Here is a 72089-nt window from a genome sequence, read left to right on the forward strand (position 1 = left end):
ACTTCCAAGACCAGAATAACACCGAAAGAGTAACATATAACAAAATATAATTTAGGAAAACATGATCAAAATAAAATAATAAAAAATCCAAATTTATGTCATCTACTTGTTTCGCACTATCTCAGTAATATATTTAAATTTTCATTTTTTACCTTAATTTAAAAATAAAAATCATGTTAATAACAAAACTACGCTGTTTAATATTAAATAAAACAACTTGTGAAATACAAAATGACAAGACAATATACCAATTACCAGTTAACAACAAAGATTAAACTATAGATACTATTAAAAAATATAATTTTTAATTATTAAACATACTTAGAAAAATTTAATTAGAACTCAATTGAAAATACTTACATGCTACAAAACAAAAGTTTTATTAGGACTCAATTGAAAATACTTGAGAATTTAAAACTTAAGCCTATAAAAAAATAAAAAGAATTTTTTTCCTTTTAAAGATTATTTTTAACATTTCTCAATATAATTTTTAAAATTTCCTTGTTTTCAATAAAAAAAAATATAGTGAACATTTCCATCACAAATGATATTATTGAAACATTCGATAAAGAATATCTATTGTTTGGGTAGTGGTGGAGGAGGCGAAGGAATCTTGTTTGTGCAGTAAAAGAGGGAAAAGCACGATTGCGTATTCCTCTGTGTCTGCGGTGAAACAAAAAGCATTTCGTACAGTAAAAGAGAGAGAGAAAAAAAGAACACGACCTTTGTTTCTGCACTAAAAAAGCAGATTGCGAATTTCTGAAACTCACACTAAACCTTCTTCGAGAACCCAACCCTCAAACGCTGAATCTGCTTCCGAACGCGAAGCCATGGCACGTGAGTTCAACGATGTTGTTGCAGCAACGCTCCAATCCATACGCTACACCCGCGGTTCCCTCCACCTTCTCGATCAGGTCCTCTCTTCTCTTCAGATTCCCCTTTCCTTCACCGAATTCGTATGCAAAGATTTTCGCACGCACACACGTTTTCGACAATGTTCTAACACTATATTTTTACCATCAATTTCGGTTTTGTTTTAATCTTTACTTTGCGCCGCTGATTCTGCTTGTGCAGAGAAAGCTCCCTCTGGAGACAACTTACTTGGAAATTCGGGATTCAACGGATGGCTGGTAAGATGTTTAAGTTGAATTTGAATTTGGATTTCACTGCATTTTAAGTGATCAATTTTCATGTTGCTGTCGTAGCGAATTTGAATGAGCCTCTAGAATTTGGATTGTGGTCTTAATATTTTCAGTCAGTGGATTCAAAATGTTTAAATGTTCTTAACCTTCTCAGGAATGCCATTCGGGATATGGTGGTCCGGGGAGCACCTGCTATTGCGATTGCGGCGGCACTCTCTTTGGCTGTGGAGGTTTTCAATTTAGATGGTTTCAATGGTTCAGCTGGTGAAGCTGTTTCCTTCCTGCAGAATAAATTAGAATATCTTGTGTCTAGGTATTTACAATTCTCTGCATTTCTTAGACAGCAATCTATGTATTTTGGTTAATTTAAGTATGCCTTTGCCGAGTGATTAACATTTGGCATATTGAAGTGCGTCCTTAAAAAGTTGGCGTGGTTGTCATGAAGTTTTCGAGCATGAGTTTTAGCTTATTTCTTTCTTCATTCATGATGCAGTCGGCCAACTGCAGTGAATCTGTCGGATGCTGCGACAAAACTCAAAGAAGTCGTATCAAATGCTGCTGCTACCGCTTCAGAGGGCAGGAGTGTTTTCCAGGTATTGCTAAAATTTACACTGAAGGAATTCTTGCTAGTGAAGAAAGTTACATTTTTTTACCCTTTTTACTCGTTTTTGGTTTTAGCCATTTGAACATGAATATACTGGATTAATCCGTAGGCATTTATAGAAGCTTCTGAAGTTATGCTTGAGGATGATGTTGCCTCAAATCGAGCTATTGGCTCTTATGGAGCTACCTGTATTCAGCAACAAACAGAGAAACAAAAGCTTTCTGTTTTGACGCATTGCAATACTGGAAGGTGCTTTTTACAGTACCATTTCTTATTTAGTAGTACTACATTTAATATAGTTATCTGTTGTTTTCCACTAGTTTGATAAATTATTGATAAAGTTTCGGACGTACTTATAACTCAGTCTTTGATTAATACTCAGTCTAGCCACAGCTGGATATGGTACTGCTCTGGGTGTGATCCGTGCACTTCACAGTGGAGGAGTTCTAGAAAGGGCTTATTGCACAGAAACACGCCCATTTAATCAAGTGAGTGGACTTTCCCTAGTATATTCAACATTTAGGTATACCCAGAGCCCTTTTGAGAGAAGATGCATCCTGAGTTACATTTAAATAGGATGATCAGTGTAAGTTATTTTGTGTTTTATTTGTGAACATGATTAATAGCATTACTACTTGAGAACAGATTTGAGCCACAATGATGTATTTTCATTTCTGGTTTATATCCATGTTCATTTTAAAGTTTCAATACGTAGCATCAATTTCTGAACAAGAACACTGAAATAAAAGATATTCTTCAATCTGTATCTTGGTGATAGTTGTAGTTTATCTAGTTAGTTATATTCAGCTTAAGTTAGCTGCTTAGTCATTCATTTGATTAAGAGAATACAAATTCTGGGGCCCATTAAACTAAAATACTAAAGTTTCAATCAGAGTCGGTATATATATACATTTGAATGTGGGCAGTAGATTGATGACATGAAAGAACAAGTTAGCTGAAGTTTGTTGTAGTTTTGAGAACACATACTATGAAATCTAACCTAGAACGATTTGGAGGTTGTGCATACTAATCAATCACAATGTTTAATTGCAGGGATCTAGACTTACTGCCTATGAATTGGTGCATGAAAAAATACCATCAACTCTGATTGCTGATTCTGCTGCAGCTGCATTAATGAAAGCAGGAAGTGTGGACGCTGTTGTTGTTGGGGCTGATCGTGTTGCATCAAACGGTACTTTGAGATGAAAATAAGCTATAGTTTGCTTGAGCTTGAAAGCTATCATCAGATTCATCTTCCTCTAAATGACATTGCAGGTGACACGGCCAACAAAATTGGAACCTACAGCGTTGCCTTGTTCGCGAAGTTTCATAATGTACCTTTTTATGTGGCTGCACCCCTCACTTCTGTTGATCTATCACTTTCTTCTGGACAAGAAATTGTAATTGAGGAGAGGTCCCCCAAGGAATTGTTGAACGCACGGGGAGGACTTGGAGAGCAGGTTGCTGCCTCGGGAATTTCTGTGTGGAACCCGGCTTTCGATGTTACTCCTGCAAATCTAATATCTGGGATCATCACGGAGAAGGTCTTTCTTATCCCTTATCTCTCTTTACTTGCATAATTTGTATGGATTTCAGCTGCATTTGCTCCTCTAACCATTTCATGTTCTCCGAGCAGGGTGTCATTACGAAGACTTCTGCTGGTGATGCATTTGACATCAAAGCTTTTGTACAGAAAACAGGTTAAGGTAGGGTGGGATTTTTCTCACACGTTACAACGTTTGTAGATTTGAAAAGTTTGTTAGGGGAGAGTGTTGTAACACAAGGATCAACTCGTTCAATGTTGGTGTCCCAAAATCTAATATGGACCTAGTTATAATTAGTAAACAAGTCAATAAGAAATTGGTGGAAACCATGCCTTGTGTGGCTAAAATGGAGTGGTAGGGCTGTTAAGAGCCTTTTTTGGTACCCTGGTTTGATGAGACTGAGAACAAAACCTTTTTGTATAACATGGTTAAATTTTAACATTATGCAATTTTTGGTATAACATTTTAATATTGCACGAGATAATAGTCAAATGTTTGTTTTATGATCCATTCAGACATTATACCATAATCTGAAATCTCTTTTTTTTTTTTGAGAAGATGACATTTGAATTGAATCATACAATTTGGAATAGATTTTTAGATTCAAAAATTATTTTTGAATTATACAATCTAGAAGTCAATTTTTTTTTCATAAAAAGACTTGCAAAATGTGTAATGTGAAAAACAATTAGACTTATAGTTTTTTTTTTACGAAAAAAATAACTTTTGGATAGTGAAACATAAACTAGACTTCTAGACTTTTGGATTCAAAAGTGACTTCTAGATTTAAAAATGACTTTCAGAAAAAAGACATGCAGAATGTGTAATATGAAAATCAACATTGACTTAACTTTTTTTTTTACGAAAAAAAAAACTTTTGGATTGTGAAATATAGAGTAGACTTCTGATTTGAAAGTGACTTTTGGATTTAAAAATGACTTGCAAATTGCATACTTTATAAGTGAATTTGAGATTGCATAGTCTGAACGTTATTTTCTTTTGCATAGATTTTTTTTTTCAAATAGATAATGTAGAATATAACATTGACTTTTAAATTTTACAATATAAAATCATTTTTTAAAAATAACATCCAGATTCTACACAAGGAACTTCTTTAGAAAAAAATAACTTACTGATTTTATAATCAAGAAGTACTTCTCCATGCCATGCCGTCCGTCATTAAAATGAATATATTATTATCATTTATCATGTGATAATCCACATTACAATTGAAAGAATTTTAGGAACTACATCCAAATCAAATTATAATTAAAATAATTATTATAAAACAATAAGTTTCATTCATATTCTAAAAAGAGAAACATAATAGCACTTCAAATATGATTTAATCATGAAATTGACATAAAATGTATTAGATTGAGGTCTTCTCATTTAAATCTCTTGAGAGGTTGATGCAAATTTGTTAGATTCAATTTGAGTTGGTTAATATTGAAGTGATTCTTTTACAATTTCAATACATGATTGATGGAGAGTTGTACCAACTTCAAGTAGCAACTTCAACTACATTTGTTTCTTTATATTTTTTTATTTAAGGAGAAAAATATTCACTTCACTTTTTATTATCTTATGAATATTCTTAATTCAACTATTATCTGAAAAAAATTTGTCACCATAATATTTTTTTTATTAACAATAAAAAAAATAATAAATATGAACAACTTTAGAGTGATTCAACCCTTATACATGAACTCAAACTACAACCTTTCTCACTAGACTTACTTTCATGTTTTTCTAAATAAAACTCTTCTGGTTAACCCAGAGGAAGACACGCAATCATACAACATAAATGAATATATCATAAGAGTATCCTTATACCACGGATTTATACACCAATCAGAAAAGAAAAAATGTGCAAACTGTGATTTAGATGTAATCCATGACTAAACCTTTAATTGAATTAAAACAAAAGTTTCAAGTACATCTACTACCCCTCTTTAAAGACTATTATGTTTCTATGTTTCCAAATCTCGTTGACTACTGCTATCTAAATCAAATCTTATTCATAAAAACAAGCGCTGTTTATCTTAAATTGGAGAAATTTAACCATAGGACTTTGTGTAACATGTCACCATAATACTTAATTAAAAGCTATTATTAATAAAATAATTAATTTGTTATTTTTTTTATATAGAAACTTATTTTTCACTAACTTTTTAAATCAATTAAAAGGATATACACAAAAGACCGACGTATTTTTTCACTGTAATTTCAATTTTTGATCCATTGGGAGAAAGAAAAACCCGCGAACGGCTTTGCATCGGGCAATTCGCAAAACCCTTATATCAAAGGTTCGAACTTTCGGTGCACTTTCAAACGATTTTATTCTTAATTCTTCCGCTGTAGAATTCGTTGATCGATTTTTGATTTGGCAGGTTGGAATTGAAATGCAGAAGAAGTCGACATTGCCACTGAGCGACGCGAATGCGAACAGGAAGAAGAAGGAACTGCGCAGCAAGGAAACGTTGGTGAAGCTTCTAAGATGGCATTTTGGGTACCCTGATTTTAGGGGCATGCAATTGGACGCTATTCAGTCGGTGCTCTCAGGTGCATTCGCCTTTTCCTTTCTACAAGCATGGAAGTGAACTATGATATTTTCCTTCGTGTTTTGTTGTAATTGGTGCCTCAGAGACTTTTGATGAGTGTAAAGTAACAGTTTCAGTTCAAGTCGTGTTCTTTGCATAATAAAAATGACTATTTGCCTTATTTAATTTAAGTTGAAATTATCCATTGATTTTGGACTCTTTATGCAGGAAAGGATTGTTTTTGCCTTATGCCAACTGGGGGAGGCAAGTCAATGTGTTATCAGATCCCTGCATTGGCAAAAACAGGAATTGTGCTTGTTGTATCTCCTTTAATAGGTGGATGCCGTTCTTCTTTGTACATGTCGTGTCTTTAGCCGAGCTTGTTGCTCTTGGTAATTCACATAATTTTTTATGCTAGGATACTACCGTGATTTCTGACTTTTGTTCTGCTGACAGCCTTAATGGTAGGCATCTTTGGTAACTCACTTAATTTTCAGACAATATTGATTTTCTGAGTTTAGAGTTTGTTTTGTCTGATTTTTTTCTTTCTATAAGTCAGGAAAACCAAGTAATGGCACTGAAGGAGAAAGGGATTGCAGCAGATTTTCTCTCCTCAACAAAAACCGCGGATGCTAAAGTAAAGGTGAGTAAGTTGTTAAAATGCTGACTTTTTATGATAGGTAATCTGATGCTCGATAATCCAACTTAGTGGGGTCAGGGTTAGGTGTAAGGTGTCTCACCTTGGAAGCAGTGCAGTGTGACTGATACTAGGATTTCAATCATGACTGATTCTATGACCTTAAAAGGCAGCAACTTTATTATTGCTTCAAGGCTCGTCACCATCTTTATTGTAAATAATATATCAACATATATCAAAGTGAAATAGAAGTGTAGGTAATATAACAATTACAATCATCTCAATAATATTTTCCACATCCTGGAGTTGTTTATATTGGAATTAGTTTGGTACTTCGGCTTAACATGGAGAGTGTTTGTGTCTGTATAAAGAATCCATGCCAAATTAATTAATATGTGTAATAAATTTATCCCTTTTAACGCAAAGAGATATTGATAAGTATCCAAACACTTGGGAAAACCCACCCTCTAAAGTCCTTTCCACGTGGGACTCAGGCACCCCATGATACCAAAGTTCCTATCATGTGTAAAGTGAGAAAGTGAGATATGAATTTATATTTATGAAAATATTATAATTGAAATCAATTGTGAATAAAACCCTACTGTGTTGACTAATCTCTTGACTTTAGAGTTTAGACGAGGTTAGTCCATATGTATCCAATTTCTCACTGTTCCCTAGTGTTATTGATTCAGGAAAGTGATTTTTACCTTTTATGATATAAGATTCACGAGGACCTTGATTCTGGAAAACCTTCTACAAGGCTGCTATATGTGACTCCAGAGTTGATAGCAACACCAGGGTTTATGTCAAAGCTGACCAAGATTTATACTAGGGGTCTGCTAACTCTCATTGCCATAGATGAGGTGTGTGCTGGGAAGGCCATTTCAAATTTTTTATCTGCTGGAATTTACTTGCTTTCTTAATAGTCTCACTAGTGCAAAATTTTCAGGCGCATTGCATCTCAAGTTGGGGTCATGATTTCAGGTTTGTCATACATTCTGCTTTCTGCAACAAGCCAATTGGAGTGCTAGAATATTTTCATGATTATCTTACAGGACCTATATATTTCTTTCTGCTAAGGCAACAAATTTTATTTAGTTAATATTTCTGTAGTGCCTTGCCTAATCAGATTCATCCTCTCTTTTTCTCAATTCACATGTATATATGCTTGATTTTTATTTACTTTTATCCTAGTGCTAAACCTGTAACATTAATTTGGTAGTGCTTGATTGTGCTTCAATAGGTTCCAGCTGAATTCCATTAATGTCTCTATTATCTTTGCCTTTTTTATTTTCTTTATCCAATATCTGAAGGTTTGATTGAGTTTGGGGTGTTTGTGTGTAATTTCCCATATATGCATATGGATTAGAGTTTATTCTCATGAGACACAATTCTCTTTTCCTTCTCTATTTCGAAGCAGACCTAGCTACCGTAAGCTTTCATCTTTGAGAAGCCACCTACCAGATGTACCAATATTAGCTTTGACTGCTACTGCTGCGCCAAAGTGAGTCTTCCTAATTTAATTTCTTTGATATAATTTTCTTTTATTTTGTCACAGTTTTAATTTTGTTCATATTTGCATTTTATACTCAAGCTTATGCTTTTACAAGCTTGTGTATTTTTTTGAACATTAATTTGTCAATTTTGACATTGTTTTGCAATTGCTATTCTCCTGTAAGTGACATTGATGATGATGATGATGTGTGAGTGTGTATATATATAAAGAGAGTTAAGATCTGTTTACATTAGGCATAAAACTTAGTCAAAATCTACCTTCAATAACTTGTTATAGAATACAAATGTAGTTGGTCCAACAGATGAAGTTTGCTATATTATCTTAATGATCAAGTCTATCATATTTCATGTTATCTGATGATAAACATTTACGTATTTTTTCAATGTCATATTATCAGTTAAGTGATGTTATAAACTTTTAAATAATTTTGAAATAGTATGAAATTTTGTATATATGATCTTAATTAATAAGTATATGAAATTCATATAAGCACATCTGAGGAACATATATACATATAGCATACATAGCATTACATAAGGATGGGCCCAAGCCCATATACAAAATATATCTAACACTCCCCCTCAAGTTGGAGCAAAGAAACATATGCACCAAGCTTGTTACATATATAGTCAATCCTAGGGCCCACAATGGTTTGGTGGAGATATATTGATCACTGAAATTAAGAAACGGAATGTCTCTAGATTAAATCTTTTCTCGGATGAAGTGACAATCTATCTTGATATGTTTGGTCCTCATTTTGAAACACTGGGTTCGAGGCAATATGAAGAGCAACTTGGCTATCACAAACGAGAGTCATATGTGTAACTTCCCCAAATTTTAGTTCTTTAAGCAACTATTTGAGCCAAATAAGCTGTGAGGAATAGAAGAATGTCAGAGGTATTTACGAGCACTATCACTGTGGAGTGTATGATAGAACAATTAAATTTGCATTCTATAAAATGTTATTGAAGGTGTAAAATGCATCCTAACTCGTGTGTGTGTGTATAAATGTATCAACTTCCAGTATATTTTGTATTGTGGAAGAATTTTGTTATTATGGAATGGCCAAATAATTTTTGGCTTGTTATTCTGTCAAGTGCTCTGCTTACCGCAATGATCATTGCACATTCTGGGTTATATTTTTGGTGCAGGCATTCTCTTTTGTTTTGATCTCAAATTTTTACGTGTTGAGGGGAGAGAAATGAGAATCACATTGTGGCATTGATTCCCTGGATATTCTTTTTTTGTAGGGTTCAGAGGGATGTAGTTGAATCCTTGCGGATGCAAAATCCATTAGTACTCAAGTCTTCATTTAATCGTCCAAATATATATTATGAAGGTCAGTTCTGCTTGGCTGAATGATTCATATCTAAAAACAATTAAGCTTTTATGACATAGTTTCTATGCTAGTAATGGTGAAATATAATTGTCCTGTGACACACAATGTCACTGGCACAATCAATCCACCCACTACATAAATGTTTGTGTATGCTACTTTTAATAGCGTAGATACAATGACAGAGGATAGAAGAAAGCAAAAGAACAGCATGCTATTCTATTTTGGCTATATTAAGCATTCCAGTTACTGCATGAATTTTGTCAGTGAATTGCTCAACATGTTGATTTTGTATGAGATGCAGCTTACAATTTACTTTAAACAAATCTGACTTGAATTCTTGATGATACAGTTAGATACAAAGATCTATTGGATGATGCTTTTGCTGATTTATCTAATACACTCAAATCTCTGGGAGATGTCTGTGCAATAGTGTACTGCCTTGAACGTTCAATGTGTGATGACTTGTCAAGTAATCTATCCCAAAGTGGCATTTCATGTGCTGGTACTTTTTCATATTTTTCTGCCTTTACTAATTGATTGTCTACTACACCTATCAGTTCATATAGTATATTTTATTTTGGATCTTTTCAGCTTATCATGCAGGATTGAATAATAAAATGCGAACTTCGGTATTAGATGATTGGATTTCTTCTAAGATAAAAGTTGTTGTTGCCACTGTTGCTTTTGGGTATGTTTTTCCCTTTTTATGTTGGTATCTCGTGCAATTATTTCTTTGAAGCGTTTAATTACATGATAGTACGTGTTGTGGGGGTTGGATGAGCTTTTATGGCCCTGTTTACAGTAGTGGCTATAACATCAATGGATTACAATGATATATGGCATGATACTGGGTGCAGCATCTGCCAAGCTAAAATGTTCTGTGATGGGACTTTTGTAGAGACCAAGGGCCATGAAGCCATGATGGTGCAAAAGCATGCTATTAACTATGCTTTCATCATTCCTTAGTTCAATGTTGGTTGGGCCTGCATAGAGATTGAAAATAATATTGATAGATTAAAATACAATAAATTACTAAAATTAATTTTATTTTTTACAATGTATAGCAGAATGGGTCAAAGTGCGGAGGAACAAAAAAATGTGATTAGAAATCTGAGTATGATATTTTCACTTGTGTTAAAGTATAGCTACAACATTTTATGATTTTAATGTAGTGCAAAGAACTTTTGATTTATTTGAGGTTGTGATGTATTTCTTTCTTTTCTTCCTAATCTCTGCATGGAGCTGTGCTGTTGCATGTAGTTACTAAGCCTTTGGTCTTCATTCAGAATGGTAAGTGGTGATTTACTATCAGTTGATTAAAAATTTGTGATGTTTTAATATTGTAATCTTTATTTATTATACTTGTGCTTTGCTGCTAATAACTTGAGATCAAATTTACCAGGGCATTGATAGAAAGGATGTCAGAATTGTGTGCCATTTCAATATTCCCAAGTCAATGGAAGCATTCTATCAAGAGTCTGGCAGAGCTGGTCGTGATCAATTGCCATCTAGAAGTTTGTTGTACTATGGGGTAGATGATTGCAAAAGAATGGTTAGCTTGGCTTACTAGAGACTTTGCTCGTTTTTCTTACTGTATTTGTTTTCTTAAATTATAATCTGTTTCAGAAATTTATATTAAGTAAATCGGGGAGCAAGAACTCACAGTCATCTAGTTCACAAGAAGAATCATCCAAAATATCCCTTACTGCTTTCAATCAGGTGACATCTAGTCTCCTGGTGATTTTTTTAACACAGTATATCTCTGCACCTTGCCATTATATACTTACGTAATAGAATGTATCTGTAACTATGTAGATGGTTGAATACTGTGAAGGATCTGGATGCCGCAGGAAAAGGATTCTTGAGAGTTTTGGGGAACAGGTATGAAATATCTTGCATGTTTCATGTTAAGCTAAGTGGATTATTAACTTTAATTGTTATAAGCAGGTAACTGCATCACTATGTGGAAAAACATGTGATGCCTGCAGACATGCAAACTTAGTTGCCAGATGTTTGGAGGATCTCAAAACTGTTTCTGCTCTATGCCATAAAAATGGTTCTTCTCGAGTTTTTATAACCAGGTGCTATTTATTAGTAAAGAACCCTCTTATGCATTAGGAATTGAACTTGAAGTTGATAAACTGAAAACAGATTTCGTTTATATGTAGCTGCAGTTTTTTGGGTAGAAAAAATTATGAATGGTAGGTGTCGCATGCAGACCATGATTAGTTTTGTTACATCATTTGACATAAAGATATCAGATATGGCCATATGGGTATAAAGATGGAACTTCAATACAGCTTTTGGCTCAAAGTTGTGTCATTTTAGTGTGAATACCATGAGACTTTCCTCTTGAATTGACCCAGAAAAAATAAAATAAAAAAACAAAGCAATGGAATTAAAAAATCGACTATTGAGTAGTTTCCTCCAACATAAGGAATATATGGTCTGACTTCTTGTTAGTAACACTTTACGGTTATTCCTTGTGTATTTCATTGTTGGTCTGATGGTGACTGCCTTCTACTATATTAATTAATTCAGTTAAATGAGTTTTTTATTTATTGACAAATTTAATTTTTCAGTTCCACCAGCGCAATCGATGGAGAACAGTTATCTGAATTCTGGAATCGGGGAGGGGAAGCAAGTGGATCAGAGGAAGATATATCTGATTCAGAAGGTAGAACTTATTTTGGTTGCCTTGTGTTTTTACTCTTCCGGAGAACAAGTGTTTATTAGACCATAATTTACGTGGGTGAATTTTCACTTGCAGATGGTAATGAGGTTATCAACAACCTAACCAGGTCAAAGCTTCAATCCAGATTGGGAGTAAATGAAAAGCTTGCGATGTTACAACGGGCAGAAGAAAACTTCTATAAAAATAATAACAGTTATAAACAGGTTTGTCTTTATTGGATTACATCCACATTGTTGGTTAAAAAACGTACATGCTAGCACCTTTGGGTGGTAGCATAGCAGAAACTGTTACAATAAGCAATCTGTATTGAGAAAGGCAATACAGTTCTTTTGTAGTCTCTGCCTATTTTTTTTCGAAGTTCATTACTGTAAAGATCAATGAGAATACATTGTTATTCTGTCTGTATACCCACTCATCTAATTTGATAACAGAGCAACAAAGTTGACAAGAATGCTATTTCTGATCCAATGCGAGGAGCAAGCAGGCAAAGGTTGCAAAATGCTCTAAAACAGGTTCAGCAACGGCTTGACAACTTCAAGTACGCGTAGCATCATATTGTTTTAGTTTTTGTTCTATTGTCCCACTCTTCCACAACAGAAAAACACACTCACTCAGTTGCTCAATATGTTTTTGCTATAACAAGTGTGCCATTTATTTGACATGCAACGGCACCTTCTTCAAAGATCAATTTATTATTGTGCCATAGATGTATTATTTAAATAGCAAAACTACATCTTTAAACATAATATAATGACATGACTGCCACGAAGTTGATGATGAATTCACCTTAAATTATATCACAGCTAAATTAAAGCAATGACAGTTGGGATGTGAGCTTTTTCCTTAATTCTTTTATAACATTTGTTCAGGATTGAAGTGGATACGTCAGCATCTTTCCTTGAAGATGAATGCTACAAGAAATATGGCAAGGCAGGCAAATCATTCTATTATTCGCAAGTGGCAAGTACTGTAAGATGGCTGAAGTCTGCTAGCTCCAGCGAATTGATGAACCGACTTCGTTCAATTAATGCTTCTGCCTCAATGAGTGTCGTGTCCGAAGCTAAACAGTCCCTTTCACCAGCTGAACAGCCCTTCAAATCGCCACCTGCTTTAGATCCTTGTGCCGAAGATACCAGCAATGAATACTCTGGCAATGCTAGATCAGAAACTTCTCCATGTATTGTGCCAATGGAAAGCTGTTCGTTTAATAATACCAACTTGCCACAAATACCATCCTTCTCTGAATTCGTAAATAGTAGGAAAACAAAAGGGGACCAGTTAAATGACACAAAGAAGCATTCAAGAGTCGAAAAGAAGATGAGGATGCAGTAAATTCACTCTTGTAGATACTAACTAATAAAGTTTTCAGATTTTAGATGCATAATATCAAGTCCCAACTTCGGTTTTTATAAATCAATATTGTTTGAATAGTTTGTCTCTTGTAAGCATAAAATTCCTTTTGGACATTGATGCAGTGTTTTTGTTGGAGCAAAGCCTTGTCAAAGGAAATATTCTTCTAGCAACGGTTAGTTAAATGCTAATGTTCTTCTCAAGAGCAATAAGTCTGCCAGTGTTTTATTTTAAAAAAGCTACATTTTGATGTTGATGGAATAAATAGCTGAATAGGTCAATGTTCGTTTGTTGTAATTTTTTATGATATTTATTTTTAATGTGTTGAAAAAAGAACATGTCACTCTATAATCTATCTGCTCTTGTTATCAGAGGAAGACATACCTAGTTAATCATTTGAAATTTATAATAAATTTCTTTCTAATGGCTGAAAAAAACATACACTTATAGTTTTTTCCTTCAAGACATCAATTTCTTATAGTTTTGACTGGCTAATACTTTACACTATTAATCCTTTTTAAAAAGAAAGGTAGTGTTTATTATTAATTAATTAATGGACAAAAACTCTACCATGCCTTGAAGTTTGATCAGATAATTTCCTTAAAACAAATTCAAGTTGGTTTTATAATAGAGTAAAAGTGATATAATTTGAATTTGTATGAACATGATTGTAGGTAGGTCCCTAAACTATTTTGTAATCAGATCATTAAATTGCATTTGTTTTTAGTTGATTTCATTTAACTGTTATGAAAAAATTAACTGAAGGTCAGAAGACTGAGATTGTGTTTTAATTGCTGATCACACAAGTTACCTGTTCTGTGATCTACTTGACTGTTGAAAAGATTTTCTGGCCAGTTTAGAATTTTAAAAAGGTGAAAAGAAACTTAAAGAAAACAGAGACCTTATTATCAAATTTTGCCAAATTGAGACAATATTCTATCCTATATGCTTTGCATGATCCAAGCTGAGACATGGCCCCTTATTCAAGAGTTGTTGAACTTCACTATTCTATGCACCACGCAGTGGTAATTTTCCAACAAAGTTGGAAGTAAGACTACCCAAATAAAGATGGTCCTCAAACTCCAAAGCTGAAGTCACAAAATTAATGACCTTCCCATCACCATCATCGAACTTTCTAATTATCTTGCCATCAGTTCCCACATTCACCACCGTTGCCCTTCTCTTTAGATCACTCACAAAGTTAAAGAGTCTTGGAGATGAAGCAAGCAGGTGCTTGGTTATCTTGTAGTTGTACATAAACTCCAGTCTTTCAGAATTCAACTGTTACATCAGTATTGAAGGAAAACAATTCAATATCATCTCCTATCAGTTTCAATCTTTTAAGTTATTAAACACCAATTTTAACACACCCACATATACAAAACTTTATAATTTTAGACCAAGAAAACGAGTATTTACATGGCCAAAAGTGAATACCTTAATCAAACCGACCCAGAAGGATCCATCAGGAGCAAGATTGACATTATCAGGTGCACCAGGAAGGTTTTCTACGAAAATATCTGTTTTTCCTTTCTTTTCTCCTTTTAACCAATGCCTCACAATCCTATATCTGATACACACAAAACTTTACATTAGACAAAACAAATGATAGATAATACAAAGTCAGTAAATTAAAAGTGTATTGTCTAGATAAGTTTTCTAAAAACTGATTTTAACATGTTTGCTTAAATGTAATAAAAATTAGGCTAAATAAAATTATACATTATTGTCTCTGAATTGTTATGTTATTATTGTGATGGTGGGAAGATAATGTTGATAGATAAATAAGTTGTAGGTAAAAAGAAGAAGAAAGAAAGAGAGTTACCTCCAAGTTTCACAGATCAAAAGAAAATCTTGGTCTTTGGAGAGTGCAAGTCCATTAGCAAAGGCAAGATTATCGAGAAAAAGAGCAGATTCATTGGTTTTGGCAGTGTACTTGAAAACTTGTCCATGAGGTCTTCCCTCTAAGAAATCCAGATGCCAATTATGCATATTAAATTTTGTACTTACAATGCTGAAATATACATTCCCATCCCAGTCTTCGATTGCATCATCTGCAAACCTGTTTACCATACAAAATACAGTTATGATATCTTGAAAACCCAACAGTAAATTATTTCCGGTTACAACTGTTAGGCTAATTCTCCTTGCATCCGATCAATTTTGATCACCACAACACCTACATAAAAATTGTTTCTTTTACTCTTTATCTTCTGAATATTTATATCTATAACATAATATTACAAAGTAGACTAAGTGTAACTCAACTTCATAAAACCACTCATGAGGTTGAGGTTTGCACCCATTTATATATAATGAAAGGCTCTAATCTCTAGTCGATGTAGGATCTTCATCACATAAATAAATAAGATAGTTCCGAATATGTAAATCCGGAACTAAAATGTGTCTTTAGGATCATTCACATTACATAGGAATGCTTTCTCGACACTAATATCTATATCTAGAAGTTTTTTTCATTCCAGATAAATTTTTTGGAAAAGATGACAAACACAATTTGAAGTTTTAAAGAAAATGATGGGTGCAGATGAAGATTTTAAAGAAAATGATGAGTGTAAATTACAATTGATCTGGTACATGTACAGAGAGATATTTAGCCCAACTATTAAAAGTAGAAGTTGTGATATCTTGATAACCCAAACAGTGAATTACTCCTTATTATAACGGTTAAAAATGAAAATAAAAAACTAATTTTTTTACTGAGATATGGATCTATATGAAAAAATAAATAAATTTTGAAAATTTGTAAACTAATACAAAATAGTAACATTTTTTTCTACAAAATATCATTCAACCTAAATTATTATTCTCATCAATCTCATTATTCTCTTAAAAAAATAAAAATAAATCAAAGTTTTACTTTTCTGACAATATGAAATAGGGTGTGATTTATTTTGAAGGTCAATTCCATTCCAGGGGTGTGATTTACATTTAAAAAAAATCGCAGTAAGTGTTTTAATGTTTATAATTGAGTCAATCTTTAGTTCGTTTTAAGAAAAAGTAATTGCTTATTTTAGCCGTTTATCTAAAAGGTTAGTAGTTTTAATGAACAATAATTAATGTTGAACTGTTTTAAAAAAAAAGTGTCTAAATCAATTTTAAAGGCCAAATTATCATATTAAGCCTATAAAATTAAAACTAGTAATGATAGTTATAATATTTGCAAGAGATGTGGTAGTCAAAAGTCCATATATAATAAAATAATAGTTTTTTTTATATATAAGCTTGATACGAAGATATTTTTTATTTAGTATAGATGAAAATAAAACAATTTTTGTTTATTATATATTAGAATAAGTTGAAATTAACATAAGTTAATTTTATAAATTGTTTGTTTGTTAGTGTAAATTGAACCTTTACAAAAACAAAACATTTATATTTAGGTTTTGGTTCACCTACCAACACATTCCTCATTAAACTTGCACTTGTCACTCAGTGGTCCTAAAGTCACAAGCCAGATTCTTGTTCATATGTTCGTCCCTCTCTTCTGCATTCTTACGTCAACCTTCCCCAATTATTAAAGGATATCTCTGTTTTAGGTCATTCTATTTTTCCTATAAACATTTTTAATTTATTCAAGACAATTTATTTATCAAAATATATTTTTTAATTAAAACAATAAAAAGAATCATTAAATAAAAACTAATTTAGAAATAAAAAATAATTAGTTGTTATAGTGACTAAATTAAAGATATTTTAGAGATTAAAAAAACTATTAATTTCTATATAAATTTTTATTATTGATAATTAACTATAAAAATTTTAACTACTAATTATTTAAATTTTAAATTTGGTAACTAATTAGATACAAATTTACAAACTATTTATCAATAATAAAAAATTAATTTAAAAATTATTAATTTGTTTAGTCTCTAAAATATCTCTAATTTTATCACTATAACAACTGATTATTTTTTTTTCTAAAATTGATTTCTATTTAATATTTTCTTATTAGAAGGTTTTAATTTATTCCCTTTTATCAAAATCAAATTTTAACATTCATTACTTCAAATATCAAATATGAAAACCTTACACTAAATTATAACTAAAATAAGAATTTTTTATTAAAATAAAATTTTAAAATTGTATTAATTAAATTACAAATTATTTTTTAGAAATTAATAATAAATTTAGTATATATATTGTCTAATAAACATGAGAACACTTCAATTATTGACGAGACATTTATAGAATTTGGGTAACTGAAGATGAATACAAAGACATTAACCACGTGGCGTTCATTTATTTGTATTTTTGTTGTGTTGGAAATGAGTTTGAGTAATGAATTAGCATTGTGGAAAGTAGAAAAAAGAAAAGATTGAAGCATGAGATGTTGAACACCATGGGCATGTCTTATTGGAGAATGATCCTATAAAGATAAGCATCAAACGCATATCAACCATGCGTGTAAGACTAACCTTATTTGAGAACCATCACTAGCTTCTGAAGTCAGAACACTCACACCATCTTCTCTAACCCTCAGCAAACCCTGCAAATCATAATTTTCTTCTTCATTTCATCACATAAGAATAAACACCATGCATAATACATGATGAATCCACCATTTAGAAATTTGTTATAATGAATACTGAATGTCTGAGATCTCATCTCAGTGTATTTTTATTATCAGACTGTTTTCAGATTATCAGACTGTTATGTTATCAGATCACTCAATGTTTCATACGAGAATAGAACATGTTTGACTTTTGAGTTTACCTTGTTAGCATCACAAACAATGATGCCACCTTCTTTTGATTCTGTGACTCCTATCAAGGTATCACCACCTATATACTTCCAATTCTCCCAATCTCCATTTCTGCGCATTCTTTTAATCCAACCATCTCTAGTTGCTGTGTACAGACTCCCTTCTTTGTCCACACAAACATCTTCTGGTTCCTTCACAGCCCCTTCTCCAAGTTTAATGATGTTCTGTTCAAAAAATACCAACATAAATACTAATTCTTCAACTCCACAACAAAACCATGTTAGAAAGCATAAACTTTTCACCTGTAATTTGTTGTCTCTGGTTGTTGTGGCAGGTGTTAGATCAAGCAAAAGTGGATCAATGGGTGAGAAGTAGAAGATTTGAACTGAGAGAGCCACCAAAACTGCTAGAAGTAAGCTTGAGCACACTGTTATGAAGGAAGCCATGTTATTTGATTCACCTGCTCTAATGCTCTGCTAACTTGGGCAAATGTCTTATTAATAGCTGAATCTATGTCTCTAACAACTTCTGTGTTCATAATTCAATTCAAGCACGTTTTTTTCTTAAATATCTTATGCCTACCTAACAATTTAGTAAATTAATATTTTAATTATATTTATTTTATTTTTAATTTAAAATATTATTATAATAGATGTATAATCAAATCTGAACTGTCATCTGTAACACACATCATGGGTACACAACACAAGAAAGTAGGTAATGAATAGGCAATGACAAAGTTCAGTAATTTAAAAATGAATACAAGATCTTTTTTTAAAAAAATATTACTTTGATAACAGTAAATTCAAAGTTGTATCTTTTAAATTTGTGATAGTTAAAGGAGTGTTTGTTTCTTTTAATGAAGAACTACTAAAGGATGGGAGATCTTAGATTGTGTATCTCAAATTTTAGAATTTGTTTGATAATAAATGAGTGTGATGAATGATGGCCCTCAGCCATAATGTTGCTACCAGACACTTTTAAATTAATATCTTCATTCAAATATTTTTTATTCTTTTAAATTGTAAAACTTTTTATGTAATTTTTTGAGTCATTAGATTTAACGCTTCTCTATGTTCAAAATCTTTGATATTGATTTTTAATTTAAACCATTTTATATCATAACCATATAGCTTGTGCTTAAAGATAAGGTTATATACTATATACATCTTATATAATTTATTGATCTTATTGCTTATTATTATTTATACTCGCCTAAGGAATCAAAGTCCGTAACTGGTAAGAAAACGTTTGACCTACCAACATATTGAGTATAAAATAAGTATAAAAAATTAATTATTAATTGCATTTAATTAAAGAGATTTAGAATAAAAGAAAAAAAAATACATTACGGAAGAATGGAATGAATTTCGATACCTTTTGTTATCTAATTTTCTTTTAACCAGTTATTTACGTTTATTTTTATTGAAGATCTCACGTCAAGATTAAGACATTTTATTATATATAAGTAGGTGCAATCCTCAATTCTATGAGTTGATTTTATGGGTTGAGTTAGGCCTAAAGCTCACTTTTAACAATTTCACTTTAATTTTAATAACTATAATGTTTAATTGATCAAAAGCATAATTAATTGGCAATGTTTATTATTAAACAGCAACTCTCACGAGAATGATTCATTGTTTATTATTTTTGCGACTGATGTATTGCTCTTGTCTCTATACACATGTCTTGCTACCATAACTAATTTTTTCTGAGTATCACTGTTGGAACTTGGTATTAAGAATAAAAGAATTATTGAAAAAGGCATAAAATTAGATAAAAATAATTAAAATACACTAATATTTGAGTTCATCAAACTTTTTTATTGCTTAAAATTGAATCCGTAGGCAGAATATGGTCTAACAAGCAAAGAGAAAGACTAAAATTATGATATATAATGTTAAATTTTTCCTATAATGTTTGCCATTAATTAGTACCTTGAGGTGTTTGATTGTTAAATGTATGATGCGTGGTGGGTGCTGGGTTCATGTGATTAGGAACTCATGTATAACTCCTATAAACACTATTCAATTATCATATATCTTTACCACTAAGTTGGAAAGTTTTCCCTAAATTTCATAAAGGTGCATAAGAGGAAATATTTTTGAGAAAGTAAGCCTGCATTATACCAAAACATGTACATGATATAAGCTACCAAAAGGGTATGCAAGTTGTTGTCTCAAAAAAAGTGATTTGAGCACTCTTAGACAAGTCATAAAAAGGTTAAGCATGTTCAAAATCCCATGTGATAGAAGAGCAAGGTTTAGGTGCTTGGTGTACTAGTATGATCCAATGAAATGATAAGATGGTAGGTATGAATACAAGGAAAAAGAGATAGAGAATTGACAAAAGAACCATTGATCTTTTAAGGTTCATGTTTTATAGAGTATGTTGGTAAATATTGTAATGAGATAAGCTTGAAGATCAAATCTACTAAAATGGAGAAAAAATAGTGTAATTTGTACTTTTCATAATTTAGCAATAAACAAGGAGAATAAAATATCTCCAGTATTACAGCCTAGGAAGAAACAACATTTAATAAACACAATTAGGTTTAAGTATTTGTAGCTTCTAAAAAGGACAGTTTTATTTTACTTGTTATAAAATTTTATTAATTTTCAGCCTCTACATTCAACAAACTCAATAGAGTAATGTAATGTTAGTCACCTCATTAGACATTTTGAGTCTCTTGTGGTGCACTCTCAAATCACAATAAAGTTGTGATATTTTCAAAGACCAAAATATACTTTGTTCATATTTAAACGTCAGATACTTTATTGAAAAATAAGATTTTTTGCAGCTAATTTATTTGACATTTATTTAAGAAGTCTAATACATTGAAGCTGTGATGTTGAAGGTGCCATCCACACAGCAAGCATTTCTTGTTAAAACAACACTTTGAGCCATCTGGTTATAGAACTTTTCTCTTCTGGCTGCAAAATTTCACTTGTGCATCCTCATGTAACACGGTGGCTGTCTAGCCAAAGTTAATTCCCTGAGCTAACGGCAGTTCACTTCCATAATTGATGGTACTGCCAAGGAAAACAATTGTAATGTCATTAAGACAAAGCACAGAAGAAGAAGATATATTCACCATTAACAGAGCTTATAACCAAGGAATGCAACATCATAAATTCCACTAGAACTCACCATGTAGAACGACGCATGTATTGCTTCCATGAGTCACTTCCTGCTTCACGACCACCACCAGTTGCCTTTTCCCCACCAAAGGCACCACCAATCTCAGCTCCATTTGTAGGTATGTTTGCATTCACTATACCACAGTCACTACCTCGTGGCCTGCACCATATTCACATCCACCAACAAGTAAAATATACTGTTTATGCAACTATAAATCAACACAATAATCTTTAGAGGTGTTGTAGCCTGTACATTAGAATGGATCTACAGGATACAACAAAGAGTAGTTTATAAGTACTTACCCGATCCATTTGAATATAGTTCCAGGTCTTTGTGTAAAGATTGAACTACTTAATCCTTGAGGTACAGAATTGTTCAAGGCAATTGCTTCTTCCAGAGTCTAAGTTGAAAATAGTAAAGTTCATTCCTAAAACTAAATTCCAAAAGAAATAGTCCAATGAAAGAAGATATAGAATATACGCTACCTGAAATTTCATGACATAAAGAACTGGACCAAACAATTCTTCTTTAACTACAGGAGCATCTGAAGATATCTCAACAATCGTTGGTTGTACAAAATTTCCTTCTGACTCTAACACGGATCCACCTGTTAAGATCTTCCCTCCCTGATAATCAGTAATTCAGAGTATAAAGTACATTAACACCACTGAGAATACAAGCATCCAATCTATTGTATATAGCATAACCTTCGCAAAATTACAGAAAAGAATGTTACATTCCCTAAATATTTAACTTAACAGGAAAAGAGTAAAATGAAACATGCCTGGGATTTTATGACTGAAATACCCTTCTGAAAGTTTTCCACGGAAGTACGAGTATGCAATGGCCCAACTAGAGTCCCCTTCTCCAAGGGGTTCCCAATCTTGACTTGTTTGTAGAGTCCAACAAGTTGGTCTAGTACATTTGCGTAAATACTCTCGTGCAAAAACTGCAGCACAAGAAGTTGAACAAGAAAATAAATATACCTTATGAAATAACACATGACTTGCATTAAAATTATGAATTCAATCTTTTAAATTGGTTCTAATACCAGTCTGCGGCAGGTTGTACAACGCTGACCAGCAGTACCCACAGCAGCAAACAAAATAGAGCGTACAGCCAGTTTAATGTCTGCATCATCCATGACTATTATTGCATTGTTTCCACTTAACTCAAGCAAGCACTTGCCAAATCTGTCATTCACTGTTTGCTGCACCATCAAACCCACCTATATAACAGGGAAAACATCATCATAAACTCACCATAAGATCGTAATCTCCAACACATTCTGAAGTAAGTTAACATTTCCGAGTTTCTACATTAGTTATTTAATAAGGAGGAAGGGCAACATACATGATTAAACAGTACATGACACATGGAAGTAGTTGCACCAAAAGGGCAATGATTTAGAATGTTAGATATCAGATATCTTTATCTTTATAGATAGACTACAATAAGACTAGAGTACTAAGGGCAACTAAACTGAGCATCATTCAGGTAACATGTACATCTTTGGATTCACAAATAGAAATTTATATATCCTATTCAATAAGTTTAATTATGCTTGGCTGTTTAAAACATTATGCCCAACTACTAAGTACATAAAGTACCTTTGTACTTCCAGTGAATGAAACCAGGGGAATGCGTGTATCTTTTGCTATTGCCTGACCAATGTCAGCACCTCCACAGAAAGAGGTGAATATTGCACCGGGTAAGTTGTTCTTCTCAAGAACTTCAGCTACTAGCTTTGTCACAGCAATAGTTATCAGAGGAGTTGTTGGAGCGCCCTTCCTTTAATGTATGTGGTAATCAGAAAAACATATATTATAAAGATAACACAATTGCCATCGAAAATTGTAACACTCGATAAACTGACAAATGAATACATATACACACAACATCCATACAGATCTGCATAATTGGCACCAACAAAGTTTTTTGATAATCTTTTATGATAAGACTTTCTTTCTTGTCTGTGTATTATATGGACATCTTTTGGGGGGAGGGGGCTGAATGGGTAGGCAAACCTTAGATATAAGCATGGAAGTGAACTTGCAATTTTACACGAACGTGAATGAATTTTCTCAAGTTCACACAAGATTACTCAAAACCAAGTTTGCAAACGTATTAACCTGTTTCTTGTATCCAGGATTGTAAACTTGTGAATTTTACAAGTTGGCTTGTTTGTTTGATAACCATTGAGTATTGTGGGGAGATAAGAGAAAAGATGGAGTTCAGGGGGCACTAGGGGGATTCAGGAAATTAGTTATGACTAGTGAGAGAGACTAGGCACTCCCAAATTGTCCAGAAGTTGTATTTCTTTCTGCAATTTCAGAGCAACTAGACTTCCAGGATTTGATATTGCACTGATTCGGGGTGGAACTTTCCCATATCAATACAAATATCATCTCTGTTTTTACCTCATTTATTGGTACCAATCAATTACAAAAATATATACCAATTACCATTTCATGAACAACAATAAAAACCACCACCACCAAGTCTTATCCCACTAGGAGGGATATAGGCTTCATGCATCGATGTCACTGAGATATGAAAATACAGGAAGTGCAATTGGAGAAGTTGAAGGGCATATTATATCTTATACTCCCATTCAGCAACCACTCGTCATCTAAGAAATATTCACTTAATACAAATAAATTAGGTTAGAGATATGAAGTGGATTTCCATAACAAAATGTGTAGTTACCCAAAAGCCTAAAAGTCAAGGAAGAGGTTCACCATATCCCTTTTTCTGACCAATCATACTAATTTGTGCTAACGAAATACATACAGCTAAACAGTAATGCATCAAGAACCGAAGTATAGGATAAATACTAATGTTCAAGTCAAAGAAAATGGTGGAACACAACCAGGTAAAATTGTCGTGAAGTCTACATATACCATTATTCCAATTAAATTATTAGAGCCAATTATCAACAGACAAAATCTCAAAATATAAAGATAGATAGAAAGATAGACTTACCATACAACACAGTTGCCACAGACCAATGCAATGCAAGCATTCCATCCTGAGGCACAACAGAAATTAACATGTTTTGATTACAATTAGATGAAGCATAAAACACATGCAAAAATGTCATGCAGTAACGTGTTCAATCTGTTGATATGTAACATTGAACTGATATACAAGATCCAAAGGAATTTGTTGCTGTGTGCATTAAAACAGAACGAGAAAAAACATACCTAGAACTGCGCATGGAAAGTTGAAAGCGGTGATTACACCAACTATTCCAAGGGGGTTCCATACCTGTGGTGTAAAATCATGTGTTTCGGTTAACATCATCGCACCCATTAATTATTATAGTTATAAATCGGTATAAAAACTTGCAAATAATTATACTTCTAATACGCACCTCAAACATCATGTGATCTGGACCTGTTAAAAGAAAAAGTAGAAGAAAACAATAAATCAAAATTGGAATTTCTTCTAGAGAAATCACTATCAAAACAAAAGACTATCCCCAGCTACAGCTTATTCTAAACAACTATCTAACCATAAAGGATTATAAAGAAAAGATGAACAATTAATTTAGGTACACAACAATCTTACGTTCTGATGGTATAATTGATCCACTCAATTGTCGGCTTAACCCAACGGCGTAATCACACATATCAATAATTTCCTGTAATGGGTAGAAAGATCACAAAATATATCCATAAAAAAATGGTATGTGAAAAATCTTAAACGCAGTAATTTTCTCATTTACATGGTGTAATGTAAGTGATTAATTTGGTTCTGTGGATAGTTAGAAAAGGCACTAAAACGCTTGAGTGTTAGCCTATATGCACACCAATATTTATGGAACGCTCCCAACAGCAAAAATAAAGCAACTTGGAAAAACCAACATCCTCAGAGGACCCACTATTGGGAACAAACCAAGAAGATGCAGTGAATAATTCTTATAAGCAATCTACTAAAAACTGAATAAAAAAATTACTTTGGAGTAGAAATTAGGATATAGTCTAAGAAACCCTTCAATTAGTTGATAAATGTTATCGAGGAAAAAAATGTAAATGTAGTTGCTGGCAAATGTGTTATCAAGTCTTTCACATTACTAATAACACATTTGCCAAATGAATAGGTAAATAATCAGCTATAAGGCATAAAGTTTCATCAGAACAACATAAATTAGAATGTCCCTGAACACGTCAAACTGTTCTAATTAGAAAAAGCTGAACATCATTGCTTATCTTTTTTCAGTTGACATTAAAGAATTTTTGAGTGTCATACACAATCCAAACTCTGATTTCTACGTTGTCAAACCTGACAAAACGCCACAAAATAATGCAGAACAAAGATAACTGTGATACCTGAACTTCCCCAATTCCTTCTGGAAGAATTTTTCCCATCTCAAGAGCCACCAGCCTACCCAGAGGATCCAACTTGGCCCTCAAAGCTTCACCAATCTGTCTCACAATCTCACCTCTCTTTGGTGCCGGAATCTGCAACAGCATTACAAGAACATCCTCAAATCTTTTCCAATATAAGGTAGATTCCGTGCTTGCTGGAAACTCTACCATGTAACTGAAACAAAACTTACTAAACCCCCCAAAAGCTAAAGTAAACAACTTTTTGTTAAATGAAAAAAAAACTCACAGTCATCCATGTCTTGGCTGCTTCACTGCAGGCTTGCAAGCCCTCTTCATAATCTTGCAAAGTAGCTTCAGTGACTTCAGCTATGGTCTATTTTTCAAATCACCAACAATCACGCACATGACAATGAAAGAAATCCTCAACAATAAAAGGAAATAAAAAAAAAAAAAGTAATGAGAAAGTGAACCTGATTGTTAGAAGGATTAACAGAAGTGACAGAAGAACCAGTGGCTTTCCATTGGCCATTAACATAAGAGCCAATATTGGAGGAACCCAAGCCAATCTCCTTCAAAAAGTCGAAGCTATTGTTTTCAGAACCCATTTTGTTGCAGGAAGATGATGAAGAGAAGAATGATTGAGAAAAGCGGTGCAAGAGATAGTTTATTTATAGTCCATTTTGTTATGGCCATTTTTTGTACAAAAGCTCGCATTTCCAGAGATGACGTGGCATAAAAGCATATGTTAGGTTAAACGATAAGATCTACGGTAATCATGACGATGCGCCAAATCCCAATCTTGTCGTTTTCATCACTCGACGAATATCAATTCAAGATTTAACAGTTTCACTTAATTCAATTCTTATTGTTTTTTAAAATAACAAAATTTAATTATATTAAGAATATTTCGTTGGCCTGAATTTGTTTTCAAACAAATTACAAGTGATTTGGTTGAAAATTATAAATACGTGAGAAAGAAAACAAAAATAGATGTAAGATGGAAAAAGAAGTTAAAAATATTGTAGAGTGTTTAATTTTTAAAAATATATTACTATCTATGAATACTATTTATTTTAATACTCATCATTAAATATTCCTCCTTTATTATTTAGTATTTAATACTTATTTATTTTAGTATTTTTGTAATTTATTATTATTTACTATGAATTAGTTATCAGAAGCTAAAAAAGATAAAACTGATCTGTATCTGGTGAACAAATACTTGGCTTTACCACACTGCACATGTGTCCATGTTTCATTATCAATTCTGTTTTATCACTTTTCTTGATCTCATCCAATCCAATGAGTAGTTATAGATGTGGATACGAGTAATACAATATTGAATTTCTTCTCGAATTACATGAATTTTTAAATGCTATGTATTGATATGAATTTTTAAATGTAATATGATTGAATGATATGTATTATATTGTATGAAATTGATGTAATATATTTGGGATAATGTATGAGTTGTTATTTGATGGTACATTAAGTATGAAAAATCTATGTTTAACGGAAATCATCTGGCTTCACTGATGATCTAAGTCATGTAGACTAAGATATCAGGAGGTGAGAAGCTGAGAGGGAGTTCATACACACCGGGTCCCGCTGTAGATACTCGGTATTGAATGTTTGAACTTACCCTGATCCTTTCTATTGGATTCACTTGTAATCTTTGGATTAGGTGTTATGAGTCTTCCAGAATATGAAGTGGGATTGAAATGAAATCCAATGATTATGATTGAAAATAGATCCATGTGTAATCTATATGAATGAGAGAATTGGTATTGAAATTTTACATGAAATCATTTAAAGAAATGTTTATAAATTATTAGTCTAAATTGGTTCTATTTCCATGAATTATGTTATGAATTTTCTTTGCACTAGTTTACTCTTGTTTTTCGTGTTGTGTTTGAACTGCGATGACTATACTATGTATACGAGCAGATGACCATACAGGTGCAGAAAAGCCTTAGAGGTTTCAGAGTTTTATTTTGACCTATGAATATGTAAATATTTGTATTTCTATAAATCTTAATCAGGTATTATGAATGTTTTGAAAAATTCCAAATTTATATAGAAAGGATAGAACTTTTATTGTAATAGTTATATATAAATTATGAGGTATTACAGTTTGTGTAATCAAATGAGAAGAACGGTATTATATATTGTTATCAGTATTATAAATAATATTTTACAAAACAAAAAATAAGTAAAAAGTCCGCACATCAAAATTTAAAATTCTAGCTTAGTAATTAAAAAAAAATCAAAAGCCTAAATGATAGAAATAGATATAATATAGAATTAAAAAGTGAATGAATCATATTTTATATATATATTATTTCTCTTTTATTAAACATGTCTATTTTTTACTCTCTTTTTTTCAATTCTTTTTTTTTTTTTATCAAAGACAATTATCTAATAGAAAGAAAGTAGGTAACTGAAAAAGAAAGAAAAAAAGAAAAATATATAAGAAATAAAGAAAAAAAGGTAATTATTTGATTTAAAAAAATGTAGCAAAATTTGTAAGATAATTTAATTTAAAAATTTATTAATAAAATACCCTAATATATAACGTTATCTGTGAAGATGCACATGGTGGTTTGTATGATAACAGAGGCAGCAGAGGAAGAAAAGCTGAAGACACAATAAAATAAATACGAAAAGTGAGTGTGATGAGAAGTCTTTTCGCCATTGTCTCAGACCTCTTTTTGTCATCTGTGAACAACCATCAGCTACAAAACAACATTTCTTCCTTTTTTTTCTTTTCAAAAAATAGATCTAAGCAGAGATATGGGACCTACTCAACAATTTCTTCTTCCTTCACGTTCCATCAATTATTACATGCTTTATACTTTTCCAGATATAAATCAAATACAAATACCAAATAAATTATAAATTATAAATAAATGGCTATTTTGGTTTCTAAAAGTGTAAATCAATATAAATTTAAGTTTTTAATCGTACACTACAATTTTGTTATTAAAGTGTAATGTTTAGTGACCATTTTGTCATTAAAATGTAATATTTAATCACAAATTTAACTTTATTAAGTTGTATTTAAGAATTTAGTCTAAATATTTTTTTGTGATTTCCGGGATAATCCGGTCAACAGAGTGATGAAAAAAATTATAATTTTCTGAACTCAAACATTATTAAAAATAAGTAAACATCGATTTTATATTAATTATTAAGACGATGTTTATTTGTTAAGAAAATTAACAAAAACATTAATTACAATAGTTCACTTGTGAAATGTTAAATATACCAAATCATATAAATTATGAATGAAGCTAGCCAAGAAAAAAACAAAAGATATTTTATTTGTGTGTGAAAAACAAAAATGCATTTTAGTATTATCTTTTCCAGAAGTGATTTAGATGAGAATGAAGTGCTTCTTTGCTCGACACGGAAGCGTTTATTTGTTGAATAGCGATAATACGATTTTTGTGCTTGCTTCGTCACTATGTATTCTTATTATTATTTTATTATTATCATAACCATGTATAAATATCACAAATAATGCGTTTTGGACAAATTAACTGACTTATATATCATCTTTTACTTTATTTATTTATATCTCTTTTAGTGTAAATGAAACCACGTCTAATATTTCCTAAAAATAACATAGAAATAAATATATATAATAAAAAATAAATTTATAATTAAATATATATAATAAAAATAAATTTATAAATAATATAAAAAATATTAAAATAATAATACTGGAGGTTGTTATGTGATTGTATAAAAGATATGAATTATTAATGTATTGTTATTTTAAATTTTCAGCTAAATAAGTTCTTTAAATATTCATTTTGTCGTATTTAAATGCACTATGTTAAAAATTAAGTGGCGGATAAATGATTTTTATTGTTATTCTTTTTTAGCCGTCAAAATTTATTTTTGTTTATTTTTTATTTTTTTTAAGTTTCGGAACACGAGACACTTCCTTTGTATATATGTTCCGAACATTTAAAGAATAAAATAAAATGAGATTATTAAGGATATTTTAATCGCATACAAAAAAAAATATCATACAAGATATATAAAGGTTGGTATCACATCATATAACTAAATAGTTCCAGTAAAAAAATTTCTTATAATAAGTTACATTCACTTGTCAATTTCAATATTCCTATATACACATGAGTGAATGCATGAACTGAATATTGACAATAAAAAAAAACGTCTACAATGTACTCAAATATATGCCATATAAACATTTTTCTATGCCCCTGCCCTTCCCCTGCATATAAATAGGACAGCCTGTACCTCGGCACGCCCGTAAAGTTTGAAAATACTAAAATTATCCTTAAGTAAAAAATAAAAATGAAAATATTCGTTTACATTTTTTTTACAAGTGAAAAAGACAGCACTTTGTGTGGTGGTGGGTGGAGAGTCCTTGAGGTGGTTCTTGAAGTGGTGCTTGAGGTGGTGAGAAGATGTTTGAGGTGGTGCGGGGTGGTAGTTGGTAGCACGGGTGTTAACGATCGTGCTGGTGTCGACATTGTTACCATTGGTGAGCTTGTCATTCTCATTCGTTGGTAAGCTTTGTACCTTAAATAGTAATTTTTGGATTAGTTAATTCGGTGGATCAACAAATCACATAATCCGGTGCATAAGCAAAGCTTTCTGGATCAGATAATCCGTAGGTATATTGGATCTGGACCTACCAAATTAACACTTATGGATTGTGTAATCCGGTACCAAAATGAACTATGGATTACGTAATCTGGAAGTGTTTTCAAAACTCCACATATGCCTTATGGAGTACGTAATCCAGAATCCATTTTGTTGTATTAATATGACTTACACATTACGCAATTTGAAAGTTATTTTAAAACTTCAAATATAACTTACGGATTACATAATCCAAAACTAAAATTTTTGACTTACGGATTACACAGTCCATAAGTCATTTTTGCAGTTCTAAAATGACTTACGGATTACATAATCCGGAAGTCATTGTGTAGATAAAATTTGACTTACGGATTATACAATCCAGAAGTCATTTTTAAGTCTGAAAAGTGAATTTTATTTTTATTTTGCATACTTGTGTGAATTTATGAAAATTATAATAAAATGAAAATTTATGTTTTATGAATGAAGGTGTAATTATGGAAGAATTAATGAATTTTGTGCATCAACATGGATTGTGTGAAGGGGACTATGATATCCATTTTACAACAGATGAGGTGAATAAAATTTCATTTCATTCATGTTGGTTATGGACTTGGTTTTGTTATTGTCATTATAATGTCTGACATAGCAAATGGAAAGTAAGGGAGAAAGACATATGTCATGTTAGGTTGTGAAAGGAGGGTAGTTACTTAGGATGGTTTGGAGGTTAGTGTAAGTGGTACTAGAAAATGTCAATATCCCTTTAAATTGCGAAGTAAACCTGTTGGAAAGGGTCAAGGTTAGGTACTTAAGGTAATATGTGGTACTCATAATCATGATTTGTATGATACATTAGTTGGTCATCCATGCAAGCAGATTAAAAGTGAATGAACATTCAATGCTTGTTGATATGACTAAAAGCAGGGTTAAGTCGGGTAATATTCTACGTACTTTGAAGGAGAATAATGAGGATAATATGACAACAATAAAGCAAGTATACAATGCAAGATACTCATACAAGAGATCAGTTAGATGACCAAGAACTAAATTACAACAGTTAATGATGTTGTTAGACCGTGACAACTATCTTCACTGGAGTACGTGTCATGAGTCTTCCAATATTGTTAGTGATATTTTCTGGACTCATCCTGATGCTGTGAAACTCTTGAATTCATTTAACATTGTATTCTTAATGGATACGACTTACAAAACAAACAAATATCGACTGCCTTTGCTTGAGATTGTTGGTGTAACTTGTACAGGTCTATCCTTTTTTTGTTGGTTTTGCATTCTTATCTAGCGAGAAAGAAAAGAACTTCATATGGGCATTGCAAAAATTTATAGGGTCACTTTTGACATCGCATGTGGGGCCTGAAGTCATTGTTTGTGATAAAGATCTTGTTTTGATGAATGCCATCAATATTGTGTTTCCTAAAGCGAGAAATCTTCTTTGTCAGTTTCACATCAATAAGAATGTTAAAGTAAAGTGTAAAATGTTGGTGGATTATGTCGAGGCTTGGGAAGTTGTGATGGATTCATGGAAGACTATCATTGATTGTATAGAGATTGGTAAATTTGATGGGTTTGTGAAATTTTTTGAAACTATTTGTTCACAGTGACCATTACTTGTTCAATATGTGAAGAACACATGGATTATTCCGCACAAAGAAAAGTTTGTGAAGTGTTGGACAAATTCGTTAATGCATTTGGGAAATACAACATCAAACAGGTATATCAATGCCTTTACTTTGTCTGAATGTGATTCATCATCTCAGTTGTCAATTCAACAAGAATGGGATGTGATTCTATCTCGGTTCAAACAAGTTGATATTTGTGGCAAAGTGACAATTAAAAATAAGTTGCGTGAAATTGCCTACCCAAACATGACAACATTATGTGCACCAATTAATGTAGTTAAGACAAAAGAATCCCAAAAGAGTCAAGCAAATAAATTTTAGAGGTCTACAAAACGCACCCCTTCATATTTTGAGCATGTAGATCGCATCCATTTTGTAAATGATAGTTCATCATCTTTGAAGACTCATAAGGGAGAGGTTAAGGTGACGACCAACACCAATGAAATTCCCATGCTTGATCAATTTCATCCGAAATGTCACCCTTATATTTTGGATGTAATAGATGTTAAAGTTGATGGGCATTGTGGGTTTCGTGCTATTGCCTCATTGTTGGGGATGGGTGAAGAGTCATGGTCACTGATGAGCATATATTTATTCACACTTAATAGCCTTAATCATAGATTATTGGACTATAATAATTAATAAATCCATTGTTTTAATTAATATTCTTATAATTGGGTTTATTTAGGCCTTAACTATTATTATTGTTAATTTTGTGTTTTTAGGGTAAATGATCTGAAGCATCTACCTTTGTGAATGGGCCAAATATGCAAAAGTCCAAGTTGCTTCTTTGAATCAAAACAGAAAACAAATTCTGTTGGAGAAGAAAGGGAAAATAAAAGCTACAAGATTCCAGAAATAGAATTGGAAGCAAATCTTCTGCAAAATAAAAAGAATTATGGAAAGTGGAAACTGTTTACAAAATCTAAACTGCAATATTTTCCCAAGATCCTTGGAGCAGAAAAGCCTTATAAAAGGACACAAGCATCAAGTAGAAAGGGAGAGAGCTTCATAGGGTTTTCTTAGTTTCTTTTCTTATTTGTAATTCTTTTGCCTCCGCATGGAAAGCTAAACCTTTTGGTTGATTCCTTTGTGATTCCCCATTGAGTTCTGAGGTTTTGATCAATAAAAGTTTCTATTGTTAATTCTCTATAGCAGTTGTTTTTATTGTCTAATCTCCTGGAAAACTAGTTTTTGTGAGAGGTTGTACTTGAACGCATGATTGAGAGTCTTCCTTATCTTAAACTTTGGTTTCTTAGTTAGTTCGTATTGTTCTAATTAATTTCTTGGGCGCATGATTCAAGAGAGAGGAGATAAGCATTCCCATGGAGTATACGCATGGAACAAAGTGGGTATTGATTAAACCGGTAGACGCGCATGCTTTACTGGTGAGCTTCAGTTGAATTAGGTTTGGCGCATGTTCAATCTAGTTTAACTCTGCTGAGGATTGAGAAAAGAATAATCTTTAGAGAGCCTGTGAAGAATTCATTGGTGGAAGAACTTGGGAGTCAATCTGCATTCTTTACTGATTCAAATCATCATTTATATTTTCTTGCTAAGCGATCACAACCCCTATTTCTTTACTATTATTGCTAATTTTCATTGTTTGCAGATAGGTTTTGAATTCTATTCACTGAAATTACTATTGGATTCGTTGGGAGACGACTTGGGGTCATCTGACCACAACTATATTATCATCTCTCTAGTGTTAGGCAAGTCTACGCTAGAATCATATTAATTTGACAGCAAAACGACAGCTATCAGTCACTCATCATAATGGATTTATTCAAAGAAATATCTCAATGGTGTGAAGAATACACAACATTGTTAGGTGGCCATCAACGAGTAGAAGATATCAAGAGATCCCTACTAGTGAATGAGTTGTCAGTGGTAAGTGAATTTTCATAAGATTCATGTCCATTGATTAATTGATCTTGTATGCTATCTAATTTCATTATTGTATTTTGCAGGCTATGAAAAATGGATGACAATACCGGATATGGGATACTTAATAGCAAGTAGATACCATATTATCTTAGTATGTTTGTCATTGAAACAAAATATAACTATTTCCCATTGCGAACTGCACCCCCTACCGATGTTAGTCTACACCGACTACCATGTATTGGCCATGTGTATTTGTGCAGGTAAGGTTCTTACTCAACACATTACTTATATTCCTTTGTTTGCTAATTTCCATTTGTGGTGCAGGTAAATTTGCTTGATGATTGTCCCATACCTACCGCTGACATTTTATGGTGTACACATTGTTATCCAGAGGCAAGGTTACGGTCATCATATTACATTGATCAAATGCAATCTTTTACCCAATTAATCAGTATTAGTCTGACATATGTGAATCTTGCAGACGATTGATGTAAACATAATTTATTATGTGGGGTTCCGTTTCATAATTTATTCGCGTTTATGTCAGATAAAAATAAAATAGTAAACACTATAATATAAATTAATTAAATCATATTGTACACATACAAAGTTACTATTATTACAATCATGTAATAAAAAAATATATCAATGACGTCCACGAACATTACGTGAGCGTCTAGTGTACACCACCACGTCATCTGTCACGCTTTGGGCTAGCCGCAACGCTGCTTTCGTACTCTCATATGTGTCAGTGCCTGCAGTGACCTGACGACAATCTATCATGTGTTAGAGGATACTAACAATGCGCCTAAATATACCCTGCACCAACTTCAAAATAATTAAACTCTTCAAATATATTGTTTAATCAAATAACAATAAAAAAAACTTACCGAATGTCCATGGTCATCTTGAGACGAGGGACCTGTCTGCTCAGCATTTGGACTACGAAGGCGACGACATGGTACAACACTGGGTCGATCTCCAAGCTCACTTCTGCAAATGTATGGGTGTGACACCATCCTAAACCAAGACATGTACTCGAGAACACATGCAGATGGACTAGAAGCAACTGTCAAACCTGTCACCAAATAGTGATAAAATTGCAACCACCTTTGATCAATGACATGTGCATCAGGCCCCTCAACCGGCATCGGTGATGGTGGAATGCTCTGCTCGTAGCCAAATTGGTGCAACACACGCTTGGCATATGTCTTTGTGATAAGTTGCCCAATCGCAGGTGACCTGAGAATAAATAAATAGTCTCAAATGGCCTGCTCAATCTGTAGTCCTCATACGGATTCCAAATGACGTCATCGTGTGTGAGCCCATCCAATTGCACCCGGACATTACCAACAACATAAATCTGATGGGCAACAATGTATCGTGTTGTTCGCGGGTGTACCTCGTCATATGAGGGATTAATATCCCTTCTTCCCATGCCCGAGAAGTGCTAATTAATCCATGCCTGTGTAATTCGATCATATTAATTATAAAAAATTTAATACAAAACATTATGGAATATAACATGTGATTGCTAATTATTTGTATGGTTTCATACCTGAATCAGTGTCACATAACTGGCCAACTGTTTGGTGTTAAAGTAGGATGCATCCCGCAAATGCTCATATAAATGTGTAAGTGTTGTTGCTCCCCATGCGTATCCACAACACATATGTAGATTTTTGAATAACAACAAGTACAAAACAAATATAGAGGTCGCACTTTTATCTGCAAAAATAGTGCATCCAAGTAGATGCAACAAGTAAGCCCTGGCAGCACACTCCCAAGCCTCTTGAGCACAACACTCCTTGTATATATCTCGGAGCCAGATCAATCGTACCTGGACGCCTCGACACTGTCTCATCTTAGCCTTCCCACGAGCCTCCTCCACCTCTAGTAACTCAGCTAAAATTGTCGCAACTCTGTTGTACTCCAAGGGCACATATGTAGGGAATTGACCCAAAATGGGGAGGTGTAAAAGAGATGACACATCATCAAGTGTGATGGTCATCTCACCTACGGGAAGGTGGAAGGAGTTTGTTTCCCCATGCCTCCTTTCGACAAAGGCCGAAATCAACCCCTTGTCCCCCACCTCATAACCTATATTGCACAAACTAAACAATTTAGAATTTTGTACAATAGGCTCAACATTAGCATGAGGCATCCCAAATTTACGTAATTTTCTACCGTGGGATACTAACTTGAGTTCTCCCCGATCCTAATATAAAATTTGTATATATTCAATATAATTAAACAAATTTAAACAATAATTATAAAAGACAATTTAATTTAAGGTTTTTTTGTTCTTACCTCACCCTCTCAGAGCTTAACAGCAACATGGTCAGCAAAATTTACCAGTAAAGACATATTAGAAGGTCCTCCGGGAACCCCTTCTCCCTGGTCTACTTGGTCATCATCCTGTAATCCTTGTTCATTGTCATTATCAATGTGAACATCATCACCAATCCTTTCTTCAACATCACATCACTCTCTTCTATGGACAGATGTCATCGGTCTTCTACGATCATGACCCTAAGATCCACCACCTCTTGTTTTACAAAACAATGTCAATTTCAATTATTTACAGACAATGAATAATATCATCATAACTTGTCTACATAATATAAAATATAAAAAAATATTTTACCGAAGTTGGTTGGAAAACTAAAAAAAGCACCAATATTACAACTTCTGGATTACACAATCTGGAACCTAATAAAACAAACCTATCGAATTACATAATTCGAAACTCAACCCTAAACTATACCAGATTACGTAATCTGGAACTGCTGGAAAACCAAAAACGCTACCGGATTATGTAATCTAGAACTTCTGAAAAACCCATAACCTACCAGATTACATAATTTGGAATATAATTCAAAACCCACCGGATTACATAATTTGGTTCCTATTGTGTGAAGAACATACATGTTTTTCAAATGCTTTCCAAATTACATTTCAAAATTAAAATCAGTAAAATTACTAACATGTGAATGAAGAGGGCACTCGTGAATGATGGAGAATGAGAGGCTTAACAAAGATGAAATGGAAGTGTGAAGGAAAACTTAGAGAATGAGACTTTGAGGGAAGGAGAAAGGTGAAGGAGGTGGGAGGGGGTGGGTGCGGCACTTAGGAGTGAAATGAAAGAAGGTGAGAAAGAGAAAGTGAGATTAAAGTAGGTTAAACTAATATTTTAATATTTTTACTGAAGGATATAATAGTAAATGTTCTTTTAGTAAGGGTGCCGAAAGAAGCCATGGAGGCGCAGGGAGAAGCTGTCTATAAATAGATATGTGACCCATTCAACAAAGATATTCCTTCCATGCAACAAAAAGAAAAGATAACAACCAATAACTTGTTTCAAAACCAAGTGTTGTCCCTCCGATATGTAAATCATACGGTCATAAAGAAGTCCAGAAAAAACCAATAACTTGTTTCAAAATGATATGTTCCTTAACGTTAAGTATGTGTAGAAGAAGAACCATTTACTTTGGTTTTTTAATGTTATTGTGTGTACTAGTGTAAGGACCGGGAAAAATAGGTTTAGGGAAGAATTGGTATAATTAAATGACACCTAAATATTATATTATTAAAGTTAAAAGAGCATATAAATAGAAATTCAATTATTCAAGTTTCATTTTAAAAGAACGATCATCTTCTAAAAACTCCTTTTTCCTTTTCTCTACCTTCTCTCTAAGATTTTGACCTCCTCACTCATCAATTTGACGATTAGAGTCCGTCATTGGACTCCTGAAAGTGAACTCTACAAGTTTGCCCGATCAAAAATCTTAGATAGAGTAAGTTCATTCTTGGCTCATTTTCCTTTGAGTTAATTTTGATCTGATTAGGTTTGCCTTTAGTTTAATCTTGCACATGATACTTTTATATTCAAAAGTACTCTCTGTTAGCTTAGGATCCTAGTGGTATAGTTAGATTTGTGATCAGGACACTTTGGTGTAGGTTAAGTGACCTTTAAGCTTTTGGTAGATTTCGAGCTCTTAATGAGTATATGCTCAAGTTCAGGTAAGGGAAGTTAGTTTTAAAATTTCTAATAGAACCTTAGGCTAGAAGATCTAGATATGGGGGTGACATGTCACCAGTCTCAAATTTTCTTGCAGAATTGTCTATTTTAAGAGTTAAGTAATATATTGACTGAAAGGGTTGATTTTGAATATTATATAGTGATTTTTAAGGTGAATAAGTTGATGAAAGTGTTGTGATTGAGAATTGAAAGTGTTTGAATGGTAATATAAATGAGTTGAATTGTATTTGAATAGTCTGTTGAAGTAATTAAAATGTGATGTTTGATTTAGAAAGCATATATAAGTAGGAACTATCAATGTAATGTGTAGATTTATAAATTTATGAATTGAATGAAATGTTGGTTTTGAATTTAAACAGATTTATGCAGAAATTTTTTGTATATCTCGCTCAAGCGAGATAATTCTCGCAAAAGCAAGAATAAAATGGAAAGATAGGGTGTTTTCGGGTCCATTTTTGCTCAAGCGAAAAGGAATCTAACCTAGGCAAGACCTATGATGAAGTTTTGGGTGATCTCGGGTTGAATCTTGCTCAAGCGAGAGAATTTTTGCTTGAGCAAGACCCATTCTCGCTCAAGCTAGACTCTTTGTAAAAAAAAACTTAAAATTTTTATTTTTTTCTTTTAAAGCATAGTTTATTATTGCATATTGTTGTTACGTGAAAATTCTAAATTTTATTTAAAAATATGATTAAATGAACTTAGTTATGTGTTTTAGTGAATTTTGAGATATGTTTGAATTGTTTAGAAAGTTTAAAATATGTTATGATCGAATGATGTATTAATGTGAAAATGTGATCAAAACATAGTATTTTCAGGAAAGAAAATACCGTGTTGAGATTGTTATTAAGGTGCATTGATCTGTCAGGTCTTGGTCCAATGAGACGATCCTGACTTTATTGATATAATGGAATCACATAAATGAAGTTATTTAGTTGGTGAGAGTCGATGAATGTTCATATGACTTTTTCTGCGATTTGAAATATAATCTGGTCTTTCAGGTCATATGAATTTACCCTGTCATACGAGATGATGAGATATTGAGATAATTATGCGCATGACTGTGTGAATTTACAACGAGTAGTATGATAGATGTAAGTCTCATGATTCTAATTTCAATACGCGAGTCTTCCTAAAGTAAAGTCAACTCTCTATGTGTTGTGAGTCAGTAAAAGTCTGACATGAGAAAGATGAATTATGAATTTTGATAGACACTTGATGATTATATGAAATGCATGAGAATTGATGACTTTATGTGAATGTTTAAAGTTGTGTTTATATTATAAGTTTTAAAAATAGCTAGCTTACCATTTGATTTGTTTTGTGGTTGTTTTCTTTAATCTATGATGATTGTCTATTTACACAGTACCAAATGATGTTACAGGTGATAGAGCTCCTCAGTGAGAAGCTGGATGATGAAAATATTTTATTTTATTTTGAATATTTGTTTTAGTTTTATGTAAATATTTAAAGTCTTATGAAGAGATATATGTTTTGAAACATTATATGAAAGAGTTGTAAAAATATTTGTATTATGTTTATATATTTATTTTAATATTTCATATAGATTATGGTTATTATATGTAGAAAAAATATTGGGATGTTACAACTAGTGTATGATAACAATGCATATATGCTTTTTAATTAAGCTTCTTTCCTATATAGCTAATTTCCATTTTACTATGAGGTCATTTTGTTCTTAGTGAGAAACTTAAGTTTTTTATCCCTAATTTTGTTTGAAAAAAGTGAATTTGTTTAGTGTTTCATTCTTAGCTAATAGTTTCTCTACTGTATGTGTAATATCTATTGATGATCACCTCTTCTCTATATTTTTAATTTTTGAAATAATTTCCTTTTAAATATTTACAAAAGCTATATTCTTTTTTTTTTAGATTTTTTTTTATATTTTTGTTTTTTTGGTACAATTTTTCTTTCCTTAACTCATAATTTTCTTTTATGAGGATTTTTTGGGGAATTATACTTGTTTTTTTTTTCAAAATTTTGAGTTTTTTCTTCAAGATTTATATTTTTTAATTTTTTTTGTGTAAGCTTCCAAAATGCATAAAAGTGTTGTTTGAAAGAAGTTTATTATATGCTTAAGTGAGAAAAGGTAAATTATTAAAGTATACCTCTTTGTAAGGTCATCAGACGATGGTTAAAATGAAATGTAAACTATAAAATATATATGCCTATCCTTTCTTTTCTTTTTCCTATTAAGATAGATGAAGATTTTCGCATGTTAATACGAGACTATTATTTATGTCTTTTTTTAAGAATTTTTTTTCGCTTGTTCTTTTCTTAATTGAGACACTTTGATCTAATGTGTTCTAGTTTTTTGAAATTATAGCACCTTATTTTTATCGTATCTATCCATGTGGTCTCTTTAGCGGGTTACATAAATTGTCTCGTGTTGGAGACTAAGTGGGTCAAGTCATAATCAAATTACAAGGTTTAAGTTGCTACACTTTTAGAAAGAGTTGTACCTTGACTATTAGTAATAACTTTTGGCTCAATGGTAAGAGCTTAATCCAACAATTGGTATCAGAACCAAAGTTATGAATTTGGTTTCCAATGGGACAATTGCTAAAGGGAGATTGTCACGAGTTGCATCAATTGTTTCATGATGAAGGACAAGTAAGTCGAGTCATACTCAAATCGTGGTTATTGAACTAATGTCCTTTTAAATAGAAATAATTGTGCCCCAACTATTAATTATAACTTGTATCCTAATGATAAGTATATGATCTTACAATCTCTATCGAACAAGATAGGACATAAATTCTTAGAAGCTTGCCATTGGACACGAGTTTAATCCATAGAATTATACAAGTGTAAAAATTTGCTTCTAAGAATGTTTGATGAGCATGATCATATACATGGTAAAAGAAGATGAATGAAATTTGAACAAGGAAAAAATAATTCAATCCAAAAATTGAAAGGAAGAAAAGAGAAAATATGAAGTGGAAAAACTTAGGATCTAATGGAGAAAGTCAAGCCACTTGAAGATGTTTCAAGATAAGTGTTAAATTGAGTTGCCAGTTGATACAATGATCCAATATAAGACCAAAAAAGAAGATAATATCTCTCATTCAAAGACACTTTAAAATTATTCTAGAAATTTAGGGTGTATAGGATTTAAAGCAAACAATTTTCTTTTGCAGGAGATCTTGTTGAAGTTTTATCTCATGAATTTTGAAGATACATATTAACACTTCCAGAGTAACATTGTCTAGGTTTTTTTAGGCATGAGGATTTGTCATTTGAGGTTTCCATTCCCATGGCAAGCTTTTGAGAATCATGCCAAATTGGTCATAGTTGTTAAAGTTGCTTTCCAAAGAATAAGAGAGATGGTTTGGAACTTATTCAACATGCTTGGGATGATCTCATCCTTTTCCATATTAAAGAGCTTATATTGCCATGTCAAAGAGACCTAGTTTGTTTCTCTTACTTCAAAGGATCCCTTTTAAGTAATTACAAATGTGACAAGATTCAAAGAATGTTAACATTTTTTTTCCAGTAATCAAAGTTTATTCCCATAAACAAAGAGAGTTGATTCCCATAAATTATGAAAATATTTCTATATTATAAACTTTAATCAAAAGATTTATCCTATAAAATACATAAATGAGGATTATAGTCACAAATTATGTATGTGATATTGAAAATAGCAAATGAATCCAGAATACTGCATGGATTGGGCGAAAACACATCCTTAGATTCAACAGTTCTCGACTTTCTCTTGTCCAGTTAGATGAAAATTCGACGAATCCAAGGTTTAGAATCATCTTTATTTGCTAAAGAGAATCACACAAACTCTGTTTATAATTGTGTAGAGAATGCTTTGATTCAACCAAACATATACTTTTGTTTGAAAAAGTAAAATCATTGGTTTCAGCTTAAGTATAATCTCATAATCAATTACGCAAAACTAGTCATTACGTGAATATAATACATACGCATTAATTCAGACTTCTTTTCTTGAGATTCTTCTTTAGCCAAATTACCCAATTCCGTGTCTAATTTATTCAATTAGTTCAGTTTCAAACTTTTCAAATTCATCCATCACATATCCAATTTCACACAGATTCCAAACCAGCCTATAAACGATAAGCTCAAAGAATAATAATTAAACAATCAACTTTCACATCCATCATTGTCAAACAAGTACGCGAATTAAGGAAACAAATTATAAGCACTACCTTAAAATAATAATCCAATCTCCTTTCCATAATTAATACACAAGGAGTTTTCTGGTTTCATATATATACATATTTATGGTAAGAAAATAAAACCATTTTTGGTTTCATACAATAATAATTCAGCAAAATGCAGACTTAGCAGTTGGTCGATTCTCCATAAATGTAATCAAGAACTGCGATGACTCCAAAAACAAAGGTTTGATCCATCCCAGGTTTCACCACCACATTATACAGATCCTTGCTTTCCATCAATTTCTCCACTTCTTTATTCACTCCAACCTATGTTTAAATGGACCAAACCAAACACATTTATTACTGTCATGTTATATATATATATATAGTTTGCAGAAAAAACTTTAAAAGACTTGAAAAATTGTACCTGGGCAATTACGTTGCCCCTAATGTCAACAATGCTACAGTTCCTATCAGGGAAATAACCCCTGATCTCAAAGTCCCAGCCTTTATTGCTAGCAGCTCTGGGTTCAATGGAGATTCTGATCCCATTGTTCTTCACAAAACAAGAATTGGGCTCTTTCAAGCTGAAAACCAGGGTCTGTGATCCTTCATAGTTCAGGCTATATCCTTTCCACTTCTTGTAAATGCTAAGGGCCTCAAACATTCCTCCCTGATCATCACACAGAGTTAACTTCATGTTGCAAATTTTATCATTGCATACCAAATCATTCCCAAGATATAGCAAGTTAAACCATCAAACATACACACATTTAGTTTAGCATAGATATATTTGATATATCTAAAGATATATGCATGTAAGAGAGTAATCTTTTCTGACCACCAAAATCTATAGAGAAACAGAACACGTTGCATGCACACTGTATGAAAAACTTGATAAAGATTATGGATTATGTATATACCTTTCGACGCACGAGAAGCAAAGCATCACCTTCACCATCTCTTAGAATCAAGTGTTCCTTTGTGCCATGAATTCCACAGCCATCAACCCTGAAAACAACCCTTTGGCCAGTGCAATCCGTGACTACAAAACCCCCTCCATTCACCACATGTGGCCTCCTCCTGACCCCTAGCACCGTCTGAGAAGATGAACAGTAGAGTTTGCTAATCACAGGCATCATGCTCATCTTCCAACCTTTTAAAATTCTGATATCTATTATTCTACCACCTCACACTCTTCTTAGCTTTCCTCAAATGCAACCCATTTAGTTTTTTTATATACACAAAGCATGGGGCCTATCATTGCAAGAAATAGTATATTAATAAATGAAAACAAGGTTTTCCTCACTTGTGTAACTAGACTTCTTTGGCTTACCCTTTATAGGTTTGGCAAGTTTTGACGTATAGGAGATACAATACAAGAATATTACAAGGCATATTATTGGTTCACGTTACTTGCTTGTGGATGTTCACATGTGGATAATTGCTTAAAACCCTTTTCTCTTTCTCTCTTTCTCTCTTCTCTGACAATTAGCTCAATTGATAGCATGCGTTGGCGTGTTAGAATGCTCTTTTAGTTATGGTTGATTGAATTTCCATATGGGGTTTTCAACCTTCCAATGCAAAACCTTCAGATTTCAATCAGAGAAGTTTCAGAATGTTGACAAAACCTAAGGTAGATAGTGGTTTTCAAAAGACTGTTCGCAAGGTTTTGAATTTCGGTAGAGCTATTATCAAACCTGAAATTCAAGGACGAATATTTGAAATTTTGAAATATACGTACGAATCTTATGCTTTGATGGAGAAAACATTGACAAAAGCACGTTGGATACCTACATATATGATTCCATGCTTCATAAAAAAAATGGTTATACTTGTTGAAACATCTTACAACATCTCCGACAAAGCATTTTATTTGCTTTTGGTTAACTCTAAAAAGCTTAAATTTCCAATATTTATCAATTTCTTAATAATAAATTATTTAAATACAAACTATTGAATAGATAAATAATCATCAGATAATATTTTTTGAGTTAGGTTTGAGTGTTCATATGCAAAAGTAACATAAAAGAACTATCAAATTTTCAACAAGTATCTCAAGAATACATTTTGGATTATCGTAAAACTAAAGAATGTATAACTTAATGGATTTGGATATAAGGTAATGAAATATTAATACAAATTTGGAACGTGTTGATAAATATAACTGTTGCTTAGTAAAATTTAATTTAATTATATAATCCTATTTCGTTGACTTTAGGACCTATACAAATGTAGCATCTTAGGACATAGTTGTCTGTTTGTGCTGGTGACACGTGGTGGACAGAGTATGCGACGCGTGGAGACGTGGCCAATAGTAATTGTTTTCAGATACTCCAACATTTGGATAAATTTAGAGAATACGTATGTGGCTATAGATTTTTCATCTTACCAATTTATTCATACAATATTGTTATTTTTCTAATGTTTGGCCAACAAAGTTAAAAATAAAAATAACATTACATGTCACTTGAATTAATTGTGATAATGGGTAATCTCGATCAACATTGACGATAAAATATTACACTAATATTTTTGAATTATTAAAAGTTTTAATACTAAAGTAAAATTTTGTATTATGTGCTAATTGAAATATTCTATCAAAATAAAAAAAAATTAATAATTAAAATATGCAATAATTTAAATTAAAAGGCAATTCAAATTCAATATGTTTTTATTTTTTAAAATTATGATTTTTTTTTTCGTATTAAAGTATAAAATTATAAAAAAAATGTATTCATAGTGTCAATTTTATGAAATTGCAAAAAAATGTTATTTTATGTGATAATATAAGTAAATGTATATTTTCCAGAAGCAATTAGGGTTGCCAGAATTTTGATACTTTATTTTGAACTTGTAGATATTATTACACGTGAAATGAAAGATACAATAGTGAAAAAGATGTTGTGGAGTCTAAATCTGTAATATAAGAATAAATATTCATTTGTTCTTTTAATTTTTCTTGGCATGGAATATTTTTTTTAGTTCTAGTGATAAGAAGATCTTGGCTTAAATAAATTTTAAGTTCTTTTATGATTTTCTTTTACCCAAGTTAGAAGTAATAATGTTTTCCTAAAAAAAAATATTGAACTCACAAGAAATTTTTGTTTAAAATTCTAACAGTAATATTCACTAAGTATAAAAATATATGTACAATAATTTCATTTGATATTGTCAAGAATTTGCATGAATATGAATTAAAAACAAAGTAAATTAGTAAACGATTTTAATTAAGAAAATTGAAAATGGGGTTAATCATTTCCACTCGTCTATAGTTTTAAACATATAACATTTCATCTTGATTGACATTGATGCACATATAAAAATCATTCATATTTTTCGCATACAAAATTATTAAAATAGGTTCAATAATTTATATATATATATATATATATATATATATATGAAACCCTAAACCCAATACGTATACATAAATTAAATTGAAATTCGTTAACACGTAAAAAAAACAAAGCAGAAAACCGATTCCCACCAAAGAAAGAGAGAAATAATTGATTTTTTGTGTAGGATAATCAATTTTTTGTGTAGGATAATCGATTATCCCTACGCGCCAAAATCGATTATAGATGAGGCAACATCGATAGTGTGTGAAAAACAATTCACAATCGATTTGCATCTGCTCAACATTGATCATGTGATTATCCGAATGCATAGTTCTTACTTGAGATATGACGAAATCATCATGCAAAAGCAAACAACCCAACGTCGACCACCACCAACAACCAAACACCACACTGACGACCACCGCACACCATCAAGCACTTCTTAAGCAAGAATAAACTCCTCACAACATTGACAACTCACCTTCTCCCTTAACTCACAGCATTCAGAATTCACTTGTCCTCACTCCCCTCCATTATTTATCACTTCATTAACTCATCAACCACCATAGTCAAACCAACCAATGCATAGTCAATGCACTCAGGAATCTCTGCTGCATGGAGAATTTTGTGCATGAAAATCTTTACTCTTGCATGGCATGAAAATTTTGATAACACAAAGGGTAACATAGTAAAAGCAAGGCATTTGTTCGATGTGTCTTTGCAAATTATCTTACATAATTGGGGATGTCAAAAACAAGTTTCTTTACCTTTCCTTGTCATCTATTCCGTGATAATCAAGGGATCCAAACAGAAATAATTTGTTTTTCCATCCGGTGAATAGTAAATCACATGGATCAAAATAGTGTATTAGAGTCATTCATGATGATGGTGAATGCATGGGTACTCATTCAAGTATGGCACTTGCATGGATGAATTATTTGTAGGGAAATATGATCACGTTTGAAACAATTGAGAAAGAATGTGATTTTAAAAATGAAGAAAACTAGAAAAATTTGGAGAAAAAGACGACTTACATTATGATTCAATATGAGAGTTAAGTCTTGGAAGGTTTGTGCTATTTGAGAATTTATTTTTATAGATGCTTGAATTCAAAACACCATTTCTAACACCAAACACCATGTAGCACTCCCTAGTGTTGTCTAATTCTAAGGAGAAAAACATTTTGAACTATTAAAGAATAAAATAATAGTTTTAATTTGAGAATAAAAAATCTTTTAATTAGAAGATTAAAAACATATTTAGGTCTAAAAAAATTAATTTACTAGTTGGTAAAGAAATAAATTAAGCATATTGATAGTTTGAAAAATAAAGTATGAGGAATGAAAAGTAAGAAGAGGGATAATGAAGGGGAGTTGGGAAAACAGAGCATGACTAAAAATGAATTAACGGCCCAAAGCTTTTTGTGCTCATTGCCTCCTTCATCGATTGGAATTTGCTTAAAGAATTGTTATTAAAATCCCCTTTGAATTCAGGAATATTACCCTCTTTTTTCCACGCTTTAACATCTGGTGATTCAAGAAATGTGATCGTCATGTCCTATCTTTTCTTTCCAACTGTCAACAACACATGAACTATCTTTTCCTTCCACACCCTAGATCTGCTCAAGGGCTCAAAATCGTTACCACACATTTTCAAATAACAACACATTTTAATTTATGGTCATGTTATAACTCATAAAGGACACAATTTGATAACATCTTCACTCGTCTACTTAAAGCACCCACCCATGGATGAAAGACAACAAAGGAAATAACCTATTCCAATTTAGGAAATGAAGAACCAGAAAATATGTTTTTTATTTTTCAAAATACTAATTTGTCTTCAGAAAAATTGAATGTGTTGACTCATGCTTTTGCACTTTGTGTGAAATACAGAAGACTGAAATTTGGGGAGTAAACTGAAGTCTGATTCTTAAGGATAATTGGCGTAGCCAGTGTTTACTTTATACACACAATCAACGCACTAGCTTTGTAACACAATCTCAACTCTCTTTTTTGTCCCACAAGTAAAACAAATACACAACCTTCTAAATCAAATGTCCAAACTAAATAATGTTACAGTGTTGGCTGAAAACAACAAAACCCTTAATTAATCACCAGCATGTACGTTTGTTATTGGAGTTCAAACAATGGCTGTGTGCTGTAAGAATCAAATCCACCGAGACCAGAAGAGACTCACAACAGAGTCCAAGAAAAAGCAACTGGGCTTCTCACTTGGTGCTGCGCGTTGCTCCACATAATGCTTCCGAACCCATACCTGCCGGAATCACCGCCACTCTTCTTCGACACAAAGGTCACCGTGTACCTCTTCCTTTCCCCCAATTTCCCAAACACAAGCCTGGCGGGCCTCACCGTCACCTCCACCGTGGAAGGCGCATCAACGGTGACATCGTAAACAGAGCCAGCCTCGCCCACGTTGGTCAGGGTGCGCGTGTACCTCACCACCCTCTTGCCTCCGAAGTGGATGGAGAAGGAGGGGTAGTTCAATTGGCCAGGGTCAGAAAATTTTCTGGTGCAATTAACAGCGTGGCGCTTCACAATGAGTTGAATGTGTTCAGGGGTGTAGTCCAAGGAGCAGAGGAACTTAATGTAGTCAGTGATGGAGGCATCGTAGACAAGCCCAGGAGAAAGGGCCCGGTGTGGGTTAACGTGGCCCGCACCGTGAGCCCAGGGCGTGGAAAAGGCACCACCTGCGGCGTCGCGAAGTGGGGACTTGGTGTTGTCGTGAACGTAGGCTGTGGTCATGAGTGCAGATTTAATGGCGCTGGGACTCCATTCTGGATGCGCCGCTTTCAACAACGCAGCCAACCCACTTATGTGTGGACAAGACATGGACGTACCTGTTATGAATACAACAATTTTACAACCATGGCACCCAATCCAATATATGGCAAACAAACATTGAGAGAGAAACAAAACATACCTGACACAATGTTGAACTGTGTCTTCCGCGTGTCATCAGGTAAACCGGAGGGCCCAATAGATTCGGACCACCCGGCTAAGATGTTAACGCCTGGCCCAATAACATCCGGTTTCAGAATCTGTCTGGTCACCATGTTGGGCCCTCTCGAACTGAACGCTGCCACCACTGGTGAAGGTCTAACGTTCAAAACCGTTCCGCGGAAACCGAGAACTGCCGTTGGATTAGGATCTGAAGAAGCGTATTTCCTGATCTCATCCCCCACGATTCTCCCCACCGCCAGAGCCGGTAGAAGGTGACTGTCCGCTGCTAACTCCTCCCCACTCGCTTCTGTGTTCGCCAGAATCATCCCCACCCCACCTGCGTCACGCACCACCTTACCCTTCTCCACGCGCGCATTAATACCTCTATCGCAAACCACCACCTTTCCACGAACCAAACCCGGGTCGAGTGAACCGGGCATGCATATGCTCCCGGACTGGTTCAACCCTTTGTTATAAACCAACCCCACCGGCTTGTTACCCATTCCGGTTCCGCTGTAAAGCGAAACCCCGGAGTATCGTTTTTTGTTACCGAGCAAGGCGAAGGCGGGGAAATCACGGTCTAATGTTCCAGCACCAACGGTCATTATCCAGGGTGCAACGTTTGCAAGCGTGGCTTTCTCGGGGCCGCTGTTCCCGGCGGAGCAGGAAACGAAGATCCCCCTTGCCACCGCCGCGAACGCGCCCACAGCAATGGTGTCGTGAAAGTACGGCGCGGAGCCGCCGCCGAGTGAGAGCGAGAGCACGTCGACGCCGTCCTGAATCGCGTTGTCCATCCCCGCGAGAATGTCCGACGCGAAGCAGCCGTCGGTCCAGCAGACTTTGTAAACCGCGACACGCGCGGTCGGCGCCATCCCACGTGCGGTCCCACTAGCGTATCCGAGGAGACTCGCGTTCCCCACGTGCGACCCCGCAGCGGTACTCGCCGTGTGGGTACCGTGCCCGTCCTTGTCGCGCGGCGATGCCGGCTCCTTCTCCCTGGTCCCACTCCCAGAGGCCATGTGGAACCCTCGCGAGAAGCTCCTCGCGCCGATGAGTTTCTTGTTGCACACGCTCGGCGAGAAATCTGGACCAGCCTCGCACTCGCCGCGCCACCGTGCCGGAATCTCAGGCATCTCGGCGTCGGCGAAGCTGGGAGATTCGGGCCACACTCCGGTGTCTAGAACCCCCACGATGACGTCGTGCGACGCTAGGTTGAGGTCCTGCGTGGTGTGACCCTCCCACAGCCCCGTCTCTCTATCGAGCCCCAAAAACTGCGGCGTACGCGTGGTGTGCAGTTGGTAGACCGTCTCCTCGTACACTCCGAGAACATCCTCGGATCTGAGAAGCTCCTGCGCCTGGTCCTCGGCCAGCGACGCCGCAAATCCGTTGTAGGCATCAGTGTAGGTGTAAAGCAAGGGATCGGAATCAGTGGTGAAAGATTGAAGATTTGCACTGTACCAGTCCGTGTGAGTGGGATAGATTGCAGGCTTGTTGCGGTGTTTCATGTGAACTATGTATGTCTTCTTGGGTGATGTTAGACACCAGCAGCATTGTGCCACAAGCAAGACGGAGAATGTGAACAAGGTGAAAAAGGAACCCATTTCATCAAGAGACTACCACTGAATGAATTCTGCAGAGGCACTGTCAGACCAAATGTGCGAGTGATGTTGGATTTATAATAACGTTGGGTGTTTCTTAAAAAGACACTCTTTTTCGCTTCATTTACCTTTCTGCCATTCACTCTTCTCTCCCTGGTCTTCTGTGCCGTTACCTCTCCTTTCTCCACTTTTTTACTTCAAATATATTCATATAATATTAATAAATTTATCTCTCATTTCTATAATTCTTAATTTCTCACAATTTTTTATTCTTTATTAAAACAACAGTAAATTAACAAATACATTTCTTGAGATTGTAAATAGCTAACCTTCTTTGCAAGAGCATGATCTTTTCTTTTTCAAAAATAATTAAGCGAGATTAGTATACTATATAAGAAATATTAGTGGAGAGCTTTTTAAACAATTAGAGGATGTTAGTGTAAAAATTAATAAATGTGAGTGCAATTTACTTTTAGAATAATAAATATTTATACTTTTTGTCCTGTCTCTTTTATATGTGTTTTTTTTATCTATTATCAAAAGTATATCATTAAAAGGTTTATGGGCTTCTATTATTGTATGAAATGAGAAACATAAAAGATTGACAAAGTATTCCAATTAATGATAATATTTTCTTCAATCATAATTTAATTCCAATACATGCATTATTTTTAAAAAAAAATGCTTTTTATACAAATTGATAAAAAAATATATGTTTAGATAATGAAATCGTATTTTTCATCTAGGGAGATGTGAAGCTTTGATATGAACAAAATATGATGTATTTTACTTTTATTACTATCCTTCCAAACTATTATATTCTTCTTCCACTGTATTATTATTGTTTATATTATTTAGTTGTTCTTCTCTCTTTTATTCTATCATCCTTTCCCATTGTTTCTGCAAAACACTAACTAGTATTTAATTATATTATTTTTGTTAATATAAAAATACATGAAATGTGTCTTTTTCCAAAGCACAGATATTGAGCAGAACAGCATCCAAGAAATTATGCAGCATGCCCATCCTTCACTCTTAAAAAAACTGTACACATATTTTAGAAAAAGTATTATCTGTGGAACTATAAATACATAATTACAGAGCTATGTTATGAGTGTTTGGTTTTTGCTATCTTCATTCATTGTTCTTCACTTTTACATTTTCTGTGCCAGTAATTTAGATCATGGGTCAATTTTGTGGAGATATTCAGCTTTAACAAAAGATAAAAACAAGTGAAGACAAACCCTAAATAGCTGGCTACACGAAATGGTAAAGGTCCACAACTCTACGCTTTTGTGTGGATGAAAGGGGATATCATGGAGGAATCTCTTCATAAATTTGTTTCCTATGTATTAATATATTATATTATACCAATATAAGGTAGAATAGCTTCATTTGAGGGCCAATAATTCATTTCTTTTCTATGATAACATAGTTTTAAAAAAAATATGATTTAATATTATAAAATGTGTAGTAAGTACTTACTTTTTTTAACTATTTGTCTGATAAAATTTACTTTTTATATTACATATATTAAAAGAGACTATACTTTATTTGTATGATTTTTGTGTTTTAAAAAAATAGTTATCTAATTATTGACTGAAATATTAAAAGAAATTAAATGACGCCATTATAAACCAATCATGACTACTAATATCCAAACAATGACTATTAAGAAAAAAATTTAAATAGATGTTCCAATTCATTGTCACCTCTAATTATAATACATTTAAATAATATTTTTGTAAAATGTATATTTTTACTATCTCACCTTTGAATATTATAATATATATTATATTGGTTTTGTGTTTAAAATTAAAAAAAAAACTTTATATATATAAGTTATATATTACATTTATTTAGGAACTTTCAATCAAACTTATATTTTATAAAGATATTAAATATACAATTAATGTGTATCCTTCCCAATAAAAAATAGTGATCATGTTGAACTAGCCAATCAAATCTTCTCCTAGAAATGAGCATGGGCATGCAGTGGCAGAAACTGCTAGTATTTTGAGTGCATGTACTAAATGAATATTTTAATTTCTACCCACGAAAAAACAGTTTTATATATATATATATATATATATATATATATATATATATATAAACATTAAATAGTTCACAGAACACAAAGCATAATGGATGAAAATAATTATTTTATGTTGGGGTGAATGGACAAAATCATTAGATATGTGGATGTTCAAAGTTGGGTGCATTCTTTTGCAAGTGTTCTTTCTAGTTTCTTCTTCTTTACATCAAAGGTTCAATAATAATGCTAAATCATAAAAGATTTCATCTACTTAGTGGAGTTTTAAAGTTGTATTCAAGTTTCATGTGCAAGTTTATTTCTGTTTTAATTTTTCTTCCTTGGATTGGATCAAGAAGAATAACATATTCTCATAGAAAGACTTTTTAAATTTATTCATTTATGTAATTTAATTTTATAAATTGATTTTTAAAGTTTTTTAATTATTTAAAATTTATGTTATTGAGAATTTGTTGGATTTGTTAAGTCACCCGTTAGTTATTAAATGACTTATAAATATATAGTCTCATATAATTAAAAGATTGAATTTTAATGTAAAAAAAAAAATATAAAAAGTTTTAAAAATAATAATATTTTATAATACAATCCCTTATCATATTTATCATATACACTGGTTTTATAGAAAAAAGTTAAAAGTACACTTTTTAATAATATATTTTAAAAAATAATATTAACATAAAAATAGTTTTTTAAGAATAAATTTTTTTGTGTTGGGCAGATAAGAATAAACTTTTCGAAATAATTAAATATAAAGGTATTAAACTTTAGTATAATAATTGCCAATGAGTATATTGTTCTTAAAAAATTAAATAGTAAGGGATATGAAAACGTTTTATAATCTTTTAGATTTTTTAGAAACTTATTATTGTTGGAAAAGTTGTCTAGTTGAGAATATATAGAAGATTCTCAACACCAAAAGTCGCATATGCATGATGATAACTCCTTTGTTTATTTTAGTATTTTAAAATTAATAACTATGTGCTGTTACTAACTTCAATTATTTTTAAATTAACTGGAAATTTCAGATAATACCGTTGTAAAAATAATTATTAAGAGAGTTAAAAATTTATAGACCAATATTTTTAAACAATGATAGTAGAAAATTGTTATACTATTAATACATAATCATTTTCTAAAAGAAAATAAAAGAATATATTGTGCATGATTCTTTCAAAATAAATAAGTGTATTTATCATCAACCTTTTTTTATGAAACCATTTATCATTAACTTAACTAGTGTTGATGTTACATTTTATAAATATATATATATATATATAATGAAAACAAGATAATTAAATATATTATTTATTATATTTTGTATTAAATTTATGATGTAATATAAATATATTTTTGTATTTTTTATCCTTTATTTCATTATCTCTTAATTTCCTTAAAAAATATTTCAATTATTCTCTGTTCTTGTAAATTTTTTATTATAACTTGAAAATATTGTTAAGAGTAAAATAGAAAAATAATTTGTATATATTAAAGAGAGAATTCTCATTGCTATAAATTATATATATTATTTTTAATCAATTTATATTATAGATGATAGTTAATTGTCAGTTTTTAAATGTTACAATGATAAAAAAATATAAACTAATTTAATTTTGTTTTTCAAAGATAGGAGAGACAGTTTATTTTGTAGAAGGAAGTTAGAAAACCATCAACTGCGATAAAGAACGTGGTTTACTTCATATTTGGAATGGGTTATTTTGCTTATTTTTAAATTCTTTCAATCAATTTTTAGATATTAACAATTTTAAAAACACAATAAGTCAATTAAAAAACATTAATTATAATTATGAAAATAAGTTTCCAACGAATTGAATACTTGGGAACTAAAATAACAGCATTTTTTTTATGAAATTATTTTAACTTGGGAACTAAAATAACAACATTGTTGATTATTAAATGTAAAAAAAAAATCAAAAATAGATTTAGTGGGGAGGAGTGGCACAGATAAAAGAAGCAGGAATTTGTGACGGTTCAAAAACTTCAGGACTTAGTGGGTATAATTTTGTTTCCATAAAGTTTTGTTGGAAGGTTTTATACATAAATAGTATCTAAGATTATATCATCGAAATTAAAAAAAAAATCATAAAGTTATTGATCTTATATAATCAGTTTTTTTTAGAGAGTATATTTAATGGATAGTGTTTTTGTAACCAACGAAATTTTAGAGGAAATAAAGAAAATAAAAAAAAGTTTTGTTATTTAAAGAGAAATATGAGAAAGACTTATATGAGATTCATATACTACATGTTAGATAGGTTAGGGTTTTGCACAAGATATATTCATGTTAGATAGGTTAGGGTTTTGCACAAGATATATAACATGAATGAGAGCTTGTTTAGAATTTTTTTCTTTATCTATGTTAATGAAAGGAAGTTGAATGGATGAATTTAAACATATAAGGGATTGAGACAAGAGATCCTCTAACGCATTTTTTGTTTTTCTATAGTTAATGAAAATTAATAACTAATTAAATACCAATTTAAAAACTATTTTATAAATATAATATGTAATTTAGTAAATATATTAATTAATTATTTTTTGTCTTTAAAAATAGATTTTATTTATTTATTATCTAGTAGTGGGTTAATATGATTTAAGTTTAAATTTGTTTACCTATTACATCCCGAATAAATAAGATTTGAGTGCATTTTGAAGGATTTAACCATAAGTATATGATAAATTTTGAAGGATCATAAATGCATGTATATACAATGTAGTATTTTGTAATACTTCAAATGATAGAGAAGCATTTAAATCACAAATTTATATTTAATACGATATTTGGACTAAATTTGAAGTGTAACACAACTGTACCACTTTTTTTTTCCACTGTGGAAGAGTCAAAGTTGGTAATGGATCGTATTTTTAATAGAGTCTTTAATTTGGATGTAGAGTCTTTAATAATCAATATCACATTCTTCCACAAAAATTGATAAATATGTAGTTTACCCTAAGTATTATATCATATAAAAGTTAGGTTTGGAGCAATAAATTTGTGGTAACACTAATTAAATACGTTTATTTTAACAAAAATCATCTTAATTTGAAGAAAAAAAAATTGAAAACGGAAAGAATAAGAATGTGTGTGTGAGGTAGATAATAGGTGGCATGCATAATATAATGCATGGCCAACGTAAAAAAAGAGAAATAAAAGTGTAATAAAGTTGAGTGGCGGGGCCCGCGGGAGAATAATGTTATCTTTTAAAAAAAAAGTGATTAATTAGGGTGCTGAAATTACGCCAATATAAGCGCTTTTCTTAGGTCACCTACTCAACCCCACCATTCTACTGTCAAGAAATTCCAGATTTTTTTAAAGTAAATGATAATAATAATAATAATAATATCTGTATAATATAAATAATGAGTGATTTATGATCTCTTGTGTTATTGTAAAATTGAGTCATCTAATTAAAATTATGAAATAAAAATAATAATTTTAGAAATAAAATATGGAAAATGATAGTGTGATAACTCAAAGAGTTGTACACAACTCTGATGTAATAGGTTTAGAAATAAATATATATAGTAAAAGGTAAATTTGTAATTAAATGATATAAAAAAGTATTAAAATAATAGTATTGAGAATTGTAATGTGATTGTATAAAAAAATGTAGTTGTCCATATATCATTGCTCATAAAATATAACATAAAAGTGTATATGTTCTCGAACGGATGTTGAGGTTTAAGAACGATTGCTTGCTCCACCTCTCCGTCAGTCTTTTTCACACTCAGCTTCCTATTCCTTAAGGTTTTGTTTGGATTAGAGTGAGGATTTGAGAAAGTGAATTTGAATTGATTTAAGAGGAAAATGTGAAGAAAGTGAGATTGTTTGGATTAAGGTATATAAGATGGATTTGTAGAAAAAGTTTATTGAAGTTTGTGAGTGGTATGATAAATTTAAAATATTTTTTAATTTTTTTAAAATGTTAAAAATATATATTTACAAATTTATCCTTATCTTACTAATTAAAAAATATAATATAATATAATTTTGTATAGATTTCAATTAATTTTTCTTTTTAAATAAAAAAAATTGTAATATTTATAATTGTAAAAATCATACAAAATAGAAACACAATAAATTTTAATATATTAAAACAAAATTAATCCATAATATATCTAGATATAACAAATACTATTATTTTACATTTATATTTTATTAAATTATAATTTTATTATATAATTTTATTTTTTATTATAAATAATTATTTTATTTATATTAATAATATTATTAAATATTTTAATAATATAAATTTATTTAATATTTAATACTATTTTATTTATATTATATATTTGGACAGTTTTTTTATATTGTTGTAGAGGAGGACAAAAATGTAATTAAAAAAAGCAACCGGTATTTCTTATTGTTTCTTGGCATTGTAGAAGGGAAATTTCACTTTTCTTTCATTGCAAATCGTTGCAAATCAATGAAATCAAATACAAAGAATCTTCGCTTTTTAATCCGCGTAAAGAGTATCTTTCTAAATACAAACATTCCTCCTCCCCTCGATCGTCCGGTAGCACAGACTCGGATGGTACCTACAGAAAGCACTCCAACGATCAAGTCAGCAAAGGCGTCGACACTCGGTTGTCAGAGTACTGTAGATAATGATGTACCTGATTCTTGGAATATGTGCTATTTATATTACCTTAATGGGGTTTCGTTGGTGGGTCGGATTAGGGGATTAGCTCGTGTTTAGGATTGTGCTAAGTAACCTTTAATTATGGATTAACCCTGCTGACTTGGTCAGCCCACGGGTCGCCCAACATCATGTTACCATGCGTTCTTCCTTATCGTGGGTGAATGATCAAACAGTTTAAGATTCTGACCGACTAAGGGTGTATATTAGCCCATTATATATATAAAAGTTAAGGATACATTTATATATATTTTTTCTTTAATATACATATGGTAAATATTAAGAGTAATAAACATTTAAGTTTTAGATTTATTAATAAAATCTATTTATTATTACTTTTCATAAATTACCGAAAGTTTAATAGGTGGCCCTCTAAAAAAAATTGTATTCATTGTTTGACAGCCTTTGATCTCTAGTTAAAAAGAAATTAGTGAAAAATAACTACAACTTTAAGCATTCGTTGGTTTTAAATATAAATATTTTTTATAAAAATTCAATTTAACTTATTGAATTAAAAATATTTAGTAAAATGTAGAAGGGTATACTTATACATTTTAATAGACAAGATATATTATAGGTAATCTATACCTATATATATTTTGAAATTGCATAAATGAGGGAGTGTATGTTAAAATTATGAGAGAGAAACAAATATTGAAAAACGTGGTCAAAGTAGTGACAACAATTTTGAAATGTAACATCTTCTTTTAACTTCTTTCATAATTATTACTTTTATTTTTTTGGAGAATAAGAAGAAGGCGAAAGAAAGAGAAGTGTTCTTCTACGTGTTTCTTCTTTTTCTTAGTATGTTTCCTCTTAACGGAGAGTGACGAAGACGAAGAATGGTTCCGATGAAGTTATTGGAAAGAAGGCTTAACATACGCAATTCAGAGGTACCATCACTGAGTCAGCCACCTAATTGAAAGGGAGACAGGCGCAACTCTGTGACTCGATCATTAGTGCACGTTACTCCGCTCCAATCGGTGCACGTTATTGTCGCTTACTAATGCCATAACAACTCCCTTTTCTATTTTTTGTTGTTTTTGTTCTTTTTTTATAATAATTTATTATTTACATCTTTGTCTCCTCTTCCCTTTCTATCTTTTTTTTTCGGTTCATTCTTCTATAATAATTTATTATTTACCTCTCTCCCTTCTCTTCCCCCTTTCTATCTTTTGTTTTCTTTCTATTGGTTCTTCTATAATAATTTATTATTTACGTCTCTCTTCTCTTCCCTTTTTATCTTTTTTTTTTCGTTCTTTTATAATAATTTATTATTTACGTCTCTCTCCTCTCCAGTAACTATACTAACCTTTTTTTAAAATACAATTATCTTTGAGTTGATCTGAGTTCTAATGGGATCATTCATTTTTTAAATTGTTTTTTTTCAATATTTCTGTAATATAAAAATGTGTATATTTAATTGTTGTATAATAACAGAAACGATTAGTAGATTTTAATTTTTTTAAAAAAAAAGAATTTAACAAAAAAATAAATAAATCAATAGATACAAGTTTATTATTTGTTTTTTTTAATTTTTTTAATTTGCTGTTAGTTTGGGATTTTATAGAAAAAGGGTGTTGATTATTAAGGTAGTGTTAAAAAGGGTGTTGATTATTAATGTGTTAAAATAAATAATTAATATCATTTTGAAAAATTAATATATTTTGATGTCATAGATGAAAATCTTTTATAGTTAAAGATCCACTTTTTTTGTGGTACGTTAATTTTTTTTGTTATCACCTGGCAGGAGAGTGAAGAGATTGGTTACTTTTCTGTTTTAAACTGATATTCTTTTTTATTAGATAAGCATATTTTTGACAGGAAAGTGAAGAGATTGATGCCATGTGAACTGTGAGAGAGCAATAATATAAAAACATCTTAATATCTCCAAAATCTTAATTTTAAGATTTTGAAACTGTATTGTTCTTCTTCTTCTCTAATGCATACATTTTATTTTATTTTTTTCAATAGAGATGTTTAGTTTATTTTATAAATTAATAACTTCAATCTCTTTACGAATCACATTGTTAAAATATTAAGTTCTTCAATAATATTACATTTGATTTATTGTGATAAAAAATATAATTATTTTAAACATATTTAATTAAAAATAAATATAAATATAAGTAATAAAAAAATTAACACAAATAATAATATATTATTTAATTAAATTAAATTTTGTATTTAATTATATAAAAATAAAAAATGCGGATGTGTGCCCGCTAGTTATAATAATAAATTTTCAACTCTTCCTTTCTGTTTAAAGATTAAATATCCGATTAAAAATAAACTTAATTGTAATTTTGATTTATATATTTTTAAAAATCTATAATTTCAATCCTGGTTATTTTCCATAATATTAGTATATTAATTTTTAATTATTTTTGATGAATTTCTTTTTACGTAATTTGATTTTTTAATTTTTAATTATTGGAAAATTTGATTAATTTTTAGTTTTAAAAATAAATGGAATCACTATTAAAAATTAAGGATGAAATTGCGTAAAAAAAATATTCATCTAATAAAATCACATATAATAAAAAATATGAAACTAAAATCGGGGAGGAAAAAAATAGGCACCAAAATTGCAAATTGTGTAAAATACAGATAATACAATTATAATTGAACTAAAATAAGATAAATAATGGAATAATAATTATGTATAGCCAAAAAGAGGTAATGTAAATTAATGAATACAGTAAAGGGGGAATTTAGGCTATAACTAAAAAATAATATGACAAGTTATGAGTTAAGCATTGCTCCAAACAACTAAAGTTTGGGAATGTCAAAAATAAATAAGTTCATTTATTAAATATTTTTTATTTTTATAAAATAAACTTATAAACTACTCAACTAAATTATAAAATAATAAAAATAATTTTTATTATTATTGTAAATGAAATAGGATCTAAATTGTTAAGACGAGTATGAGAGTTGAAATGGATGAATTATGTTTGAAAGGTTAGTTTGTGAACCTTATTAAGTTCTCTTGTTAGAACATGTTTACAATTCTCTTCTATTAATTTGCTTTAGTTGAGTGTTAAAAACACATCCTTTTAATATGTTTTCAATGTGCAAATGTTAATATTATATTTTTTACTAAAACTATATTTAACAATATCTTAATATAGGTGGCTCACAAGTTTAGTAGATAAATTAATAAGCTATTTAAAAGCTGAAAGATGGTAAACTAGCCCATTCAATTAAAAATATTTGACAAAACACATTGATAGGTGGAAAAAAATATTAAAAAAATAAATAAATAGCTAATTATTGTAAGTATGAACATGAAAAAAAGGAAAACTACAAATTATTTTGACAAACATAGTTTTTTAATTATATATATATATATATACGTTTGTTAAAATAATACTGTTAGGTTAGTTATTGTATCTAAAATATTATTAATGGAAGATTTTTTATCACTTTCCTATCCTTTAATTCTTAATTAAAGTTTTTAGTATAATGCAAATTTAAGTAATTAATTGCTCTTAAATAAGTCATCAATCTAAAATTATGTTACTCATATCGTACACAATCTTAAGATTATTAGAAGATATCCAATTTTTGTTTTGATCTACATAAAATCTAGACTTGAATCATATATAGGCATCTAAAACTAGACTTGAATCATATATCTACATAAAAGCTACACTCTCATATTCAAATTTTGGTGTTTATCTCCAATAACTTGCATAAACTCTTTGGTTCTTTCACTTATTTTTGCTGAATTTGTCAAACTTAGATATTGTGTATTTTGGAGACTTTCCATCTCGAACATCTTTCTTGTGTTTTGATGGCATGAAGTTTAATGTGTTGGAAGGAGGCCTTTACTGTTGGTAAATGGATGCCCTCGGGAGGAATAATCTCCATGATGTTGTGCATCAAGTAATGACATCCAAAGGAAGAGCTTTCTAGATATGATAAAAATGGTAGTAGGTGTTCTTCTTTGGTGAAATCATGTTAATCAATTTTGTACTATAATTGGAAAATGGAATAAGTAAGGCATTTTGACAAGTTGTGATTTTTTAAAGTGGCGAGTTAGCTCGTCTTATGACAGGACAAACTATCAATTTTAATTCGTATAACTTTGGCAGACCAACAACAAGTCGGGACAAAACATGTTGGGTTAGGTCGTTTTTCCATCCCTAGTAGTAAGTATGCAAATCTACTACATGATGTCTTCATGATGTGAGCCATAAAACATCACATTGCCATTAATTGATCATACCATAACATTTGTCATACCTCAACCTTATAACTCATATACTCTTGTATGTAGGATTCAATTTGAGGGTGGAGGCTAACTCAAAATTACTCTAGTTACATTTTTTGAATGAGAGATATTTGAAAATAAATAAATGTGGTCAACATAAATGGTGTATGGCAGCATAACTCTAATAACCATGATCTACAACAAAAACTACAAGAAGAAAATCCAGAAACATCATAATCAACTTTCCCAAGATGGTAACATGTTAAACCAAATATAGAAAGATATTAAAGGATTACAACGAAAGATGCAGAGACTCCAATTAAGTTTCAATACTCTTTCCCACAACATTTCTCCGAACATGTTTATCACAAGATTAATGTTGTAAAAAACACTATCCAAAAACTTACAAATATTATAAAATATTCCTCCACTTCATTTATATTTTTTATTTATTTTATATTTTTAGTTGTCTTTTATTTTCATGTTTGTACTCAAACTTAGTTATTTTCTAAGATTTTTTTTAGAGTACTAAAGATATTCAAACTTAATAAAAAAAAAGGTTAAATATGTTTATATAATCCAAAATTGATTTCTTTCCTAATCCACACTTTAGAGTACTTATAGTAAGAAAACTGTTGGTATAAGTTTTTAACAATAATTTTTATGTAACAAATGAATTTTCAGCGTAAAATGTATTATAATGTTATAACATTCACGTATGCGACGAGTTAACATGAAATATTTTAGCATCTTAATTTACAATAAAATTTCTTTAGCTACATAAAAATACTGACAATAATTCATTACAATAGTTTTTTTACTAAAAAAATAAAAAAATATCTAAAATGTAAACTAAAAACAAAAATCAAACATAAAATCATAAAAACAAAAAATATATTTAATTAAAAAAAAAAAAACTGCATACTTATTTTTTTACCTTTTGGTAAAAAAAAATCTTCAAATATTTATTAAATACAAGTCTAATTGTCATGTTTAAAGTACACCCGAGATGTACGTAAACAAAAACAATGATAGAAGAAAAGAAAATTAAAAAAATGTTGATTTAAATGCATGATGAACTTTGACTGAACTTGAGAGTGATTGATGGCATGCAAGTTTACATCATTGTCAAATATGCTACAAATGATTGTGGAACAAAAATCTATCCGTTAGATTCCTTAAATTGCGTTTCGATGATTTTGTGAAAAAAAAATGTTATATTTTAATTGTGACAAAAAACTGTCATTCGTAATTTCGTATAGCTATATTTTTACATATAAAATTTAAAGAAAAAAATTAAAATTTTGAGAGTCACCATAGCATGTTAAGTTACCCCTTGTCTCCTTTCCTTACCATATATTATCATATTTGAACTAAATAGAAGAAAAAGAATATTAAAAAAAACTATAAATTGTATTGGCACCATGTATTTAATATAATCTGAGTATTTATGCTGTTATAACGAATTATGTGGAAAAAAAAAATCCCTGTTTTAACTATTATGTGGGGGAAAAATATAACAATTATTATTTTTGTTTTGTAAAGGAATTTCGCTGCTGATTTTCACTTTTAACAAAATGTTAGTCTTTATATTTTTTATTGAATTTGATTTTGGCCCTATTATTTTAAATTAATAAATGTATCCTCTAATTTTGTAAAGAGATAAATGTATCCTCTATTTTGTTTACCCGCGTTCAATGTCAATTGTGTTTTAAGTGTCAATTGTGTTTTAAGTATGGTCACACTACCCTTACGTGCTTGACTCGATCGGATAAAAAGGTGTCCACTCATATATTTGCTAATACTACTTTCTTCTCATCTTAAACTAATATTGAACACTCTGAGCCTTCTAACCTGGGTACACCGTCAACTACTCAAGATCCCTTGTGGTATCTTGACACTGGTGCAACTCATCACATAACTCATGATCACTCGGTTTTTCCCAACAAAACTGCCTACCATGGAAATGATTTCGTCCAACTTGGTAACGGTTCAGGTATGTTGATTCGTGACTTTGGTTTTGTTCTTCTTTCTACTCCTCATTCCTCTCACTCTTTTAAACTGCTTAATCTTCTACATGTGTCATCTATTAATAAAAATCTTTTAAGTGTGTCGTAGTTTGCACACGATAATGGAGTATTTTTTGAGTTTTTTTGCTCATCATTGCTTTGTCAAAAACCAGGTTACCAAAGAGATAATTCTCCAAGGAAAAGTTCTTGATGGTCTTTATGTTTTTTCACACTTACAACGACATGTGCCACCTTCTGTTTATAAACAACCCTCTGTTCATAAACAACCCTCTGTTAATACTGCTTCTTCTAATACCATTGTAAACAATTATGATATTTGACACAAACGTCTTTGCCATGCCTCCAAAAACATTGTTCATCATGTTCTGCATTTACAAAATATTTCATATACTAAAACTGCTGAATTATGTGATTCTTGTGCTAAGGCTAAAACTCATCAATTACCGTTTTCACCTTCTCTTACTCTTCCCCAAATGGTTTTCTTTCTTCCAAGAGTGATACCTCTTTGTTTACACGGTTTACTTCTTCTGAAACCTAGTTTATTCTTATTTATGTTGATGATATCTTATTACTGGTAGTTCCTCTATCTTGGTGCAAGATTTTATTCACCAACTTAGCTCTGACTTTGCTCTGAAGAATCTTGGTCGCTTGCATTATTTCTTAGGAGTTGAAGTTACTTGGTGTGTTAATGATTCCATTCATCTTTCACAGTCTAAATATATTCATGATCTCTTACACCACACCAATATGCTTCATGCTAAGCCACAACCTACACCCATGATTTCCTCTCTTCGCCTTATTGTTGATGGTTCCATATATTCGTTGACGATCCAACCTTTTTTTCGTTCTATTGTCGGTGCCTTACAATATGTTACTATCACTCATCTAGAAATATCATTTGCTATCAATCGGGTTTGCCAATACATGCACCAACCTCAGTTGAGTCACTAGAAATCTGTTAAACGTATTCTTCGTTACCTAGCCGGTACCTCCTCTCATGGTCTCCATCTTTGTTCTTCTCCCACGTTTTTCATCCCTGGCTTCAGCGATTCCGATTGAGCAACCAACTAGGATCTACCACTGGTTACTGCATCTTCATTGGTCATAATCCAGTTTCGTGGGTTTTAAAGAAGCAAAAGGTCGTTTCTCGGAACAACACAGAAGCAAAATATCGGAGTGTTGCAGTTGCCCTTGCTAACATGCGTTGGATCCAATCTTCGTTGCATGAGTTTCAGATAACTCTTCCTACGAAGATTGTATTGTGATAGTCTGAGTGTTGTTCAACTTGCTACAAACCCCATCATGCACTCTCGCTCTAAACATTTTGAAATGGACTTACACTTTGTCAGGGACCATGTTCTTGCCAAGAGTCCGCTTCTCATTCACTTACCGTCCCAATTTCAGGTTGCAGATGTCTTAACCAAGCCTATCTTTGTCCCATCTTTTCATTCTTTCAAATGTAAACTTAAGGTGTTTAATAAATCTTCCCACCTAGGTTTAAGGGGGGCTATTAACGAAAAACATACTACATCTTTTACGTAGTGCATGCCTTTTCCTTTATATACCTTTCTCTATATGTATCCGCTGATATAGAAAATAATATATCTCTTTCATTTTTCGCTTTATATACCTTACTCTTTGGCTGCTCAGTTACCCTTACAAAATTACTCTTTACAAGTTTAATTTTCTATACTTTTTGTGTTAAAAGTTTTATACAGTAAAGGAATTAAAAATTATAAATATATTATAATTTATAAAAGCAACCCAAGTCTTATTTCTCTAAATCGAGTTTTGAGATAAAGTTTTAATGTGCAAACGCAATTTTAAAGATAACCAAACTGATATGATTGTGAGTTTACTCTTCAAATTAAGTTTGGAGCACCTTAAACTCAAAATCAAACATAGTCTAATAAGTAATTCTCATACACCAAAACGGTTACTCAAACATGCTCTAAAACATTGATGCTAAAAATCCATCAACAAAACTAAATTTTAATTTTTTATTAAAGAACAGGCTACTGGCCTTAATACATATTCCTTTTTAATCACATTTTTATTTATAAAATTTTGTATATTAAGTTATAGTATTTCTCCAATAAAACTAATGTTATGTTCAATGTTGAATAAAAAATAAATTGACAAAATCATATAATAAATCAAATTGGATATTTATTTAGTTGGGAAAGTAAAAGATGAAAAATAAAGTTTTAAATTATATAATTTGATTAATTTGATATAAAATAAATATAAATAAGTGAAAATAAATAAAATAATTTTAACATTTTTAAATTTTGTTTTTATTGAGAACACCACATTAATTTCTTTCTCTTTATTTTTTTCCTTTCTCGTAACCAATTAATCATTAATGATAAAATAAAATAAAAATGATATTATTATTATTAATGAAAAACAGGTGCTCATGTCTATTTAATTTTTTTTATCATGGAACCTTATTTTAATAAACTAAATTTTATATTAATTTATAAATATAATAAAATAATTTAAACATAATATTTATATTATTATCTTTTATAAGTATAATCTATAATTTAAAAAAAAAAAACAAACGAACAACATATAAATTATAAATTTGTGTGAAAAAGAAAATAATTAAATTATGAAGAAAATAAAATATACGTAATTACCTTTAGTATAGAGATCATACATATATATTCTTTTTAAAGTTATTAAATTATATATTAAAATAGTTATACAGTTTAAGATATTGTAATTTTAAAATATAATTAAAAGTGAAAGAAAATATAAAATAAAGAAATTATTATTATATAAATGCTTAGAACAACACATAATTAAAAATTTGGAAGGTGTGAATGAGAGAATGGGTGTGATGCAATGATGCAAAATATTATGATGATGTGTGTGCTCATTTGAAGGCGTGATAAAAGATGAAATTTGCTCAATGAGTGTGCCCGTGTTAGGAGGAAGGGAAAATAAAAAAAGCACTTTAAAGAATAAAGAGCAGTGATTGAAGCACTACACTACAATAGGGAAAACTACAAATCAGAAACTTCCCTCCTTTTAAGTGTTTCTTCTCTTAGCTGCTTTGCACATGCCCACAATCAAACTCTTTTTTTTTTCTCTCCCTTCTCATCTACTTTAAACAATCAAAGATTTTAGTGCATAAATAAAGTATCAAGAAAAATTAACAAAACTATTACACTGAGTCTGCATCCACTGTTTTCAAATTGGTACAAAAGGAAGAGTGTGAAAAATGGATGATTTATGGTCATTTGATTTCACTAAAATTTGTAAAGAAATGAAGAAAAAGTTGAGAGCCACCATTCTTTACTCTTCTCGTCTAAAGTAGTGTGAAAAGCATGCAGTGATAGGTTGGCTTTGCAGATATTATCATTGTTTTTGTATTGTTGAACTCATGCATCTAAAGTTGTTTGTTATTTGTAGTGATGCAATTATCATTTTGGAATAACACAACCCAATTCTTTAGATGTGACCAATGAGAACTTAAGGTTTTGTTAAAAAAAATTAATTGATAATTTTTTTTTAATAAATGAGAATATTAGAGTACTCCTATTTATATATAAAAAGTTCAATCAATTAAGTCATAACCTAAAACATTATAATTTTACCGGCTAAACAATACCAAGAGTACTTCTAGATGTCCCACTACAATAAAAACGCGAATTACATACGGATCAAAATCCGTATGTAAATATAAGCACCATAAAATAAGCAGTGAATGGGATTCAAAGCCAGGTTCCTTCAAGAACTAGGTAAAACTTAACCACTACACCAAGCAAATTCTTTAATTTTATTATGATTTTTATTATACTTATTATTATTAATAATACTAACAATATTAACAATATTAATAATACTAACAATACTAACAATATTAATAATACTAACAATATTAATAATATTCATAATACTAACAATATTAATAATATTAATAATACTAACAATATTAATAATATTAACAATACTAACAATATTAATAATATTAACAATACTAACAATACTAACAATACTAACAATACTAACAATACTAACAATATTAATAATATTAATAATACTAACAATATTAATAATATTAACAATATTAATAATATTAATAATATTAATATTAATAATACTAACAATATTAATAATATTAATAATACTAACAATATTAATAATACTAACAATATTAATGATACTAACAATAACAATATTAATGATACTAACAATATTAATAATACTAACAATAATAATAATACTAACAATATTAATGATACTAACAATATTAACATATGAATCACATTTAATTTATCTATAATCTACTTGAATCTAAACATAATTTATTATATTATCTATTAGTATGAATCAAATTTAATATATGTCATACTCATAGTCATCATATTACCTATTACATTAAAATCAACTATCATATTAATTATTATTTTACGATCATATTGACTTAATTAAGTTCATTATAGGTAGTTGGTTTTACTTGTGTGTTATAGTAAAGAATATTGTCAACAAACAATATTATCTTTTAACATAAAATGATGACTTTTACATTAACTATTAATTAAATCTCTAATACAGATTACTAGTTAGCATATCATTATAGTTTAAACTATATTAATTATTCCATAAATCTATGTAAAAAGTTGTTACTAAATAACCCTTTCTACTAATATATAAATCATAATGACAAAGTGATTAAATAATTTATAATTTAAAATATTTTAAAAATTATACATTATATCAATTTTAATCTATGTAAGTAAATATTTGAAAATAAGATTTTTTTTATCGACAAAGAATAAAAAAAATTAAACAAAACATTTTAAGGATATTTCAATCCTTATACAAGAATCTCAAATCAGAAAAGAAGTGTAAGATACAAGCACCTATATAGCCATCTAACAAAAACTTCACAACTACCTATAATAACCTATATTTGAAAATAAGATATCAAATAATTTTATATTAATATATATATATATATATATAATACGAAAGTAAATTTAAATTTAACCATGAGTTTTAAAAAATTAATGATTAAATAAATAAATATATTAATCAATATATATGTATTTATAATATTAAAGTTATATTAATATTATATAATTTCTTCCTTTTTCTCTCTATCTATCTATATCCGGATAAAAGTAATATTACTCAAGTCAAATAAAACTACTATACACACACAATAAATATCTAAATGTATATTTATATCAAAATTAATATTAATAATATGAATATAATATTGATAATATGAATATAATATTAATAATATGAATATTAATACTAATAATATTAATAAATATTAATAATATGAATATAATGTTAATAATAATATTAATTATAACATTAATAAATATTAATAATATGAATAATATAAATTATATTAATATGTATAAATTATATTAATATGTATAAATTATATTAATATGTATAAATTATATTAATATGTATAAATTATATTAATATGTATAAATTATATTAATATGTATAAATTATATTAATATGTATAAATTATATTAATATGTATAAATTATATTAATATGTATAAATTATATTAATATGTATAAGTATAATAAAAATGATAGTATGACCAAAGAACTTGTTTGGTTTAGTGGTCAATGCTTCCCTTGGTTAAACATTATTTGGGGCTTGGGTTCGAGTCCTAGCCAATGCAAAATGCCTCTAGGATTAATAAAAAATATAGATAGTGATAAATAATAATTAGTAATAATGAAAAAATTAAAAAATAATTTTTTTACATTACATACGGATAAAAATCCGTATGTAAACCTGTTTTATATATGGATTTTGGGTCTTACATACGGATTTTGACTGTATGTAATTCCAATTTTTCTTGTAGTGTCCCTCCCACACATGACACAAAACAACAAAAAGACTTTTGTATAGATCAAACCAGAGCTATACGATCAAGATTTTTGTTGATTGAGGAACCAATAGTACTTTTTGTACCAGCAAAATTACATGAAAGGATGTTATGACTGAGCCCAAAAATCTACAAACCCAAAACAGAACAAGATCCAACAAGGAAAAATAACTTGAGATTAAATTACATTGATCACTACCTGACTACACTTGTCTTTTCACTATTTTAAGTAATTGTTGTCATATGCTCTTTGTATTGGTTATGAAGCCAACTTTTAGGTTAATTTCTACTCTTTTGACCAAGTAACATCTTGAACCAAACATCCATGATTGTTATAGCTTGCTAACCCTGATTCAGTGTCAAAGCTAGGTTTGTGGTTTTGTACGTGGTATTGGTAGTTTGTCTTAGAGGCTGAGATCGAAGGAGGTGCCCTTTAAGCTTTTAGTTGTTGACGATGAGAGATAAGATTTACAAACTTAAATGTTTGATCATGTTATTTTTGTACGAGGTGGTGCATAGTTGAATATTAACATGTTGTTTGGTTAAGGAATATGGAAACTTTAGTAATAATTTAAGGAAATTTTTTGTTTGTTCAACGAAAAAACTAGAACTACTTTAACATGACAAAAGACAAAAAATTGAATATCAATTTAAAAGAGCATTGTAGGGGCGAGTTAATCTCATGCTTTATTCATACAAATAATATGATGATATTTTTTAGATGAGACCTAAACAATTTACTAACTTATCTCAATATTTAAAAATATTTGGTTATTGCAGATAACATCAATCATCTTGTGGCGGAAGTTAGGTGAGTTAAGTCACAATCGAATCGTGATGCTTGAATTGTTATACTTTTAAGTAGAAAAATCATGACTAAAAGGTATAACTTTTGGCATGGTGCTAAGCTCTCGATCTAACAATTGTTGTTAGAGTCGAGGTCAGGAGTTTGATTCCCAATTGAGAAATTGTTCAGGAAGAGATTGTTGCAGGTTGTACAATTGTCCTGTGGCGTAGGCCAAGTCATAATCTAAGAGTTTGATTCCTAGTGGGACATTTGTTGAGGGGAGATTGTTATAGGTGACATCAATTGTCCTGTAGCGTAGGCCAGGTAGGCCGTCATAATCTAAAAGAGTTTGATTCGTAGTGGGACATTTGTTGATGGGAGATTGTTGTAGGTGATATCAATTGTCATGTGGTGGAGACCAAGTGCAAGTCACAATTGAATTATGGTGCTTAGGTTGTTACACTCTTATGTAGAAAGAGTTTAGCCCTGACTAAAAGCTATAACTTTTTACCTAGTGGTAAGCGTTCAATCCAACATTGGTATGGTGAACAACATACTTAAATAAATATCCATATGCTTATTATATGATGTAGGGAATGTACATCTGTCTAAGAGATTTGTTATGAAATAAAATAAAAATTTATATTGAGATCTCTTAAATTGCTTTCTTTGTCTACTCCCTGACACAAAAAGCCTTTTTATTCTAGCCCACCTATCTGTTGGGTATGAAGCCAGGACCAATTGGGTTGGGCTGAGTAGACACCATGTTTTAGTGAGTGGGCTTAATCATTGTGTCCCTTTATTATCTCTATTTAAAGAGATCATTGTACTTGTAATTGGTGTGCATCAGGACATAATGAAAACCTAATAGTTGCCCGTGTGGATGTAGGTTGTAGTTGGCGACCGAACCACGTTAAATCTTGTGTCGTTTATTTTTCTACAATTGATTTGTGATTATGTGTGTTGTTTCCGCGTGCGTTTTTCCCATCAAGTGGTATCAAGAGCTTTGGTTCGTTTACACACTAGAGATCCGATCAGCAGAAATTAATCGACGAGACGTGAAAATTGCGGCTGCAGTAGCGTCCCAAAGTTAGGGTTTCGCAGAGGCGACAACAGTGTCCTAAAGCTAGGGTTTCACAGAGGCGGCAACAACATCCCAAAGCTAGGGTTTTGCAGGGGCTGCAACAACGTCCTAAGGCTTAGGGTTTCCCAGATCTGCTTCACAACAACGGTGACCAGCGACGGTGGTGGTGTGGAGCGCCAGTGCAATGGGGACTGCGACCAAGTCTGTTGGTGAGTGATTTTGGGTGGTGCAATTTTTGTGATCTTGATTTAGAAAAAAAAAAGATTGCCAAGATCTGAAATTAGTTGTACCGAGTATCTCGACTAGTCGTTTGAGATGGCAGAAAACAGGAAGTTCTGAATTAAAAATTTGATGGTACAAATTTCAGTTGGTGGAAGAGGATTTGCGAGTTCAGTTACTGAGCACATCAATATGATCTTAGCCAGACTTACGTTAGTGGGCATTAAGTTTGATGATGAAGTTCAAGCTTTACTACTGCTATTGTCTTTGCTTGACAATTGGTCCAGAATGGTTACATTAGTTACCAGTTTAGCGGGATCCGATGGATTCACTTTTGAGAAGATTCGTGATCTCATTCTTGGCGAGGATGTCCGAAGAAGGAGTTTTGGGGGAATTATCTAGTGAATTGCTATATGTCATCAGAGGTAAGAGAAATATCAGAGATAGTGGGAGCAAGAACAAAAGAAAGAGTCAGTCAAAGACTCGGGATTGCTCAAGTGTAACATGTTGGAACTGCAAGGAGGTGGGGCATTTCAGGAATCAATGCCCAAATGATAAATAAGTCAACATTGCAGGAGACTTCGCGGACGAGGACCTTTTAGTCTGTTGCGCGGATAGCAGTGTGGATTCCTGGGTCATGGATTCTGAAGCATTGCAGAATCTAGTTATTGGAGACTTTGAAAAGGTAAGACTAGTGGACAACAAAACTCTTGATGTTACAGGCATGGGTGACATAGTGTTGAAGACACCAGTTGGTTTTTGGACTTTGAAGGATATCAGAGTTGTTCCAAGCTTGAGAAAAAGTTTGATTTTTGTTAAGCAGTTGGACGAACAGGGACATGAAGTGAAGTTCGGAAATCAACAGTGGAAGGTCGTCAAGGGAAATCTTGTCATGGCCTGCGAAAGAAAGAGAGGTTCGTTGTATATAGTCAGATTACCGTGTCTGAGGGAGTGACCATCCCAGTTCAGAAGATAAACAAAGTCCGGTTCACAAAATCTCGTGGGCAGAAGAGAGTTGTCTTTATAAGAGAGAAACCCAGAGCCACAGGTCAGATTCAGGATGAACGAGCATGGAAAGGTTCAGGTAGACTAGTCAGAGGTACTTGTGGTAGTGAGAGCACGGGTTGTGCTTCAGCTGAGGTTCCTAGACGACAGTGGGTTAGGAGAACCAGTATTCCAGCGGTTGAAACTTCTTCAGAAAATTTCTTGTTGAATATGGAGAGTGTTTGTTCTCAGGTTGTTCCAGGATCTGACAGTTCCTGTAAGTGGGAGTCGGTAGGAACAGAGAACGGGTCAGTGACTGACGTGTTGAAACTCAGGGGAGTTTTAACGAAGTCTTCAAAATGATTAAGAA

At 31.4% G+C, this 72089-nt stretch overlaps 7 protein-coding genes across 8 annotated transcripts; 2 read left to right on the forward strand and 5 right to left on the reverse strand.

Annotated features, from left to right (window-relative positions):
- The first annotated feature begins 540 nt into the window (after positions 1 to 540).
- Positions 541 to 3759, forward strand: LOC137820819 (methylthioribose-1-phosphate isomerase). Its single transcript, XM_068625083.1, has 9 exons — positions 541 to 914; positions 1075 to 1130; positions 1297 to 1455; positions 1636 to 1735; positions 1856 to 1995; positions 2129 to 2234; positions 2800 to 2938; positions 3022 to 3290; positions 3383 to 3759. Exons 1-9 carry the CDS (start codon positions 831 to 833, stop codon positions 3449 to 3451), a joined length of 1122 nt encoding a protein of 373 aa, XP_068481184.1. The 5' UTR covers positions 541 to 830; the 3' UTR covers positions 3452 to 3759.
- Positions 3760 to 6392: 2633 nt separating this feature from the next.
- On the forward strand, positions 6393 to 13667 carry LOC137820600 (ATP-dependent DNA helicase Q-like 3). Its single transcript, XM_068624761.1, has 15 exons — positions 6393 to 6476; positions 7193 to 7333; positions 7420 to 7454; positions 7891 to 7974; positions 9237 to 9325; positions 9675 to 9827; positions 9917 to 10017; positions 10728 to 10877; positions 10952 to 11044; positions 11141 to 11206; positions 11273 to 11406; positions 11908 to 12002; positions 12096 to 12223; positions 12452 to 12558; positions 12890 to 13667. The coding sequence occupies exons 1-15, from the start codon at positions 6405 to 6407 to the stop codon at positions 13350 to 13352; spliced, it is 1911 nt and encodes a 636-aa protein (XP_068480862.1). The 5' UTR covers positions 6393 to 6404; the 3' UTR covers positions 13353 to 13667.
- A 587-nt stretch (positions 13668 to 14254) lies between these two features.
- On the reverse strand, positions 14255 to 18629 carry LOC137820599 (protein STRICTOSIDINE SYNTHASE-LIKE 4-like). The gene is made up of 6 exons (XM_068624760.1): positions 18396 to 18629; positions 18105 to 18317; positions 17807 to 17877; positions 15196 to 15432; positions 14808 to 14940; positions 14255 to 14651 (listed from the first exon to the last, which is right to left on the reverse strand). The coding sequence occupies exons 1-6, from the start codon at positions 18537 to 18539 to the stop codon at positions 14379 to 14381; spliced, it is 1071 nt and encodes a 356-aa protein (XP_068480861.1). The 5' UTR covers positions 18540 to 18629; the 3' UTR covers positions 14255 to 14378.
- Positions 18630 to 20788: 2159 nt separating this feature from the next.
- Positions 20789 to 26242, reverse strand: LOC137821057 (aldehyde dehydrogenase family 7 member A1). Of its 2 annotated transcripts, none has more exons than XM_068625471.1 (14): positions 26039 to 26242; positions 25855 to 25941; positions 25569 to 25700; positions 24808 to 24880; positions 24611 to 24633; positions 24441 to 24504; positions 24220 to 24265; positions 22845 to 23025; positions 22286 to 22462; positions 22019 to 22183; positions 21720 to 21860; positions 21537 to 21634; positions 21244 to 21393; positions 20789 to 21125 (listed from the first exon to the last, which is right to left on the reverse strand). In XM_068625471.1, exons 1-14 carry the CDS (start codon positions 26171 to 26173, stop codon positions 21071 to 21073), a joined length of 1527 nt encoding a protein of 508 aa, XP_068481572.1. In that variant the 5' UTR covers positions 26174 to 26242; the 3' UTR covers positions 20789 to 21070. The 2 variants fall into 2 exon arrangements, with proteins under 2 accessions (XP_068481572.1, XP_068481573.1); XM_068625472.1 differs by having other exon boundaries at positions 21720 to 21856; positions 22015 to 22183.
- An 8118-nt stretch (positions 26243 to 34360) lies between these two features.
- On the reverse strand, positions 34361 to 38322 carry LOC137822430 (protein MAIN-LIKE 2-like). The gene is made up of 6 exons (XM_068627316.1): positions 38238 to 38322; positions 36071 to 36141; positions 35274 to 35933; positions 35011 to 35165; positions 34606 to 34957; positions 34361 to 34480 (listed from the first exon to the last, which is right to left on the reverse strand). Exons 1-6 carry the CDS (start codon positions 38320 to 38322, stop codon positions 34361 to 34363), a joined length of 1443 nt encoding a protein of 480 aa, XP_068483417.1.
- Positions 38323 to 41927: 3605 nt separating this feature from the next.
- Positions 41928 to 43218, reverse strand: LOC137821142 (protein LURP-one-related 6-like). The gene is made up of 3 exons (XM_068625598.1): positions 42829 to 43218; positions 42333 to 42578; positions 41928 to 42232 (listed from the first exon to the last, which is right to left on the reverse strand). Exons 1-3 carry the CDS (start codon positions 43051 to 43053, stop codon positions 42089 to 42091), a joined length of 615 nt encoding a protein of 204 aa, XP_068481699.1. The 5' UTR covers positions 43054 to 43218; the 3' UTR covers positions 41928 to 42088.
- Positions 43219 to 47151: 3933 nt separating this feature from the next.
- Positions 47152 to 49972, reverse strand: LOC137820550 (subtilisin-like protease SBT1.8). Its single transcript, XM_068624692.1, has 2 exons — positions 48190 to 49972; positions 47152 to 48106 (listed from the first exon to the last, which is right to left on the reverse strand). The coding sequence occupies exons 1-2, from the start codon at positions 49808 to 49810 to the stop codon at positions 47442 to 47444; spliced, it is 2286 nt and encodes a 761-aa protein (XP_068480793.1). The 5' UTR covers positions 49811 to 49972; the 3' UTR covers positions 47152 to 47441.
- Positions 49973 to 72089: the final 22117 nt, after the last annotated feature.

Source organism: Phaseolus vulgaris, chromosome 9 (assembly GCF_000499845.2).
Source record: "Phaseolus vulgaris cultivar G19833 chromosome 9, P. vulgaris v2.0, whole genome shotgun sequence".
Lineage (NCBI taxonomy): Eukaryota > Viridiplantae > Streptophyta > Magnoliopsida > Fabales > Fabaceae > Phaseolus > Phaseolus vulgaris.

Coding starts and splice junctions, on each gene's coding strand:
- LOC137820819 (XM_068625083.1), top strand. CDS start 831: ATGGCACGTGAGTTCAACGATGTTGTTGCAGCAACGCTCCAATCCATA. Junction 915..1,074: donor CCCTCCACCTTCTCGATCAG/GTCCTCTCTTCT, acceptor CTGCTTGTGCAG/AGAAAGCTCCCTCTGGAGAC. Junction 1,131..1,296: donor CGGGATTCAACGGATGGCTG/GTAAGATGTTTA, acceptor TAACCTTCTCAG/GAATGCCATTCGGGATATGG.
- LOC137820600 (XM_068624761.1), top strand. CDS start 6,405: ATGGCACTGAAGGAGAAAGGGATTGCAGCAGATTTTCTCTCCTCAACA. Junction 11,407..11,907: donor TCTCGAGTTTTTATAACCAG/GTGCTATTTATT, acceptor TTAATTTTTCAG/TTCCACCAGCGCAATCGATG. Junction 12,559..12,889: donor CAACGGCTTGACAACTTCAA/GTACGCGTAGCA, acceptor ACATTTGTTCAG/GATTGAAGTGGATACGTCAG.
- LOC137820599 (XM_068624760.1), bottom strand. CDS start 18,539: ATGGCTTCCTTCATAACAGTGTGCTCAAGCTTACTTCTAGCAGTTTTG. Junction 17,878..18,104: donor TTGTTTGTGATGCTAACAAG/GTAAACTCAAAA, acceptor TATGATTTGCAG/GGTTTGCTGAGGGTTAGAGA. Junction 15,433..17,806: donor AGTGATGGTTCTCAAATAAG/GTTAGTCTTACA, acceptor TATGGTAAACAG/GTTTGCAGATGATGCAATCG.
- LOC137821057 (XM_068625471.1), bottom strand. CDS start 26,173: ATGGGTTCTGAAAACAATAGCTTCGACTTTTTGAAGGAGATTGGCTTG. Junction 25,942..26,038: donor TTAATCCTTCTAACAATCAG/GTTCACTTTCTC, acceptor TTTGAAAAATAG/ACCATAGCTGAAGTCACTGA. Junction 21,635..21,719: donor TTTATGTCATGAAATTTCAG/GTAGCGTATATT, acceptor TTTTCAACTTAG/ACTCTGGAAGAAGCAATTGC.
- LOC137822430 (XM_068627316.1), bottom strand. CDS start 38,322: ATGGGTCTTGCTCAAGCAAAAATTCTCTCGCTTGAGCAAGATTCAACC. Junction 35,166..35,273: donor GTTATGTGACACTGATTCAG/GTATGAAACCAT, acceptor TGGATTAATTAG/CACTTCTCGGGCATGGGAAG. Junction 34,958..35,010: donor GATGACGTCATTTGGAATCC/GTATGAGGACTA, acceptor ATTTATTCTCAG/GTCACCTGCGATTGGGCAAC.
- LOC137821142 (XM_068625598.1), bottom strand. CDS start 43,053: ATGAGCATGATGCCTGTGATTAGCAAACTCTACTGTTCATCTTCTCAG. Junction 42,579..42,828: donor TGCTTCTCGTGCGTCGAAAG/GTATATACATAA, acceptor TGTGATGATCAG/GGAGGAATGTTTGAGGCCCT. Junction 42,233..42,332: donor GGGGCAACGTAATTGCCCAG/GTACAATTTTTC, acceptor ATTTAAACATAG/GTTGGAGTGAATAAAGAAGT.
- LOC137820550 (XM_068624692.1), bottom strand. CDS start 49,810: ATGGGTTCCTTTTTCACCTTGTTCACATTCTCCGTCTTGCTTGTGGCA. Junction 48,107..48,189: donor ACAGTTCAACATTGTGTCAG/GTATGTTTTGTT, acceptor TATTCATAACAG/GTACGTCCATGTCTTGTCCA.